General features: G+C 51.7%; 1 protein-coding gene and 1 non-coding gene across 9 annotated transcripts; one reads left to right on the top strand and one right to left on the bottom strand.

The window, feature by feature from the left end:
- Positions 1-29676: 29676 nt before the first annotated feature.
- TRNAG-UCC lies at positions 29677-29748 on the bottom strand. Its single transcript has one exon. It is a non-coding gene; the product is annotated as a tRNA-Gly (tRNA).
- A 209-nt stretch (positions 29749-29957) lies between these two features.
- On the top strand, positions 29958-65435 carry DPP9 (dipeptidyl peptidase 9). Of its 8 annotated transcripts, none has more exons than XM_036459875.2 (22): positions 29964-30156; positions 31032-31081; positions 33738-33830; positions 36917-37170; positions 42107-42219; positions 43595-43768; positions 43849-44017; positions 44724-44837; positions 46625-46831; positions 48331-48392; positions 49631-49731; positions 51159-51336; positions 51505-51667; positions 54094-54173; positions 56600-56752; positions 57166-57301; positions 59064-59209; positions 60137-60283; positions 61063-61215; positions 61849-61991; positions 63191-63302; positions 64376-65435. In XM_036459875.2, exons 3-22 carry the CDS (start codon positions 33772-33774, stop codon positions 64466-64468), a joined length of 2757 nt encoding a protein of 918 aa, XP_036315768.1. In that variant the 5' UTR covers positions 29964-30156; positions 31032-31081; positions 33738-33771; the 3' UTR covers positions 64469-65435. The 8 variants fall into 8 exon arrangements, with proteins under 8 accessions (XP_045445061.1, XP_045445060.1, XP_036315768.1 ...); XM_036459876.2 differs by having other exon boundaries at positions 31032-31085; positions 33740-33830; XM_036459878.2 differs by having other exon boundaries at positions 29967-30156; positions 46703-46831.
- The last annotated feature ends 4901 nt before the right edge of the window (positions 65436-70336 follow it).

Raw genomic sequence — 70336 nt, 5'->3', positions numbered from 1 at the left:
CTCTCTACCTCATCTCATCCTTACATTAACTTCCCAAGCTTGACGCGGCTAGCCCTGTTTCTTGGAGTTGTACGTGGGCACAGAGAGGTTGGAACACTTGCCCAGGCTCACACAGCAGAGAAGCGGGGAGAGCTGTTGTTCAAAACCAGAGCCCCACTCCTGGCCGCAATGTGTGGTTGGTGTCTGTGTTCTGAGAGGGACCAGCTCCCCGTCTGCCAGGGGTGGTTTGCAGCCTGCAGAGTCTATGAGGAAAGCCACGCCTCTTGGGACCCAGTTTCCTGTCCAGCCCTGAGTCCTGGGAGAACCGTGAACAAGCACCGAACAACGTGTTCTCCTTTCTCAGCTTTTGGAAGTGCTTCATGTATTGACACAATTCCTGGTACCACCCTCCCCAGCAACGGTCCTAACTTGACTGCACATCCTAGCTGAGGGGGATGGGGCAGGAACAGAATTCTTGGCAGCCGTAGTGGTGGAAGGGAGTAAGGTGGGTGCGTGTCAGGGAGGCCACTAGGAGGCTGGGCCACTTGTGTAGAGACAGGAAAGGTGAGAAAGAGCCAATGAGAGACCGGAGCCTGCCAGGCAGAGGGAATAATAGGTGCAGGGGGAGCAGCAGGGGCAAAGGGCTGGCGGGAAGCAGTTTTGGAGAACCTGAAAGAGGTCCAGGTCCACCCTCCTGCCCATGGAGATCCTGGCCGTTCGTTGGTCCTTGTGTTCTTTATTTTATTTTATTTTATTTTAAATATATTTTATTGATTTTAACAGAGAGAAAGGGAGAGAGATAGAGAGCTAGAAATGTCAATGAGAGAGAAACATCGACCAGCTGCCTCTTGCACACCCCCTACCGGGGATGTGCCTGCAACCAAGGTACATGCCCTTGACCAGAATCGAACCTGGGACCTTTCAGTCCGCAGACCGACGCTCTACCACTGAGCCAAACCGGCTTCGGCGGTCCTTGTGTTCTTGATGAGGCTGAAGACTAAGACCCTCCGCAGGCCACAGTAGGTGCTCAATTAATGTTTGTTGATGAAAGAATGAATAAAGCAAAAAGCTGGTAGGGATTTAAGAGGTCAGACAGTCCAGTAATCAAAAACTCAAATTCAAGCAGGGATGTTTCACATTAATATTCCCAATTTGGGCTCTTAAAAAAATTTTTTTTTAAATTGTTGACAGTATTATAGATGACTCCCATTTTCTCTCTTTTTGTCCCCCTCCACGCAATCTCCCCAATTTGGGCTCTTAAAAAAAAAATCATGCAAGGAAACAAGCCCCCGTGGCTGCCAGTCAGAATGCCTACCCAATCTCTTCATTTTTACCTGTGGGAGAAACTGAGTCCAGAGCCATCACATGACACTTGAAAGTCTCATAACTCAGAGCTGGGGCCATGATGATAATGAGCTTCTATTTATCGAATGCTTATTGTATGCTTCACATGCATTCTCTCAATAAATACAACTCCTGTGAAAAAATATTGAGATACCCTATTTGTTTGTTTAATTTTTACTTATTAATTTTAGAAAGAAGAGAGAGAGAGAGAGAGAGAGAGAGAGGGGGGAACTTGGGTTTGTTGTTCTACTTATTTATGCCTTCATTGGTTGTTTCTTTTATGTACTCTGACCGGAGTTCGAACCCACAAGCTTGGTGTATGCAGACTATGCTCTAATCAACCTGGCCAGGGCCTTCTTGTTTTGTGTTTGTTTGTTTAACATATTTTTATTGATTTCAGAGAGGAAAGGCGATGGAGAGAGAGAGAGAAACAGCAATGATGAGAGACCATTATTGATTGGCTGCCTTCTGCACGCCCCACACTGGGGATCGAACCCATAACCCGGGCATGTGCCCTTACCTGGAATCCAACGGTGACCTCCTGGTTCATAGGTCGACGCTCAACCATTGAGCCACACCGGTCAGGCCCCCTTCCGCGCCCCCCCCCCCTTTTTTTAATTGATGAGGAATCAGAGCACGCCCAAGGAGGGTAAAGAACATCTGGAATCCCAGGGCAGAGGCTGGATTCGAACCCAATCTGCGTAGAGCTAAGTCTTTTTATATACTCCCTTCAAGAGCGCATTTTCCCTATATTTGTACAGGAGGAAACTGAGACAGTGGAGTGGGGTGTGTGTGTGTGTGTGTGTGTGTGTGTGTGTGTGTGTGTGATTCAATAACAGCGATTGAGCCAATCCTTTGAGACCCCAAAAGTTAAGAATTAACCCACGCCCCAAACTCCAGATTTACCCAAGCCCGAGGCTGCGGTTTCCCACTCCCACCTTCCTCCCCTACGCAACAGGCGCTTAATGAGCTCTTTGATGGAGGTTGTGGAAGCAGCGGGAAGCTGCAGGAGGGAGAGGGTTCTGCTTCCCCGCCTCCCCCCTCTACTCCTCGGGGTCTGCCCAGCCCCCAGCCCCAGCCCCAGCGCACCCGGAGCTCTCCCACTGCAATTACGGTAATTAGCTCCGAGCGGCGGGAGGAGGCAGGGAGGCGGACTTTGGCCCAGGCTGACCTGCTTCCAGACGGGCCATTGGATTGGTGCACTCTGAGCACGTGACGCGCTTGCTGGACTTGTTGCTGGGCATCCCGACGTTGTCTAGGCAACGCCTGCTGCGCGTCCTCTCTGCCAAGTGCCTGAGAGAAGTGGCTGTGCAGAGGGTCTGGAGACTTGGCAGGAGAGAGAGGAGGAGGAATTGGGAGAGGAAGGCAAGCTAATTCCCTTCCCTAGCTTCCCCAGGCCCCAGCCCCCCAAGTCCCTAGCCATGAGGCCCCCGTGGGCTTGACATCCAGGTGGGTGCACATAGTAGGTTCAAGGTCACAGACCTGGCCAGGGAGAACGCAGCCCGCCAACACAGAACGGACCCATGCCAGGGACTATCTCATGCGCAGACAGGGTGTATAGACAGAACACAGATATACAGATCTCGCATTAAAAAGCAGTTGCTGAAAAGCCCACCAGGCTCAGAGCTTGTGTTCAGAAAGGTATGATACTGAACAAGACAGAGATGAGACAGTCCCTGTCCTTGAAATCATCACCCTCATCAGTCGCCCCTACACCTGACCACTTCCACATGCAGTGCCTCAGCCAAGCACTTTACCTGAATTTCATCTTCATTACTCCCATTTTACAGATGAGGAAGCTGAGGCTCAGAGTGGGGCCAGCTAGGAGGCAGGGACCTAACTAGAACGTAGGGACTCCACCCTCCAGGAGTGTCTATTAAAGCCCACATTCTTAGTCACTTTGTAATACTATAATAATTATAATAATGATAATAGTGTATTAATTAGCTATTGCTGTGCAACAAATTACTCCAAAACTTAGTGGCTTTAAAAACAACAATATTTAACATGATAATATATACACCTTTTTGTCACCTTAAAAGATGCTACCTCTGCCCTAGCCGGTTTGGCTCAGTGGATAGAGTGTCGGCCTGTGGACTCAAGGGTCCTGCATTTGATTCGGGTCACGGGCATGTACCTTGGTTGTGGGCACGTCCCCAGTGGGGCATGTGCAGGAGGCAGTTGGTCGATGTTTCTATATCACTGATGTTTCTGACTCTCTGCTCCCTTTCCTTTCCTCTCTGTAAAAAATCAATTAAAAAAATATATATATATATTTTTAAAAGATGCTACCTCTAAGAAAAAGATTGTTTTTTTATACATAATCAGAATATGACAAATGCATGAAATTGAACACTGATTCAGTATTATCCAATATATAAAACCTATTCAAATTTTTTTGACCATCCACATCATGTTCTTTATAGTATTTTTTTAAAATCTGAAATATAATCAGAATCATATGTTGCATTTGGTGTTCCTGTCTGAGTTCATTTTCCTTGGCTTCCATACATTTGGAGAGAGCAGAGACGTTGTTTCATAGATGCTTTTGGTTTGGATTTGTCCTATGGTCTCTATAATTCATTTCATTCATTCCACAAACACTTATTGAGCTCCTACTGCAAGCCAGATGCTGGCATCCCAACAGCTGAGAGGATTTCCTGGTGGTGAGATAAATCCATCAAGTGGGAGGGCAGTAGTGGTGGCTTGATATGTCCATCCCTTCCTGGCCAAATACTCAACTCTATTCTACACTGGCTGTGTGACCTTGCATTGGACACTTTCCCTCTCTGGGCTTTAGTTTTGTCACTTGGAAAATGTGGCCACTGCTAGTCTTAACTCCTTATGGGGGTTCTGAATATTGAATGGCACCACACTTGGCTAGACTGGTAAACACCGAATGCACAATAAACCAAGTTAACTCTTATGTCTTATGATTTTATTATTCTGTGAGTCTAGTTCACAGTTTCTCCTTCTCCTTGGCTCTGCCGACATCGGGGCCAGATAGTTCGTTGTGGCGGGTCGTCCTGTGCATTGTAGGATGCTGAACACTTCTTCATGCCAGTAACTGACTCCCCTAAGTTGTGACAACCACAAATGTCCCCAGATATTCCCTGGGGGAAGAGAATCATCCCTAGATGAGGATATGTGATATGTGGTATATGACTTTATTTTTTAAAGTATATTTTGTTGATTTTTTTTTTTTCCAGAGAGGAAGGAAGAGGGATAGAGAGTTAGAAACATTAATGAGAGAGCAACATTGATGAGCTGCCTCCTACACACTCCCTTCTGGGGAGGTGCCCGCAACTAAGGTACATGCCCTTGACCGGAACCGAACTGGGACCCTTGAGTCCACAGGCCAACACTCTATCTACTGAGCCAAACCGGTTAGTGCTGGTATATGACTTTAAAGACGAGAATTGAAGCAATCTATAACTAGGAGATCAAGCACTCTATTCCCACACATCTAAAGGTTGCAAGATGCTAATGAGTCTAAAGTCCCTTTCTAAGCATCTTTGAGCTTAAGATGTCTGCTTTCACCAGGGTAAGGTTTCCCAAGCTGTAGTCAGACACTTCATTTGCCGCCCAGCTGCCTGGGCCCCTGGAGCACCTCCCCTGGCCGAGTCCCTGTGTCTCTGTGGATCTGGGTGCGCCTACCCACCCAGCCCTGAGAACAGGGACTCAGGTTTCGGCTTAGGACAGCTGCTGGGAGGCCCTTCTGGGCAGGTGAGGGGCTTGGGAGTGGGGCCTCTCCGATGAAGACTGAGCCTGATAATCCTGTGTCACTCTTGCCCCGAATGTCAATAGTGCTGAGGTAGGGAAACCCTGGTTTATATTAGGAAAGGGATCAGTACTACATCTCCACACACATACCCATCTTCGTCCATGCACATACACACACAACCGTTTACCATTGCATTCGTTTCATCTTTTCAAAAACAATTTTATTTGTTGTCTTTTTTTTAATTTTTTTTTTACTACATGCGTGCATAGTCCCTGCAGACAGTTTACAAATGAGAGAAAAACACCGATGAAGATGAGAGTCACACGCTACGGCCCCCTGCAGAGGAAATTGCTGCTGACAGTTTTCAATATCCTCCCCGCCTTCCCCCCAATGGGCCTGTGTTCTCATTCATATATTTACAACAATGAGATCATCCAGCACGTTATTTCACTTAATAGATGGGAAACACTTTTTCATGGTTTGAAATTCTCTCCTACATTGTATTTCCTGATACAGCTGCCCCACATTTTTAGTAACAAGTGCCCCACATTGGAATTCCTGGTTGTTCACAGTTTAGGGCTAAAGCAACTTGGTGGTAGAGCTCTTTGGGATTAAGTCTTTGTACATGTTCACATTTATTTCCTTAAGATAAGGGGATGGAGCTGAAACCGGTGTGGCTCAGTGGATAGAGCGTCGGTCTGTGGACTGAAAGGTCCCAGGTTCGACTCTGGTCAAGGGCATGTACCTTGGTTGCGAGCACATCCCCGGTAGGGGGTGTGCAAGAGGCAGCTGGTCAATGTTTCTCTCTCATCGATGTTTCTAGCTCTCTATCCCTCTCTCTTCCTCTCGGTAAAAAATCAATAAAATATATTTAAAAAAAAAAAAAAAAGATAAGGGGATGGAGGCAAAAATTGCCATATCAACAAGTGAACCATTTAAAGTGAGCCATTTAATATATATATATTTATTGATTTTTTACGGAGACGAAGAGAGAGGGATAGACAAAACATCGATCCTCCTGCACCCCCTCCCACTGGGGATGTGCCCACAACCAAACTACATGCCCTTGACCAGAACCGAACCTGGGACCCTTCAGTCTAAAGGCCAACACTCTATCCACTGAGCCAAACCAGTCAGAGTTAAAGTGAGCCATTTTTAATGACAACTAATGAAATTGTATTATCAACTACAATGCAATTTGAAAATTCAGTTTGTGAAAGAACTGAAAGAAGGACATGAAGAGGAAAAATGTTTTATTTATTCCATCATTTAGTTCAATGTCTCTTGACAGTTGGGAGCACACCCTGCCAGAGATTTTTCTATGTGGACACAAACTTATGTTCATAAATTTCACTTTTCAAAATATGAGATCACCTGTTCTTAACAATAAAATCCTCTTTAAAATGAGTAAGATTGCCCAGTTGGCATGGCTCAGTGGTTGAGTGTTGACCTATGAACCAGGAGGTCATGGTTAGATTCCTGGTCAGAGCATATGCCTCATTGCAGGCTTGATCCGTGGTAAGGGGCATGCGGGAGGCAGCTGATCAATAATTCTCTCCCATCATTGATGTGATTTTTTTAAAATATATTTTTATTGATCCCAGTGAGGAAGGGAGAAGGAGAGACAGAAACATCAATGATGAGAGAGAATTATTGATCAATTGCCTCCTGCATGCCCCACACTGGGGACCCAGCCTGCAACCCAGGATGTGCCCTGACCGGGAATCGAACTATGACCTGCCGGTTCAAGAGGTTGATGCTCAACCACTGGGCCACACCAGCAGGGCTCATCATTGATGTTTTGATCTCTCCCTCTCCCTTTCTTTCCTGAAATATATATAAAATGGGTAAGATCATCTCTGTTCCCTCCTTTTTTTCCGTTCTAATTACTTCAAAAGCCTGGACCCACCTGACTCATTTATCTGTTGGTTGTGTGACCTCAGGGTTGAAAATGTCCTCATTCATTTGTTATTCAGCACGTATTCATTGAACGTCTGCTGTATGTCATACTTTTTCTAGATGAGCGATGAAGAAGACAGACATCCTTGCCTTATGGAGTTTGTAACCTAAAAAGAAAGAAAGACAGACACTAAACAAGGAAGCATTATAACACAGGGTGTTGGAGAAAGCATAGGGCCACATGAGAGAAGATATAGCAGGTGACCAGCGTAGTCTTTCCTACAAACATGTGAGCTGAGACCGAAGAATGGATTGGCACAACTAAGAGAGACACAGAGAGGAAAGAATGTTCCGGGAGGTGGGCACAGCATGTGCAAAAGCCCTGAGGTGCAAGGGAACACAGCCCATTGTAGGCACTAGGTCTGTGTGGAAAAAAGTAAGGGATGGGGTATCCTGGTAGGAGATGTCCCTGCAAGGGTCCTGATTCTGATGCTGACTGGGACTAAGCTGGGTGTGAGGAGGTGGGATTTGGGTTAAGAGCAGAGAAAGTATGAAGGAGACTCCCCAAAATTCTGGTCTGTAAGGCAGGATGGATGGTGTGAGGCTTGATGAGGGTCAGGTTTATAAGGGATGGATCATGAGTTCAGGTTTGGATGCATCAAGGTATCTGTTCGTGTTAGAGGTTTAGGGGTGGTCAAGAAGTCAGGTGGGAAATAAGTGGGGGCAGGCACAGATAAGGGGCAAGGTATCCTAATGGCCCAAGCACCAATAAGCCAGCCCCAAGTCACACCCCACCACCACCAGGACCCCCTTCTCCAATACTAGAATAGGGCAGAGCCTGGGGAAGGGTCTGTGAGGGTTATAACTGCAGGCAGGCCTTGGTACAGCCTCCTTCCTCTCCCCATCTAGAACTTTGAATATATTTATATGATCATTAAATCCAAACCAGAAAAACTTATACCAATGTATCAAGTGTTTTATTCCAAGAGAGAGAGAGAGAGCGGGGGGGGGGGAAGATAGGGGAGAAAGAGAGAGAGAAACTGGCCAGGGCAGACAACATCCTCCTGAAACCATGGTGACCAGTATGACTTAGGAGGGGGGGTGCTGATGATATTAATAATAATCTATGTAGACTTTTCCAGCACGAGTAAGGCAGCATGTGTGTGTGTGCACGTGTGAGTGCATGCATGGGGGTGACTGCAGTGGTGTGCAGTTTTCCATACAAGTTTAGAGCTGCTTATGGGCAGATGGTGAGTGCCATGTGTGTCCCAAGTGTTGCTTTACATGCATTTGTGCAACCAGCTCTGTGCACCTGTGCATGTGCCTGTGCTTGTGCAGGTATTTGAGTCCGCTTGTACATATATGTGCGTGCAATGCTGGGTGTGAGCCACTTGTGCACTTGGATGAAGGTCAGTGCTCCCGTGCGAGCCTGTGTTGGTCATGTGTGTGTTATTCCAGAAGTGTGTATGCATACATTTAGGTGCATGTGCATGAAGGGAGCTTAAGGTAACAATTGGGAAATGAACACCTATAGTCTAAATAATACTCTTGTAACAATGTTAATTCCCCGATTTTGACAGTATTTCTAGAGTTTTGTGAGACGGGGAATTTGCAACTTCCTGTAAAACCTATAATTACGTTTAAATAAAATGTTTTAAAATCTGGAACTAGGAAACACCAATTTCACACATTTTCGTGTCTCCTCGAAACAAGCAGGAGAAAATGCAAAATATCTAGGCAGCCAACCTATGATTTTTAAAAAATATATATTTTATTAATTTTTTACAGAAAGGAAGGGAGAGGAATAGAGAGTTAGAAACATCGATGAGAGAGAATCATCAATCAGCTGCCTCTTGCACACCCCCTACCGGGGATGTGCCCACAACCAAGGTACATGCCCTTGACCGGAATCGAACTCCGGACCTCTCAGTCAGCAGGCCGACGCTCTATCCACTGAGCCAAACCAGTTTCGGCCAACCTATGATTTTTAAAAAAGTAATATTTCTAACTGAGAACATGGTTGATTTTCTAAGTCTCCCAGGCTCCACGTGTGTTTTGAAACAGGGGGTGCAGGTGGGAGTGAGGAGACTCAGACCCAACCCAGGCAGGTGCAGCCATGTGGCCAACTGGTGACTCGGGAGGACCTGGGAGGGGACTGGGGACATATAGAGTGAAACACAGGATCAGGCGCATTAGCAAATGCACGGCACTTCACAGGTGACGACGAGGAAATTTAATCAAGGTGGAGTGGAAAAGCCAGAGGCATTAAATCTTTTGGGAGTATCAGGGGAATGAGAGGCAGAGCAGCTGATCCCCAGGGGTGTCAGGTTGTCTGACCACCTGCTGCTATGGGGGTCCCCCCAAGTCCCAGGGTTTGGAGCTGAAAGGGGGTGGAGAAGCAGAGACACGGAGATGCAGAGAGAGAGAATAAGGCAAGGAGGGAGGGAGACAGAGGCCAGGAGGAACACACACACACACACACACACACACACACAAACTCTGAGACAGAAACAGTGAGAGACACAGAGGCAGGCAGATAGAAAGGCATAGAGAAACACAGAGAAAGAGACACAGAGGCAGGCAGATAGAAAGACATAGAGAAACACAGAGAAAGAGAGACAGAGGCAGACATAGAGACAGAGGAGAGACATAAAGAAATGATTTAAACATTTGCTGCTTCTATTAAGCCACTGTCTGCTTGCTTAAAAGGATGGGTCAATTAATGATGCATTCAATGGTCTTCTCTCAGCAGGTCAGTAATGAATCAGTTACATATGGCTGCATGACAAAACACCCCAAAACTAAAGGTTTAAACAACTTCTGGCTCCTAATGGCTCTGTGGTTTTGCTGAGCAGTACTAGCGTGGGCACATTCACACAGCCGCATGCAAAGGGTGACTGAGCTGGTCTAGAAGGTCAAAGATGGTCACATCTACATGTCTGGGGCCTTGAGGGTGGCCTGAAGGTGGGGATCTCTCTCTACATGCTGTACTGCTGAGGCTGGAGGCCTCCAAGCTGCATTCCCCAGAATTCCTTGCAGCTAAGCTCTGGATGCAGTCAAGTTCTGTTAATGGATATATCTATATCTATATCTATATCTATATCTATATCTATATCTATATCTATATCTATATCTATATCTATATCTATATCTATATCTATATCTATATCTATATCATCTATATCTATATCTATATCTATCTATCTATCTATTTATCTATATAAAAGCCTTAAACAGCCATTATCATTGGATGCCCAGAGGACCGACTGGATGACCAGCAGGTAGCTATGATGCGCACTGACCACCAGGGGGCAGACGCTGGAGCTGCTCCCTGGTGGTGAGTGCGCTCCCATAGCCAACCTCCCGCAGTCCCTTCACCAGCAGCTGGCCCGATGGACCAAGGAGGGACCCCACTTGTGCATGAATTTGTGTACTGGGCCTCTAATAGTCCTATAATGGTCTATGCAGAGGCTGTGTTTTTGGCACACCTGCTCTGTATTTCTTGGCAAACACGGTGGTTATATGGTGTAGATCACATGTGTCAAACACAAGGCCCGCGGGCCAAATCCGTCCCGCCAGGCCTTGCAATGTGGCCCGCACCGCGCCGCTGTCATCACTGCACTCCGCTGCGTTTCCATCACAATGACAGTTTATGACTGTTCAGTAAACCATTCGGCCCGCGATTTAGGCTGGATTTTAGATTTTGGCCCCTTCTCTGATTGAGTTCGACACCCCTATAACTGTAGATAAAGGTGTGAAGGTATTATTTCTGGAGGGCATTAAAGAGGCCGTGGGGATCCAGTTTTGTTGCTGTCCTCAGCAGTTGTCCACCAGTTAAATCTGTTGAACATCTGTTTTCTGCCCCTTGCAACCCAAAGAGTCCTAACTGAAGGTAAAGTCTTCATGGATGGGTATTTTACACTCAAGAAAGCGGAGAATTTAGTTTAAAGAAAGGGATTTCTGTGAGGAGCTTCCCAGCTCAACCAAAGCAAAAAAGGCAATGACGCTGGAGCCGGGCCCGAGTAATCCTCAGAAAAAAACACTGCTTGGACCACAGTGAGGTAAACTGAGTCCAGCAGGCACAGGAAGGTTTGCCCGGTATTACACCGTGGTCCCTGATGCAGCTCTTTTCCTCCCTGTGTCTGGGGGGAGGGAAAGGGTGTGGGAGGGGATGGGGGAAATTTCTGGGTGTTCAGGATTGCAACTAGAACAGGAATAAAAAGTGAGTCACCAGCAAGACGGTGAGGCAGAGTCTTAAATTGTCACTGGCCTGAAAAGGGCCGGCTCAAGAGAGGATGTGGCACGGACGATGCTTTTTAAAAACCCTCAACTCGGTCTGAATTTCCAAACAAAGAGCACACAGCTGATGTTGTCAGGGTCCTAGGGCACAAACATCACCTCTGCTCAAATGTTTACTTTTCTGCGAGGCCTACTTTGGGCACATTAGGATTTTTTTTTTTACACCTTCTTACCCTATAGTCATCACCCCTTTCCCCCTGGTTTATTCATCTCCTTAGTGTTTAACGCCATCTAATATGATACAGTTTATGTACTGTTACTGTGTCCCAACTACCTCTCCACTATGGGGTGAACTCCAGCAGGCAGTGATTTTTTATTGCTTTGTGTACTGCTGTGTCCCCCATAACAGTACTTGGTACACAGTAGGCACTCAACAAATATTGATTAAATGAGTGAGGGGATTCTATATGTGTATATATATAATTACATAAATATAATATAATAATAAAAGTGTAATATGCAAATCAACCGAATGACCAAACAGCAGAATGACCATCTGGATGGCCACACTATGACATGCGCTGGCGCCAGGCCAGCCAAGGCGGGTGCGATGCGATTGATCAACGGACCCGCCATTGCCTCATGATCACCCTGCAGAAGGAGGCCCAGACCATCGGCTGGCGGTGCTGCTGTGAGTGGGCGGAGCCTCCCTCTGCAGGACCCCCAGATGGATCGTCCCACAGAGGGAGGCCCAGGCCACTGGCCAGCGATGCTGTGGCTGGTGTGCGGGGCCAGCCAGTCATCACCCCGCAGAGGGAGGCCTGGGCCAGCTAAGCAATTACACCCCATACCTGTCGCCCACAGAGGGAGGTGACCGGTGGCAGGGCGGGGAGAGGCAGCATCACATAGATGGCAAGCAGTGACAGTGTCAGGGGCGGGGTCAGCTGCCGGGAGTGGGGGTAAGGAAAGCCCCCCCGATAGGCCCTGATTGGGGGCCAAGCCTAAGGACCCTACCCAAGGGGTTCCAGATTGCGAGAGAGTGCAAGCCCGGCTGAGGGACAGCCTTCTCCCCCGGGCATGAATTTCATGCACTGGGCCTCTAGTCCTATATAACAAAAGCCCAGTGACCGTAAAGGCAGAATGACCAGAACTACCATTCGACCAATCACCATGAGGTGCACTGACCACCTCTTGGCTCCAATTGCCTGATGGCAAACAGGGACTCGGGAGTGACTGGCAGGGAGGGTGCAGGCAGTGCCAGGCCAAGGCCCCCGCCCCACCAGTAGCCCCACACACAGAGGGCAACCTGAGGTGGGAGTGGGGCCGGTGAGCAGGTGGGAATGGCCAGCTCTCTCGGTCCCTCCCCTGGCCCTCAGGCTCTGACCCCCCCCCGATGCTGAATGGAGAACTGGGGTGGGTAGTGGGGGTGGCAGGGCCAGTGAATGGGTGGAACAGCATCTCTCGGATGATCAGTGAATTTGAGCATGTTTCCATATGTCTCTCTGCCTTCTGTATGTCCACTTTTGAGAAGTGTCTATCTAGATCCTTTGGCACAATACATTTTAACTATATACATCGAACTCAAATTTCACCAGTTTTTCCTCTTAATGGAATCAATAGTGTTAAGTTATTAATCCTTTTAGTAAATTAAATTAAATTTGTGAATTTAATCCAGTTACCTATTAATAGGATTCTGGCTTAGGATCCCACAGAGCATTTAGTCTCTTCCAGTCTGAGACAGTTCCTCAGTCTTCCCTTGTCTTTCATGACCTTGACACTTTTGAAGAGAACTGGTGAGATATTTCCTCAATTTAGATTTGTCTGCTATTTGCTCATAATTAGATGGAGGTTATGCATTTTTGGGAAGGAACCCATAGAAGTGATGTGTTTGCAGTGCATCGTATCAAGAGGTACATGATGTAACTATGTCTCATCATGGCTGATGTTAACCTTGATCCCTTGGGTAGGGTTGCAGATGGGGCACCTACACTGGCAAGCTAACCCCCCCCACACACACTTTGTTATCCATAACCAAGTATCTTGGAGAAAGGTACTTTGAGACCATGCATGTGTGTGCATGCTCCAACTTCTGCTCACTGATCTGAGCATATGATAGATTTGGAAGGTCAAGCCAACAGATGACTCTCATGTTTCTAATGCAGTGGGTGCCCCACCCATGTCCCCTCAGACCACCCCAGAGGTCACCTGCTCTCAGTTCTTGAATCTTGCAAGTTGAGGGTGTTCTCTGGTCGAGGTACTGAGCTTGGTTAGGACGTGTGTGTCTGGGGAAGCAGATGCCCCAGGAAGGACACTGCAGTGGATGGATAAAGGGAGGGAAAACTCTGAGAACCCACGCTGCAGTCTTCCTGTTGCCCATAGTGACCATCCCTTCCCTGCCTGGTCTCACTCCCCCTTCTCTTGGCAGGGCGGTTCCTCTGCTCCTACATCCACTATTTGTCCCCAGACCTCTGTCTCAGGGGCTGCTGCAAAGGGCTGGTATGGAGGGCACGCTCACGACTTCTAGCTTGAATTCGGAGATTTTAAAAAACAGCTTTATTGAGATATAATTCACATAGCATAGAGTTTACCTCTTTAACATACTGGAATTGTTTTTCTGTCTGTTTTCAATATGGTCACAGAGTTGTGCAATCCATGGCCACAATCTAATGTACTTATTAATTTTTTAAATGTAACATTAAAAAATATATTTTATTGATTTCAGAGAGCAAGGGAGAAGAAAAGAGAGATAGAAACATCAACAATGAGAAAGAACTATTGATCAGCTACCTCCTGCACGCCCCCTACTGGGGGGTTGAGCCTACAACCCAGGCATGTGCCCTTAACTGGAATCGAACCTGGGACCCTTCATTCCACAGGCTGACACTCTATCCACTGAACCAAACCAGCTAGGGCTGCCACAATCTAATTTAGAACATTTCATCTTCCTGGAAGAGATCCTGTCCCCACTGGCAGTCACTTCCCATCCCTCTCCCCTGGCCCCTGGCAACCACTAACTCACTTCCTGTCTCTGTGGACTTTTCTATTTTGGACATTTCATGTACATGGAACTACACACACACACACACACACACACACACACACACACACTGTGTGGCCTTTGGTGTCTGGCATCTCTCACTGAGCAGCATGTGTTCAAGGTCCATCCACGCTGTAGTGAGTGTCAGCGCTTAGCTCCTTTTCATGGGTGAGTGATGTTCCGGAGTGTGGGTGGACCACATTCACGTGCTGATGGGCATCTGGATTGTTTGCACTGTTTGGCCGTTGTGAATAGTGCTGCTGTGAATATGGTTGTGCACATCTTCATGTAGGCGAGGGCCATGGACACGGTCATCCATAGGGAGCGCCTGAGGGCATGTGCAAAGGTCTTTGCACAGGATCTGACACAGAAAAGCGACACCCATCTTCTTTTGTCTTGGGTCTAGACAGGAGTGGAATTGCTGGATCACCTGGCAACTTCACATCTAACAGGTACAGGAGGGAGATGCTCTGAGGCCCTAACCCCCACCTCAGGTTGTAACCACTATCTCTCATTATCCATTTCTTGTAGACTTGCTGGTTCACCTTTCCCACTGGAAGGTCAGCCCCCAGAAGGCAGGGGGCTGTTTTTTCATTGCTGTGTCCCCTTTGCCTAGTGCTGTGCCCAGCAGGCAGCAGGTGCTGGAGAAATATTTCTTAAGTTAAAGAAAGGAAGTGAGGATGGCTGGCGTGGCTCGGTGCTTGAGCGTTGACCCACTCAATTCCTGCTCAGGGCACATGCCCGGGTTGTGGGCTCGATCCCCAGTAGGGGGTGTGCAGGTGGCAGCTGATCAATTATTCTCTCTCATCATGGATGTTTCTATCTCTCTCTCCCTCTCCCTCTCCCTTCCTCTCTGAAATCAATACAAAAATACATATTTTAAAAGTTTATTTTTAAAGAAAGGATGTGAGACCTGTAGAGAGCTAGCACAGTGCCTGGTACACCCTGTTAGACAGACATGAGCCGAGCAAGGAGGATGGGCGAAGCACCAAAACTCACCAGGGCAGAAAGCCCCGGATGCCCAGCGAGGGCTAACACTGGGAAAATAAGAACCTTACCCCAGGGTAACCTATCCTCCCCCAGCATCTCTCTAGGCATGTGGTTTGGACCCCCTGACCTTTTTCTCCCTAAGGATAGCATCGCCTCAGTTGTACTTCAGCTCCAGGCCCAGAAAAGCAGCAAAACCAGAAAAGTGACACTGTGGCTGCCTCAGGGCTAGCTACATTGACTAATGACCCCCCTGCCCTGCACTTACCCGTTAGTGGAGACCATCTCCCTCAAGGAGCACACCTGGAAAGCTGATGGACATCCTATTGAGACCCTCCCTAGATACCTCCCCTAAGATTTCCACCTGCGAGAAAGAGATAAATATGCTCCGGACGAAGAATCCAGTGCGTGCTTGTCCTCTAAGGGGCACCGCCATGCCAGTCCCTCCCCACCTCCTTCCCCACTGGCACCTGCCCCTCCCCCAGGGGAGCACTGGGCAGCGAGCCCCCTGAATCTGTCTGTCTCCATGGGCCCCTTCTCTCTGGCTTCTCAGTGAACCAAACCAGCCAGCCCAGCCCAGCTCTTCTGTTGCTTCTCTCTGCCCTTCCTTGTTTCACGATTCCAAGTCTATTTTGGCTGCCATCATGGACCCCAATACCCCTTGGCTCAGTGCTGCGCAGCCCTTCCCCTGGGATATCTCCACACCCCATCCCCTTTCCTTAAATAAATTCCATTTTCTTTATTTACCATCTGAGATTGCTATGTAGCCTGCCCGCACAACATGCACCCCCAACTTTAACCTTTCACACCCAACACCTGTAACTACCGATTTTACTGCCGATGCCCTGGGGGTTGGGAGGGTGGGGTGCCTGGGCCAGGGCCTGGGCTGGGCTTGGACCACTTTCTCTTTGTAGCTTGGCTGTTTGGGTCTTTCTGTCTCTGCTTCCCTCCCTCTCCTTTCCCACTGCCACCTTCCTATCTCTGTCTCGGCCTCTGTCTGACTTTCTCTTTCTCTCTCTCTCTCTCTCTCTCTCTCTCTCTCTCTCTCTCTCTCTTCTCTCTTCTCTCTTCTCTCTTCTCTCTTCTCTCTTCTCTCTCTCTCTCCTGTCTCAATCCTCCCTGACTCCCTCTGGGCGACTCTGCCTACTCATTATCTGTTCAGTCTCTTTCCCTTTCTGTCTCATTGCCCTCTCTCCCTCCTCTCTTGACTTTCTGTCTGTCTGTCTGTCTGGTGCTCGATCTTGTTCTCTCTGTCCTCCTTCTATGGCTAGCTCCCTTTCTGTCCCTGTGTCTCTGTCCTTCCGATTTGTCTGTCTCTGCTTGGGAGGGTGGGGGGTAGGGAAGGGTGTGGGGGCTCTCACTCTCCACTCCCTGCTCATCTCTAGGCCCTGTAAGGGACATGCAGCCTGTAGGTCTGGGAACACTCTCCACCCTCCACCCTCCACCCTCCACCCTCCACCCTCCACCCCCTCTTGGTTGCCAGGGCACTGGGGCCAGGGAGGAGCCTCGGGTTCATTACCTTAATGGTGTCTGCCAAGGGCACCCAGCTGGCCCAGGAAATGGGCCACTTAAGCCTTTTGGAGCTAATGGCAGTCCATGGCCATATCTCCTGACTGCTTTTGGGGGTATAAGAGGGGAGAGACAGGGGAGGAGCAGGAATATGCGGGAGATGAGGAATAGGAAGTGAGATGGGAGGGGGGAGGAGAAGGGAGAGAGGTAAAGTGGGAGGGCTGCAGCTCTCCTTCAGGACTGGGGTGTCTTTGGGAAAAGCAGAGGATACTGGACCCCAGTATCAGCCACACACACACACACACACACACACACTTACACACCACAAATTCCCACTCGGAGGCACCTCAGAGCCACACGGGCCCTTAATCACAGGCAGTTCTTGGGACCCCCAGACTCCTAGGAGACTGTCCCGGGGTCACACAGGTACACCCCCAGAGCCACAGGTGCAGGCGGGGCCATGGACACAGTGATCCTAGAGAAGCTCCTGAGGCTGCATGCATAGGTCTTCGCAAGGATCCAACACAGAGAACCTGTACACATAGCACACACATAGCACAGACAGTGGACACGTATCCACACATATGCACATGCTCACAATCCAGACACACAAAGTACAAGCAAACTGTGCGTCACTCACACACTGCACAAGAGGCACGGAGAACTCCAAGGACATGCACAAACCAGTAAGTGAGCAACCGCACACACTTACACTGCATAAGCACCGGAGGCAGGTAGCTACCAAACACCAGGGCCTATGGGCTGGTCTCACCTTCACAAACTTTCACACCCGTGATCAGGCGCAGCCTGTCATGAGAACATGCACAGACTCAGAGTCACAGACCCGGCAGCTCCGATGACACAGGAAGCCGTGGCCAGTGGTTTACTAGGTCCCTCAGCCTCCCTCAGGGCCACATGCTGCTGGCGGGAAAGCCAGCCCAGCTCGGCCGGAGCCACCAATCTTTTCTGAAGATGCGAGCCTTTTGGATGTTTCTGTGAAACCAGTTACATAAAAAAAGAAAGAGAAAGAAAGAAAGAAAGAAAGGAAGAAAGGAAGGAAGGAAGGAAGGAAGGAAGGAAGGAAGGAAGGAAGGAAGGGAGGGAGGGAGGGAGGGAGGGAGGGAGGAAGGAAGGAAGGAAGGAAGGAAGGAAGGAAGGAAGAAAGAAAGAAAGAAAGAAAGAAAGAAAGAAAGAAAGAAAGAAAGAAAGAGAAATGAACCAGTAAGTTATATGCATATACGCATAACCCATGAACACAGACAGCAGTATATGGTGAAGGCCCGGGTGGGTGTGGGGTGGGCTAGAAGGGGTCATTGTGGGGGGGAAAGGGACATCTGTAATACTTTCAGCAATAAAGATGTTATAAATAAATAAATAATAAAACTAATATGCTAATTAGACCAGACATCCTTCAGGACGACCTTCCAGATGAAGCCAGGGCTGCGAGGGAAGCCAGGTCCCTGGTGTCAGAGGGAAGCCGGTGCCTGCAGCCGGGAGAAGGGACCTGGGCTTCCCACTCCCTTTCTTATCCTCTGTGGCCACATGGCCTTGACTTCCAGTCCTGGCTGCCACTTGTTCTTGTTCTGTGACTTTGAACCAGTCACTGCCCTCTCAGTGCCTCCTCTCGCACGGGTTTTGTGCATCGGGCCTCTAGTAAATAAATAAACAAATACAGCGTGTAGCCCAAACCGGCAGAACTGAGGATCTAGATCCCAGCCTCCAATTTGCAGAGGAGCTCCAGCCGCCAGTTGGGCAACCTCTTGGCCTCTAGGAGCCTTCATCTTCTCTCTTAGGGAATTGTCATCGTAGCAGGCCTGTTTGGAGGGAGGGCTGTGGTATGACGCCAGCTCAGCTAGGGAATAGGGGTGGGGGGCTCCTGCCCTCCCCATCCCCCCATGTCTGCCTGCCTCTGCCTGCCTCTGTCCCTGGGTTTCTCTGCCCCTCTTTGCTGTGGTCTTACCCCATCCCAGTTTTTCTTTCACACACACACACACACACACACACACACACACACACACAAACACACACCCCAGCCAGGAGAAGGCAGGGAGGCTTTTTGGCGGAGCTGAGTTCTCACAGGAGTAGAATGTGTGTGTGTGTGTGTGTGTGTGCGCGTGTGTGCACCGGGTGGATCTGTGTGTGTGTGTGGGGGGGGAGGGTTGAGACTAACCTCCACTATCCCAGGAAACTGAACACTTCATTTCTCTACGTGGCCTTTTGTGTTGAGCTAGAACTGAGGCCTCTTCATCCATCTTCCGCCTGTGGAACCCCCATGCAGGAGCCCCCACCTCCTTTCTCTTTATTTTTTATTTCTTTAATGATTATGGTATCACATAATTGTCCTCATCCCCCCATTTCCATCCCAAAATCCTCCCCACGTATGCCCCCACCCTCTGTTGTCTGTGACCACTGGTTAGGCTTATATGCATGCACACAAGTCCTTTGGTTGATCTCTCTCCCTTCCCCCCACCTTTCCTACCTTCCTCTGAGGTTTGACAATCTGATCGATGCTTCCCTGTCTCTGGGTCTGTTTTTGTTCATCAGTTTATGTTGCTCATCATTTCCCTTAGATGTGTGAGATCATGTGATACAAGAAATACACTTATAAGAACCGAAAATGAGACAAGCCATAATGGTTATGCTGAGAAGCAAATGAATCAGTCTGTAGTGAGTTCCTTTCTGGGCCAACAGATCTTTTGAGTCCCAATTTCTATGACAAACAGTTCCTTATGTGTACATGTCAGCCATGGCATTTCAGATCTGGGTGGTGAACAAATCCCACCCCCTTTCTTATTCTCTGTGGCCACATGGCCTTGACTTCCAGTCCTGGCTGCCACTTGTTCTTGTTCTGTGACTTTGAGCCAGTCATTGCCCTCTCAGTGCCTCAGTTTCCTCATCTGTATGGTCCCCTTCCTCCTCCCTCCCCTTCCCCCCTCCCTCGTGGCCCCCTCGGTCCCCTATCATCTTTAATTGGCTCTTATGGTCCTGAATTCCCTGGGCCTCTGCACAGCCCTGCAAGGCTGGACTGGGCCACAGCTTCCCCACCGCCTCCTGCTAGCCCATCCCAGGGTTCCTTTGTGGAGACGTGGCCCCCAGGCCCTGCCCCCTCCCTGCCCCTGCCAGCGTGCTCCGCAGACAACCCCGGGGAGCCCATTGTCCTTAAGGGCTGCTGTAATTTTGTCTAATTCAGCCTGGGAGACAGCAATTAGAGCTAATAAACAGACCCCAAACTCCTGCTCCGCTGAGTCTCCATCCCAACCCTGCTCCCCTCCCTGTCACCCAGCTCCTCTACCTTCCTCCAAAACAGGAGGGCCGGGAGAGCAGAAAGCCTCCGGGCCTCGGTTTTGTCATCTAGGAAGTGGTTATGGAGTGGGTCCCCAGACTGTGCCCACCTGTCCGTCCTGCTCTATCGGACTGGAAGGCCTGCTGCTCAAATCAGCCTCTTTCCTCAGAGTCTTGAGACACCAACCGGCCCCATCCTCCCTCTGGTCACCTGCCTTCTCTCTCCCAGCCCAGTCTCCTTTTACTCTGCCTCAAATTCAAGGTCACGGTTTGTGATGAGGGCGGGGGGTGGGGGGGTGATCCAGGTTGGGCAGGGTCCTGGCAGGGGAGACGGCATGTTCTCAATGGGGATGGGAAGAGAAAGCCACACAGAACTCATGGACTTAGCGGTGTGGGCAGGGCTAAGGGGAACCGACAATCGGGTGGGCTCACAGGAGTGAGGGGAGGGAGGGAGCAGACAACGAATCTCAGAGAGAAGCCTCGGAAAGGCCTGCGCGCCACCAGGTGCCTGGGCTCCCATGGCCCAGTCAGGATGACACAGATTAACCCTTACATCTAACCACTGTTCCTGCAGGTGAGCTCATTCAGCTCTTCACAACACCCAGACCACACCCAGGAGAACCGGAAGCACAGAGAGGGCGAGTGGTTTATCTGATGTCGTACAGCTAGTAAGTGGCAAGCCTTAGATTTGAACACAGATGCCAGTGCTTGTATGCCTAACCACTAGGCACTATAGTGCCTAGTGGTTAGGCATACAGTAATACTTTTTTAAAGTATACATACATACTTTTTAAAAACTATATATTTTATTGATTTTTTACAGACAGGAAGGGAGAGAGAGAGTTAGAAACACTGATGAGAGAGAGAGTCATGGATCAACTGCCTCTTGCATACCCCCCACTGGGGATGTGCCCACAACCAAGGTACATGCCCTTGACTGGAATCGAACTCAGGACCCTTCAGTCCGCAGGCTGATGCTCTATCCATTGAGCCAAACCGGTTTCGGCTATAGTGCCTTACTTTTATAGTATAAACTGGAGGCCTGATGCATGAAATTCATGAAGAGCTTTGGCCCCCACCTGTCACCACCACCGGGGCTTCTGCCGCCTCTGCCTCGGCAGCTGCCTGCTGCGGCTTTGTCCAGAAGGAAGGACAGGTGTCTGGTCTAATTAGTATATTATGTTTTTGTTATTATAGATATTTTCTAAAATATATTTATAGTGATTTTTAGAGAGAGAGAAAGGGAGAGGGATAGAGAGATAGAAACATTGATGAGAAAGAAATGTCATTACCGTAATCTGCTGCCCCCTGCATGCACACCTCTACTGAGGACTAAGCCCCCAACCCAGGCTTGTGCCCTGACCAGGAGCTATGGGCTCAGGAACCACCTCTTGGTTCCTGGGTCGATGCCCAACCATTGAGCCATGCTGGCCCGGCCGGTATGAATGGTGAGCAAATGTAGTAGACTCTTAGGCAAGTCAGCCTATGTCTTCAAAGGAAAAGGATTTCTAGAAGGGAGTCGAGAAACTTCATTCATTCATTCATTCATTCATTCATACAATTAATGTCTTTCCTGAACACCACATTGTGTTCCATGGACAGACCGACGTCTAAGGCACATGCTCTGGCTCAGGGAAAAGCAGAACTAGCAAGGTTTCCGAAAGGAAGGCCATGGGACTTAGTGTTTGTCTGTCTGGGTGGGGACAGGTGGGGGGCAATTGGGGAGAGGACCAGGCTGAACAGCAGGGGAAAGGACACGTCTCCAGCACCACTGCCTTGCTGGGCGCCAGGTGCCTGCCCTGGGCAACCCTCCTGGGCATCGTTGCCCATTTAGTGCTCACGATAACCCCAGGAGGAGGTGCTGTCCACACCCCCACTTTGCAGACGAGAACACGGAGGTCAGCGCCGGACGCTGTGATGCAGTGGCGCCAGCATCATTGCCAGGATGTCCGGGTGTCCGTCTCGGGATGTGCTGCACCGCTCCCAGGGGAGCCCTGGGGGAAGGGGGCGCACAGTGATCTGGGGCACAGACACCCTGCAGTGAAGGAACAGGAAAACGGGGCTGGTGATTTAGAACGTGAGTTGGGGCCTGACAGCTCGGCCTGGTCCGCAGTTCGGTGTCAGAGTCTTTTTCCTCGTGGCCTCCATGAGGGCATCCAGGGTGAGAATCCCCGTGTTGGATCTCAAGCACCGAGACGTGTCCGTGGGTGACACAGTCGATGGCAGAATCCACTCTAGTGTCCCCACCCAGAGGGGCCCCGGAGCGAAATAAAACTCACCAGGAACGCTCTGTGTGGGGCCAAGCCCCAGGCTTAGCCCTTCTGTTGTGTAATCCTCCCACCACCCTCCATGAGATAGCGCTGTGGTCCCCATTTTACAGATGAGGAAGGTAAGGCTCAGAGGGGGACAGCTTCCTGCCCAGCACCACACAGGGAGGCTGAGTCTGTGAGAGAATGGGAGAGAGACCCAGTCTGGGGAAATTCCAGTAGGTTGGGGGGGTGGGGGTGTACCTGGAAGGAGTGGGGATGGATTCAGACGGGGAATAAGAAGAGTTTCTCATGCCCCCTCCCCCCATCACTCCCTCTCTGAGTTCCATCTCTCCCTACATTTAGCCTTCAGATGGGAGATGGTTGGAGTGTGCAGAGCTAAGAATACAATGCAGAGTGGCCCTGAGATGCAGGGATGTGAGCAGCTGAGAGAGGGAAGGAGATAGGGAGGGGGGAAAGTCTCACTCCTCATGCATGCCCAACCCGCCCCCCCCACTCCCTTCTGCAGCTTCTGCCAACTGCCTGTTTTATCTACCATTCCTGCACCCCCACAGCAAAAATAACAGGACTACCTTGTTGCCTTCTCTTGCTTGAGAAAGCCATTTCTGTACGTACAGGCCCGGGGTTACCTGTGCTGAGGTTTAGAAATGTGTGTTCCCGAGCCCGAATGCTAGCGTCACAATCCCCGCTCGCCTGCCCTGGCCAGGTGGTTAGAACAACCTCCCCATATACCCAGGTGGTGGGTTTGATTCCTGGTCAGGGCACATACAAGAATAAACCAATAAATATGAATAAATATGTAAATGAGTGGGATGACAAATCTCACTCAAATTAAAAAAAAATCAATAAAATAAAAAAATAAAAAATAAAATTCTGGCTTGCCAGCTAGCCAATTGTATGGCTTCACTTCTTTGGGACTCAGTTTTACCATCTGCTAGGTAAATGGAATCCAAAATCATGCCTCCTAGGGTAGTTGTGAGGATAAAATGCATTAGAAGGGTGTCCACTGTCCAGCAGGCCTTCAACAGAGGTCATCTATTGCTGTGGATATGGGGACTGAGGCGTGTGAGATAGAATGTAAGGATCTACAGATGGCAGGAATGGGGGCAAACCCCGCACGGCCTCAGACACAAGGCATCGTTTTATAAATCAATGAGAATGACTAAAATATGGTGGGGCTGGGAGTGCCCAGCTGCTGCAAACCTCGCCTGGTAATCTGTCAAAGAAATGGCATTGAGCATATACATGATTATGGTCGTTTTGACACTAAGGGAACAGATCATTTAACTTAAAGGTCGTTGTCAATCGCAAAAAGCGCTCTTGGCCGGCGCAGGGCTGTTGCCGAGGGCCAGGGCAGTGAATGAGATTGTTTATGAAATCTCAGTACACAGCCGAAACCGGTTTGGCTCAGTGGATAGAGCGTCGGTCTGTGGACTGAAGGGTCCTAGGTTCAATTCCGGTCAAGGGCATATACCTTGGTTGCGGGCACGTCCCTGATAGGGGCGTGTGCAGGAGGCAGCTGGTCGATGTTTCTCTCTCATCGATGTTTCTTGCTCTCTATTCCTCTCCCTTTCTCTCTGTGAAAAATCAATAAGATATATTAAAAAAAAAATCTCAGTACACAGCTCCTAGAGGAGCTTACATCTGAGCCTTCATTTCCCCAACTGCAGAATGGGCATCTCTACCCCCACAGCGTCTGTCAGAGGAAAGAAGTGACTGAAACATGTGGTAGGGACCTGGCTCCGACTGTCATCATCTTACTGCTACTTAACTAAACTCATTGTCATTATTTTATAAGTATTCACTTGTTTGTTCGTTTATTTTTAATCCTCACCAGAGGTTATTTTTTCCTCCATTGAAAGGAAGGGAGCAAGGGGAGAGAAAGAGAGAAACATCAACCTAAGAGAGACCATCTGCCCGGCCGATGTGGCTCAGTGGCTGAGTGTCTACCTATGAACCAGGAGGTCACGGCTGGATTCCCAGTCAGGACATGCCCGGGTTGTGGGCTTTATCCGCATTGAGGGGTATGTAGGAGGCAGCTGGTCATCATTGATGTTTCTATCTCTCTCTCCCTATCTCTCTGTAATCAATAAAAATATATATAAAAAAGAGAGGGGCGCGCATAACCGGTTTGGCTCAGTGGCCTGCAGACTGAAGGGTCCCAGGTTTGATTCTGGTCAAGGGCATGTACATTGGTTGCGGGCACATCCCCAGTGGGGGGGTGGTATGCAGGAGGCAGCTTATAGATGTTTCTCTTTCATTGATGTTTCTGACTCTCTCTCCCTCTCCTTTCCTCTCTGTAAAAAATAAATAAAATATATTTATTAAAAAAATTTTTAAAGGGGGTGGGACGCCCTGGTTGGTTTGGCTCAGTGGATTGAGCGTCGGCCAGAGGACTAAAGGGTCCCAGGTTTGATTCTGGTACAGGGCATGTACCTTGGTTGCAGGTATATTCCCAGTAGGCAGCTGATCAATGTTTGTCTCTCATGGATGTTTCTAACTCTCTATCTCTCTCTCTTCCTCTCTGTAAAAAAAAAAAAAAAAAAAAAAAAAAAAAAAAAAAAAAAATAAAATATTTTTTAAAATAAAAAAAAAAAAAAAAAAAAAAAAGGGAGCATGGAAGATGCTGATAGTATCTGTACCCTGGGATTGTTATGAGGACTCAATGAGTTTAAAAAAAAAAAGTGATGTTTTTTTCAGAACAGTCCCAATCATGCATTTCTAGTATTCCATGCATGTTGTTCTCACACACACACAGGGGTCTGAAGCAGCGAGCCTCTGAGAAAGCTCCTCAGACTGGAGTCATGGAAAGTCTAGGCTAGGGGTGTCGAACTCAATCAGAGAAGGGGCCAAAATCTAAAATCCAGCCTAAATCGCGGGCCGAATGGTTTACTGAACAGTCATAAACTGTCATTGTGATGGGAACGCAGCGGAGTGCAGTGATGACAGCGCGGTGCGGGCCACATTGCAAGGCCTGGCGGGACGGATTTGGCCCGCGGGCCTTGTGTTTGACACATGTGGTCTAGGCATTGACCTTCCTTCCTTCCTCTTTCCTCTTTCTCCCTCCAATGTTTGCTGCAGGCTCCTTGATTGGCTTGACACCTGCTAGGAAAGGCCAGCACCCCTGCCTGCAGGGGAAAGACACTTCTGCAAATGCCGAGATGTGTGTTGGGGGAGGGAAGTGCCTGACTTTGAGATGCTGAGGTCTGGGCTCAGAGCAGAGATGGAAGGCAGGATGGGTGGGGCAGCAAAGAGGGGTTACAGTTGGGGTGGGAACACCGGGCCATGCTCTGCCAGCTGTGCTCCTGCTGACACCTAGTGGCAAGACAAGATTATCATCGTTTTCATTGCAGCTTCCTCTCTGAGCGTATAACCTCGGCCAGAATATCTGACTGACTCCCTGAGCCACCACACCATGTCCATCCCTGGGCTCTGGTGAATCATGCTGTTATGGATTCTGTGGGAAAGTTTTTGTGGGGATGCATGCCTTCTATTTTCTTGGGTAGATAGGAGTGCAACTTGCTGGGTCAGATGCTCATTCTACATGTAACCTTTTGAGGCATCGCAGGCTGTTTTGTTTTGTTTTATTTTTTGGTCCTCACCTGAGGATATTTTTCCATCGATTTTTTGGGAGAGTTAAAGAGAGAGGGGAAGACAGAGAGAAACATCAGTGTGAGAGAGACACATCGACTAGTTGCCTCCTGCACAAGCCCGGACCAGGGCCTGGGCTGGGGAGAAGCCTGCAACTGAGATATGTGGCCTTGATAGAATCGAACCCAGGACCCTTCAGTCCACAGGCTGACACTCTATCCACTGAGCCAAACCAGCCGGGGCCGCAACAGTTGCACCATCCTGTATTCCTACCATCCATGCATGAGGGTTCCAGTTACTCCACATCCTCGTCAAAACTTATTGTCTGTCTTCTTTTTAAAAAATATAGCCACGCCGAAACCGGTTTGACTCAGTGGATAGAGCATCAGCCTGTGAACTGAAGGGTCCTGGGTTTGATTCCAGTCAAGGGCATGTACCTTGGTTGCGGGCACATCCTAAGTGGGGGATGTACAGGAGGCGGCTGATCGATGTTTCTCTCTCATCAGTGTTTCTGAATTTCTATCCCTCTCCCTTCTCTCTGTAAAAAATCAATAAAATATATTTTAAAAAATATATATATATAGCCCAAACCGGTTTGGCTCAGTGGATAGAGCGTCGGCCTGCAGACTGAAAGGTCCCAGGTACGATTCCAGTAAAAGGCATGTACCTTGGTTGCAGGCACATCCCCAGTAGGGAGTGTGTAGGAGGCAGCTGGTCAAAGCTTCTAACTCTCTATTTTTCTCTCTCTTCTGCTGGGTAAAAAAATCAATTAAAAAAAAAATATATATATATATATATATTGGTTTCAAAGAGGAAGGGGGAGAGAGAGAAATAGAAACATCAATGATGAAAGAATCCTTGATTGGCTGCCTTCTGCACGACCGCCACTGGGGACCGAGCCTGCAACCTGGGCATGTGGCCTGATTGGGAATGGAACTGTGACCTCCTGGTTCATAGGTTGATGCTCAACCACTGAGCCATCATAGCCTGGCTTGTCTGTTTTTGTTTTGTTAATTCTCATCCTTTTCCATTGATTTTTAGGGAAAGTGAAAGAGACAGGAAAAGACAGAGAGGAATATTGATGTAAGATAAGCACATTGATTAGTTGCCTCCTGCCCCAACCAGTGCCCTTGACCATAATCAAACCTGGGACCCTTTGGTCCACTGGCCAACACTCTATCCACTGAATCAAACCAGCTAGGGCTGCCTTCTTGGTTCTAGTTACCCGGGTGGGTGTGAAGTGGTAAGTCTGGTCAATATTAGGTTCTAAATAACCCTAAGAACAGTCTCCTCATCACCAGTCCCACTTGGACTTCTTCCCTTCTCGACCCCTCTGCCACTCCCAAGCTCACCAAGTACATGGTCAGTAAATTCTCCTTCAGTGAATGAATGGATAGCCCTAGCTGGTTTGGCTCAGTGGATAGAGCGTTGACCTGTGAACTTAAAGGTTCCCAGGTTCGATTCCGGTCAAGGACACATGCCTGGGTTGCAGGCTCCATCCACAGTAGGGGCATGCGGGAGGCAGCCGATCAATGATTCTCTGTCATCGTTGTTTCTCTCTCCCTCTTCCTTCCTCTCTGAAATCAATAAAAACATATTTAAAAACAAACAAACAAACAAAAAACACAGCGAGGCCAGTTTGGCTCAGTGGATAGAGCGTCAGCCTGCGGACTGAAAGGTTCCAGGTTCCATTCCGGTCAAGGGCATGTACCCTGGTTGCAGGCACATCCCCAGTAGGGGGTGTGCAAGAGGCAACTGATCGATGTCTCTCTCTCTCATCGATATTTCTAGCTCTCTATCTCTCTCTCTTCCTCTCTGTAAAAAATCAATAAAATATATATATTTTTAAAAAACACACACATACACACAAATGGGTGGATGGGCAGATGGAATGTTACTTTAGCTGTCAAAAATAATCTTACAGAAGGATGTTTAATGAGGAGGGAAGTTGTGGTCGGCAGAATAACGCCACTTCCCCAAATCCGCAACCTAATCTCCGGGACCTCCTTATATGGTAAAAAGACCTTTGCAGATGGGATGAAGTTTAGGACCTTGAGACGGGGAAAATTATTTTCACTATCTGGGTGGGCCTAATGTCCTTGTAAGAGGAAGGCAAGGGAGTCAAAATCAAAGAATGAGAGGTGACAGTAAGACCAGAAATTGGGAAGGTGCAGCACCATGAGCCAGGAGTGCAGTGGCCTCTAGAAGCCGGAACAGGTGGCACCAGATGCTCCCCTGGACCCTCCAGGAGGAGCCAGCCCTGCCCACACCTGGTCTGCAGCCCCCTGAGACCCATTGTTGGATTTCTGACGCCCAGAACTGCAAGATAACAAACTTGTGTTGTTTCCACACAAGGATTTGTGGTAAATTGTCACAGCAGCAAGCATTAGGAAATGAATACAGAAGGATTAGTATATATTCCTATGTGACTGCCCTGCTGGGTCGTACTGGGCGCTGAGACAAAAGGGAAAATGTGAGCCTCTCAATATAGGTTTTATGTAATTTTTAATTTCCCCCAGAAGTAGATTTTGAACATGTTATAAAGTGTTAGCTTCCATTACACGCAGGAAAGTAAAATTATAATAAGTTCTTAACATTGTGCATTTCAATATACCCACTTTTCAGTTTCAACCTATTTTTAATGATGTCCTGGGGAGAAATACCCATTAAAATGCATTAAAAGAGGTATAAAGAGGCACACATTTTTACACTGATTTCAGACTCCAATGTATGGGTTGGCAAGGCATTGCCAACACCTGTCTTGATGAAAACTTGATATTTTATTCATTATGGAGTTATTTTGCCATTTATTTGATATGTTATAGTAGTGCATTAAAATATTTATCTCAATTGAGTTTTTTGGAGCCCCCTTAATTTTTGCACCTGAGGCCAGTGTTTACTCTCCTCACCCTAATTCTGGCTCTGCAGAGGGAGGGAGGGAGGGCAGAAAGACTTTACAGCAGTCTGACCTTAAATTCTTTGCCATAATCTCCCTCCCCTCTACCATCTTAAAAAAGAGAAAGCAAACAAGTTAGCTGTGGGTTATGAGATGAAAAGTCATTTTAATTAATTTCTTTTTTTTTTTTTTTTTTTACTTCAAAATTTCCTGAGCGTAGTGTGTAGACAGTAAAAGTACTTTACAGAAAGTTCTTGTAGAAAGTGGTTTGGGCTGAAGCAACATTGTAAATATCTGTAGACACTTAGGTGATATTTTCAATAAAGATTCTAGGAGACGAGCATTGGTTTCAGCATGGGTTTGTGAGCAATTTTTGTCTTTGTTTTATTTAATGGGACGTGTGTTGACAATAAACTAATAAAGTTGTGTTTTTTGGAGGTTTTCCTCTTCCCAACTTCCATTGCATCAAGCAAGAGTGATGAGCATTTAGGAAAAGCGGAAATCATCTCCGGCGACCGCAACCAAAGGATACAGTATTCATTTCAGAAGCTATAATGTAACAACTTTTGTAACATTGGCTCTGAATAATCATCATAAAAGGTCTTGCCCCCGATGGTTTCCGTATTTGTAACTGTTAACACGTTCGCCTCACACGCGAAAGATCTCCTCCCAGGCGGGAAACACGCTCATTTTGTTTCTTTATTACAGAATTTAAATATTTACTTCAAAGTAACTTCTTGGAAATTCTGGTTCAGTGATTTTTTTTTCTTCTTCTTCTGCATCCCTGTCGTTTTAGAAATGACAGCAGAATTCTAAAAAACGATTTCAAAGTCAAAGCAATTGAAATTCTAGCTCGGTTCTTTTACCATAAAACTTTAGATGGAGAGTCAAGGGAATAGAAAAAGGCTAAAATTAGCAGGGTTGCGTTGGCCGGGAATCGAACCCGGGTCAACTGCTTGGAAGGCAGCTATGCTAACCACTATACCACCAACGCCCCGGCAGGACGAGCTTCTCCAAGGCTCTTTAATAGAAAACACATTGGATTGGCTGCGGTACCAAATAATGGGATGTCTCTCCCACGCGTCCCTCCGCGCATCGGAGGACACCGCCCTCGGATGTTCCACGCCGCCGCCCGCCCTGCCGCGCCACACGTCCCCCCAGCGCCGCGGAAGCCTGGGTGCCGGCGCCGGCCCCGGCCAATCCCGGGCCGCCGCCTGGGCCGCTCGACTTCCGGGTCAAAGGGTCCCGAGCCTCGGAGTACCCCGTGCTCGCCTCCTCCGCTGTCCCCCGCGCCCGCCACTTCCGGGGCCGCAGTCCCGGGCATGGAGCCGCGAGTCTGAGGCGCTCCGGCCCCGGGACGACCCGGCCCGCCCGGCCGCCGCCCGCGCCGGCCCGAGCCCTGGTGAGCAGCGCCCCGCGCCCCATCCCGCTCGGCCGCGACCCTGCATCGCCGAGACCCGCCCGTACCCTCCGCCCCCGCCCCGCCGCGGACCCGCACTCTGGTCTCTCCAGCCCCCGGTGGGTTTCCTCTTCGCTCCGGCCTCTCCTTGCCCTGCATCCCCGCCCGCCCCCTCCCGCTGGGCCCCCTCTCCGCCTCCGCCCGGCCGGCCTCCTCCCCACCCGTCCCGGCGCTGCATGCCACCTGGCTCGGGCCCCTTCCGGGGGGCCGCGCCCGAGCGCGCCTCCTCTCCTCGCCGGCTCTGGAGGGCCCCACTTTCTCCATCTCCCACGCAAATAGGAGAGCGGAGGCCACCTCTCTGACCCGTGTGCTGCCCCCTGCCCAGGGCTGGGCCCTCCGCTTCCACATCCCCGCAGGTCCAGTCCCTCTTCTCAGCTCCCCCCATCCTCATCCCAATCCCCATGGCCATGCCCGCCCGGCCGCCACCTTCCTCCCACACTTCTCAGAGCAGCCTGGACACTTCCCGCTCTCGACACTGCCCCTGAGCCCTCCGAAGCAGCCCTTCCCTTTGCCTCCGCTCCTGTCAATCCTCCCTTCCCCCTCCATGAGGAAGTCTTAAAAAAAAAGCCTGCTTTCGAGGAGCTGGGACTAGAGCCCAGATGTGCACTGTGGTCACCAATCCCTGTCGTCCCTGGCCGGGTCCTGGGGACTGGGCCCCGGGAGGACTTGTCTCCTGGGCGTGGTTCAGGACCACAGGGCTGTGAGGCTGGCTGGGAACAGCCCCGGTAGAGGGAATCAGGCAGACAATCGGGACTCCCCGGTGATTAGTCAGTCCCTCCGTTAACCCAGTGCGTTCATGACACATTCACTCCGTCAAGGTCTTGTGTCCCGCACCCCCAGCTGGAATGGAGGCTCTCTGGACCCTTTAGAAGGTCAGTTGTGTGGAGGTGGGGCGGCCAGGCCGGCTGGGTGTGGGCTAGTGGGATCCATCTGCCTGTTCCGGGATATAGAAGTTGGCAGGAAGTGGTTTTCTACAACCCTGGGGTCACCGCCGGCAGGGACAGTTGGCTGGGACCCAGGCCAGTAGCTGAGGTTTTGTGTGCTTTTGCTGAAGACTTTTCTTTCCATCCAGCATTCTGGTCCAGCTGCCCCACCCCCTACCCCGTATGTACCCCCTGGGATGAGAAAGTGGAGAGCGCTGATTCCAGCCGAATTTGGCAGAGGTGTGGCTACAGTCTCCCACACCTAACAGTGCCTGGTATTTGGTCAGTGGATGGTGGGAACTCTGGATCTGAAAGGGATTTCAGTCCTGTTCTCCCCTCGGTGTGATTTTAAATAACTTGCTTAGTCAACAGTATTAGCTGTCATGTAGTTTCTACTATGCCAGGCCCTGCCCTGTGCAGTCTCATTTAATCCTCACAGTAGCCCCACTGCAGTCCCATCTTATCGCTGGGGAAATTGGGGCCCAGAGAAGTTACGTGACTTCCCCAGGGTCACACAGCCTGGCTGTGGCAGAGCCAGGATTTGGACCTGGACCTTTCTGATGCCCAGAGCCCACTCTTCACGCTGCACTGAGAGTGAAGCCAGTGCTTTTTTTTTTTTTTTTTTTTTTAAATATATTTTATTGAGTTTTTTTACAGAGAGGAAGGGAGAGAGATGAGTAGAGAGTTGAAACATCGATGAGTCATCGATCAGCTGCCTCCTGCACGCCCCCTACTGGGGATGTGCCCGCAACCAAGGTACATGCCCCTGACCGGAATCGAACCCCGGACCTTTCAGTCCGCAGGCCGATGCTCTATCCACTGAGCCAAACTGGTTTCGGCAAAGCCAGAGCTTCTTGTGGTGACATGTTGCTTCACCTCCTGCATGATCTCCGTCCTGCTTTTTCTTTAAGTGGCCACCTGCCTGTTGTCCTGGGACCCAGCTTGTTGAGGAGGTTGTTGGGTGCCAACCAAACCCTTTGACTTTAGACAGTGTTCAGGTGAGGACAGGGACAAGCTCACCCATCTAGAATGCTTGCTGAGTGCTTCCTATGTGCGAGGCGTGGCTGGGCCCAGGACACAGCAGGAGCGGACAGCTGTCCTGCCTTCGTGGTGCGGGCATCCCAGTGAGGAGTGCTCGCTCGCTCAGAGCAGGGGTTCTCAGCCTCAGAACTGGTGACATTCGGGGCCAGGTCATTCTTTGTGGGGTGGAGGGAGAGGGCCATCCTGTGCATCGTGGAATTGGGTCTCCACCAATCAGATTGCTAGTAGCATGCCTTCCAGCCGTGACAACCACAAATGCCCCCAGGGGGCCAGAATTGGCCCTGGTTGAGACACCCTGGATTAGGGGATCCCATTTACCCCTCCCCCCAGGAGATACTGCGTTCTCTAGTCATTTTGGTTTGCTGGGGTCCTAGGATGCTGCACACATTTAAATATTTACATAAACTGAGTGGGGAGGGGGAGAGAGTGACTCACAGCCACTGGAGGTCATTCTGATGTATACCATCAGGGATTTTATTTTATTTATTTCTTCAAGTATATTTTATTGATTTTTTTACAGAGAGGGAGGGAGAGAGAATTAGAAACATCAATGAGAGAGAAACATCAATCAGCTGCCTCCTGCACCCACTCTACTGGGGATGTGCCCACAACCAAGGTACATGCCCTTGACCAGAATTGAACCTGGGACCCTTGAGTCCGCAGGCTGATGCTCTATCCACTGAGCCAAACGGGTTAGGGCAGGGGTTTTATTCTTTGTGAGCCTGAGGATCTAACTCAAACTTTTCCTCCAAATAATGAATGCAGTGTTTTCCCCTCAGTACTGCTGACACTGGGGGCAGGTCATTCTCCGTTATGGGGACAGTCCTGGGCCTGCGGGGCATTGAGTCTCATTCCTGACCTTCACCCCCTTGATACTAGTAGCACCTCCACCCCATCAATGGTGACAACCAGAAAATGTCTCCAGATATCACCAAGGGTCCCCTCGTGAGGCAGAGTTGTCCCCTTTGTGAACTGCTGTCCCAGCGCAAGTGCTGTGCAGGAAGACCACGTGTTGTGATGGGGGTGACAAGTTAGCAACTTTGGATTCAGTGCCTGGAAAGACCTCTGAAGAGGTGATACTGATACCCAAAGGATAAGAGAGCAAGCAGGTCATACGAAAAGGAGGGAAAGGGCATCCCAGGCAGAGTGGGAACAAGAGTGGTGTGTTTAGGGAAGAGGAAGGCCAATGTGCTGGAGATGATGGTCAAGGGCAGGGGAGCAGGGGAGGTCAGGCGGGCCATCGGGAGCATCCACAGTGGGGAATTTGGCTTTGTTCCATTTCTGGCAGTGTGTGGGTGGGATCCTCAGAGCCATTTGATACTCTCATCTTCTCAGGGACTTCTCACCTTGGGAGAGCTGCTAGGCAAAGAGATGCTGTTTTCTGGCAAATGTCAGGCACCCTCTCAAATTTCAGGCCAGGGCATCAGAATGGCCTTGGCATTGAGTGTTCCCGGAGGCATGGAGGGCTGCCCGAGGAAGTGAGACGCGAGAGAAGCAGGGGAGAGCTTGCACCCCTGGATTGCCTGCTGGGAGTTGCAGCCCTGTGGTCTCTCCTGTTGCAGGCTCCCCACCTTCCTGACCAGCCAGGTGGTTAATGCGGACGGTTAAGAAGCTTCGCCTGGACAACAACTCAAACACAGGAAGTTGGAGGAGGTGAGGCGCATGGCTCTGGGCGCGCTGATCGCCGGGAATGTTGCAGAGTCTTAGGTCTGGGAAGATCCCTTTGCACCCTCACCCCCCTACAGTTGTGCACTCTCTAAGGTGAAGTTCTGGCTGTTTTGCGGGAGTGACGCTGTGAGCTGGCGCAGAGTTTCTCAGCCCTTCCACTGCTGGCATCGGGGCCAGATCACTCTGTGAGGCTGTCTTGGGCAGTGTGGGTTGTTGAACAGCATCCTGGCTCCCACCCACTTGATGTCAGGAACACGCCCAGTCACGGCAACCACACAAGTCCCCAGAGATTGCCCAGTGTCCCCTGGGGACGGGATCAGCCCTAGTTGCGCAATGATGGCCTGGTGGTTAGGATGTGAGTTTTGAGTCCAACAGACTTGGGCTCCCCTCCCCTGGGGGTGACATGGGTCAGGCCATTTGACCTCTTTGAGCTCACTTTGCAGGCTCTCAGATGGAGCTGAGCCTGAAACCCACCTCCCAAGCTTACAGTGAGGACTGGAGGTAATTACACACACAAGATTTGTGAGTTTGGTAACTTCCACGTGTGGGGCCTGGCGAAAGTTGAAGAAACTGTAGGAATTTCTCGACCAAGTTGACCCATGTCAGTCTCGGTTATCTAACAATCTCAGGCTCATTTGCTTTTGTGGAGGCAGGAAGGTCTCAAAGATGATTCTGGAAGACGCTAAACATGGTGATTCGTTTCCAAGATGCAGGCTGAGAACATGCAGTCCCCTTGTCTGATGGGTGAACGTGTCAGGTGTCCGTTGTGATGGGAACCCATGTCTCTCTGTGTGCGTTAGGTCCCGGGTGGGCACAGACTGGACTGCACGCTGACTCTGTAAGACCGGTCCTGAGAGCGGGGGGGCCTCAGTGGTGCTGGGCAGAGAGCAGCCTGCTGCTTCCTGGGAACCCCCAGCTTCAGGGACATAGGGAGTGACTTGAACACCACTCCAAGGCAGTATGTCCTGTCCCTGCCCAGCACCTGCCCAGCACCAGCCTCCCTCCCTGCCTTATCTCTCAGTGGTTGGCCTGAACTCTCCCAGAGCTCAGGGTCCACGGTTTCTTCTTGCCTTCCACCTGCTGCCCTCATCACAGGCCCCCCTCTGGTCTCTGGTTGATGCCAGTGGTGGCCCCAGCTCTTGGAGCACCAGCTCAGGCAGAGATCATAGAGCTCCCCTCAGGCCTTGACAGTGGCTGAACCGGATGTCCTACACTGTTGGCTGGTGGTGGCCCAGGCTGTGGAGGCGCCTACCGATTGGCAGAAAGAAAGTGGAGGTGGACATGGCCTAAGAGGTGTGCGGTCCACTTTCATTTCCCAGCTGTGTAAACTCTTGACTCAAGAAGGCCAGCACGGGCTGGCGCTGGATGGCGCAGGGCCGGCACAGACTTGCTTCACCGGGGCCCCGTCCCTCTTCCCCAGCCTCTGCCTGCAGTCAGGGCAGTGCCTTGGGGAGAGGAGAGGCAAGTGGAGAGCCTGACTTAGCACCAAGCCTTCACCTGTCTGCGAGCTCGGGCTGCCCCACTGCATCTAGAAGATTCTTAGAAGTTTCTCTGATGTTTCATTTCATTTCTCATCTCCTGGATCGCATTTTCGCTCCTTGGACTCTCTGTAGCGATTGGAGGCAAGATCTTTTTTATCACTCTTTGCTATGGAGATAAGCCATTCGACTTTGCGAGTGCTTTCCCCAGGCTCTTTGCTTCTGGGGTTCCCTTGGGGGACCCTGGAGGCCACGATCTGTCTTTCTGCTGAGAACAGGGCTTGAGTTGTGGTAGCGGAGCTGGGGAGGAGTCCCCCTGGCTTGGTTTTCTGGGCTTGTTGCTGGCGGTGCTTGGGTCCTTGGGTCCGTGTGGGTTCTGCGATCACCCCTCAGTGAGTCTCCCGCCATCTCTGGGTTTGGTTTGTCTGACCCGAGGGCCCTGAAGGCTCTGCTGGCCTGTGGTCTGTGTCTTCAGAGCCAGCCTCGGAGGAGCTGACCTGACTGCTCTTTCGGACTGAGGGGCAGGACACCCCAGCTCACTGCGCTCGTTTTGGATGGCCTCGTGAGATGGCCTGGCTCTTCCACAACTGGGTCACCATGTTTGTGTTTAGATTTCTCTAAAACAAATATTTGCCTGGCCAGGCCAGTCTGGTCAAGAAGTGTGCTCAGCAGCGTGGGTGGGAGAGGGAGGGAGGGGGCCTCTGCACGGCCACAGCTGCTCTGGAGCGGGATGGGCTCTGCCAGGAGGGTGGGCACTGCACTCTCTCACCGAGTTCTCACGGGCCCGGGGAAAAGCTGCCTGGTTCTCTGAGCGCCTCCGGTGAGGCGCACGTTTTCCCTGCTGGCCAGCCAGCTGAACTCTGCGCTCAGGCTTCTGTGCATGGGCCAGTGGCCTTCCATGGCTGTCTGTGGAATGCCCGCTGTGCCAGGGCCACGTGAGGTTCTGGAGGTACAGCCATGACTCGGACAGACATGGGGGAGCCAGGCGATCGACACGCCATCATCGTGTCGCATTATCTGTGTGTGGCATGTGAAAGATGAACGGAGGCCAGCTTTGGTATGATGGTCATAGAAAGTTTCTAAGGACCTGACAGGTATTTAAGCTGAGATTTGATTTGATATTACTTGAGCAAAGAGAGGCGTTTACAAGGTGTTCTGGCAGAAGGAACAGCATGAGCAAAGGCCCTGGGGTGGGAAGGAGCCTGGGCTGTTTGAGGGGCTGAGAGAAGGCCAGTTCGCCTGGGGCATAGTGATGACAGGGAATGAGGTTCAAGAGCGGCCCAGGCAGAGGACAGAGCTCCGAAGGCCAATCTGAGGACTGGCTTTCGCTGAAGGGAAAACCCCCAAGAAAGGGTTTTAGTTGGTAGACAGTTACCATCGTTCAGCTGAGAGGTGACAGTGTCTTGGATCTTAGCCGTCCTGGTGTTGGAGAGAAATGTAGCAATCTAAGAAATATTTAGGGGACGGGGGAAGTTGCACAGTGTGGGGTTTGGCAGGGGGAATTGGAGTGTCTGATGGGAGGCAGATTGTGTATGGAACTCTGGTACCACTTCCCTTCTCATTTTCTTCCCGCCTGTCCCTTCCTCCTCATAGCTTCTCGCTGAATTCTGAGAGGGCGGAGAGGATGGCCACCGGGGTGCCGATGTCCGGCACAGGCGACACGGTCGAGATGGAGGACCCGGCAACCCACTTCCAGGTGCAGAAGCACTCGTGGGAAGGGCTCCGGAACATCATCCACGGCAGCCGCAAGAACTCGGGCCTGATCGTCAACAAGGCTCCCCATGACTTCCAGTTTGTGCAGAAGACAGACGAGTCCAGCCCCCACTCCCACCGCCTCTACTACCTAGGTAAGCCTCCCGTGTCCCCCGGGCCCTCTCGCTCCTTTGGGCCCGGGGGCTGCCCTGGAGCAGGTCAGTGTCTCTGGGACTGCTGTTACTAAGGCCTCTCATGTCCACAGGTCAACTGGTCCTCATGGTTAAAAGATCCAGACTGATGGGCCTGGCCCTGCGCCAGCTGCCATGCCCCCTACAGACATCAGGGTCAGCTGTGCAGGTGATGGGGCCAGAGGCCGGTGGGCCCATCTGTGCTGCAGGGTGCTATGGTTCGGGCCTGGAAAACAGGCCTGAGCCACTGAGATGGGTTCAGTACCAGGCAGCTGGGCCTGCCCCTGGGCTGGGCTTGGGAGCTGTGGGACTCCCTGCACAGCGGGAGCCACAGTAACTCCAGAGGCTCTGGCTGCGGAGGGAAGTGCTAAGGCCCGTGGAAAGCCCTGGCCGGTGGCTCAGCTGGCTGGAGTGTCATCCCATACACCAGCAAGGTTCCCAGTTCGATTCTCACATTCCTGGGTTGTGGGTTTGGTCCCCGGTCAGGGAGAGTATGAGAGGCAAACAGTCAGTGTCTTTGTCTCTCTCTTTCTAAAAATCAGTAAAACCATATCCTTGGCTGGAGAAATAAATAAATAAATAATAAATAAATAAGGCTCATGAAAGCTCTGTGATTGCACAATCGTACGCCCTGTGGTCTTAGCAACAGAGGATGGCTTGCCACTTTTTTGCACGGCTGCCCCAGATACCTGGGTAAGCATGTTAACAACTAATCACTTCCTTCTCCGTGTGTGTGCCTGTGGAGCAGCATTCTACACATCTGCAGTTGTTCACATGTGTGTTTCCTGCCGGGCCAGGTGGGCAGCTCCAGGATACCCTCGGCAGCCAAGCCTCGCCTGGCTTCTAGGAGGTAGACAGTTAATGTCTGCTGGGTAAGCGAATGTTGCCCAACTTCACCTAAAGGTGTCACGGAGCAGATACAGTTCCAAGTGTGTTTGAAAGCAGCGTGACACGTGATTGTTGACCCAAGGCAGGTTTCCGTGCTCAGCACTGTCAGCTTCCGGGGCCCGGATCAGTCCCTCCGTACCCTCAGCCCCTGGGACAGTGCCCATTTCTGGTCATGCCCTCTGCCCTCAGCCAGTATCGGAGTGAGTGATGGAATGGACGAATGAAGGTCATTCTGCCCGAGGTTAACCCCGTGCTATTGATTGTGACTGTGACCTAGATAGACATCAGACGGCCCGCCGCTTCCCACAGTCAATGCAGGCCCTCCCCATAGAGACCACGTGGAACCCGATGGCGGTTGGGCAAGCACAGGGTCAGAAAGGGGAGTGGATTAGCACGGGGGTCATCAAGTGACACCCGCTGCTTTGGAAATCTAGTTTTACTGATGCCCAGCACGCCCACTCGTTTATTTCTGTCGATGCTGCTTTTGCATATAGGTGACCTTTGCAAAGGTCAGTGGCCTGCACAGTTGAAAATATTTACTGTACAGCCCTTTACAGAAAACAGTTTGCCAGGCCTGGCCCAGGAGAAATTAGGGCTGGATGTGTGTGCTTCAAGCTTCATTTAGCCGAGGAGGAGCTTGGCTGTTAGGACTGAAAGTGGCCAAGATTCAAGGAGTGTGGGGAGCTGTTGCCTCTTTTCCCTGCAGTTTCCTGGCCCCCCTCAGTCCCTTTTTCCACTTTCTTTGGTCACTCACTCAAGTTCAGATTCCATCCAGGTCAAGGTACTTATCTGAGTTTCCTTGGGCTGCTGCTGTAACAGAATACCAGCAAGTGAGTAGGTGGCTTAGAACAACCAAGGCTGACCCTCTCACAGTCGGGGCATCAGAACTCTAATCCGTTTCTCTGGGCTGAAAGCGAGGAATTGGCAGGGCTGCAGGGGGCTCCTGCAGAGGCTCTAAGGGAGAATCGCTTCTGGCCTCTTTCAGCTGCGGGTGGCTGCTGCATTCCCTGGCTTGTAGCTACATCGCAGCAGTCTTTGCCTCCGTGGTCACATCGCTGCCTCCTCTGTGTCTGAAGGCTCTCTGCCTCCTTACAAGGCATGATTACATGTAGATAATCCACCCTAATCTCCCCAGTTTAAAATTCTTAACTTAATCCCATTTGCAAAATCCCTTTTGCTAACATATTCACAGATTCTGGGGATTAGGGTGTGGACATCTTTGAGAGCCATCTACAGAGCTGCTGGAAGGGACAGAAATCTCTGAGCTCCTTTGAGCCACCAAGTACACCTTGTAGTCAGGTCGCAGGGGCATCTCTGGGTACCCAGCCCCCCACCCCCACCCCAGCCCCCTGCGTGTGTTCTTCTCCCTGGTCCACTTTTACTGCCCTGCCGTCCGCGCCCAGGGTTTCTCGTCTAGGGTTCTAGCCGACAAGAGATGGGTTTCTGGGAAAAGGAATCAGATCGGCTCAACAGAAATCAGATGTTCACTTGTCCAATTGGTCATGGCCTGTGGGTATGTCTGTAGCTGGGGCGGGCCGGTACCCGAAGTCCACAGAAGGCTCTGAGGGCCCATCCCAGTGAGTAGGAGTGACTGGAGACAAGGGCTATGGGCCCGGCAAAGTCCCCAAAGTGAACTGATCCAGTTTGAATCACTCAATATCCTCAGGGTACCCTTGACTTCACTTCACGTCCAAGTTTCTGGGGTAGCCCTCCAGACCCCCCCAAGTATTTATAACACGGCTTTGCACTACCCGGCACCTGAGCATGCTGGCAGTCAGCGGCTCTGTGGATGGAACAGAAGGGGCCTCCAAGGGCGATGCCTCGCCTGCCACTCGAAGCGCCACCTCCCCCTGCTTTCCCTGAGACCCCTGCCTCCTCGGGCACCAGGCTTTGCCAGTCAGGGCATGTGGAGCCAATCACTGAGTCCTCAGGGAACGCTCTTCCAGATGCACCTGATGAAGCCCAGTGCACTCCAGGTGGATCAGAGAAGGGACTGTCGGCTACTGCTGCCAGGAAGGTGGGGTGGCGGTGGCCAGGTTCCAGGGCTCAAACCGCAGCGTCAGGAAAGCCTCTCCTGGCTCTCCTGCCCCTCCCCGGGGCACAAGAGCCTCTCGTACAGGACAGGGAGGGCGCAGGGCCCCAGGCAGCTCTGAGGGCCCTTTAGGCAGGAAATACAAGACCACTGTGTTACGTCCAGATCCAGGGTTCTATGCCCCACCAGGCCAGTCACCCAGGCCACAGTGCATGGTGGTAGAGGTGGTGGTTGCATTTGAGATGGGGTGCTGTTCCTATAGAAGGGACAGAGCTGGAATGAGAAGGCAGAGGAGGGGCAGTGAAGGCAGAAATCAGTGGTAGTCATTGGTCATCTCAGACCCCTGCCTTGCATGCCGATCATCACCAACACTGGTGCTGAGGGCAGCTCATCCAGGGAATGTGCTAGCTTAGGCCATCAGCTGGGGAGGTGGTGGTCCCAGTATCCTTGGCAAGGCCTCACCCTTGACTTCCCATTTGGAAAGCTCCAGCTGTCCCACAGAACTCTGCAGACAGAGGTTGTCCAGAGCATGAGCAGTGGGCAGTGTGGCCGGGCAGTGTGATGTCTGTGCCTCCAGCTGGGGATGAAACAAATGGAAGTAGCTTAAAGGGTCCTTAGGCATCGAACTGTGAGTGCTGCCCACCTGCCCATCTAAGTTAACTTCATATTTTCCTTAAATCTACTGTTAAAGGAGCCCTTACTAACCTAGTAATTCTCTTTAAATATGCTTGTATTTTGCTAACTATACTTGGTGAGCAACTTTATCATAAGTGGAAAACCCATGTCACTTGCCATATCAAGAAGCTACCTATAAAGATAACTAAATAGAACAATTATTTTTATTATTTTGGTCAATCCTCACCCAGTGATATTTTTTCCATTGATTTTTAAAGAGCATGGAAGGGATGGAAGGAAAGGGAGAGAAAGAGAAAAAGAGAGGGGGAGAGGGAGGAGGCAGGGAGGAGAAACATTGATGTGAAAAACTGACATCAGTTGGTTGCCTCCCGCACACACCCCAATGGGGACCCAGAGATCAAACCTGCAACCCAGAGGTGTGCCCTTGACTGGGAATCAAACCTGTGACTCTTCGGTGCATGGGCAGCACTATAACCACTGAGCTACTGGCCAGGGCTCTGCCGTTAACTTTATTAACAGCAATTGTATTGTCATCCATCCAAAGTAAAGACATTACTGTTTGGAAGATCTGCCATTGTTTTATTTGCCACTAAAAACAGGACAGCACCTTCAACAAGAAGACACACCTCAACATAAGAGATGTAAGAATATGAAAAATTGCAACTTACTAGAATTAGGTTGATGTCTCTGAGTGGCATATGCTAAGTGCTTTGTATTTCTTACCTCATTTAATCCACACAGAATCCTCACTGCAGCTGCTGTAGTTTTATAGATAAGGTTAGGTCAGTGGTTCTGTCGTGGAGGTTCTGTACTCCAGGGGACACTGGGCAACGACATCTATAGTCATCACGACTAGGGGTGCTCCTGGCATTGAGCGGATGGGGCCAAGGGTGCTGCTACACATGCCACAGTGCCCAGGTCCCAGTGTCACCAGTGCCAATGGAAGAGATGCTTGACTAGACACACACCTGCTCTAATCCTAGAGCAATTCCTGGCCTTTACAAAAGCTTTTAATAAAGGACATTGAAGACCGGAGCCTCGCCTGTTGAGAGCTGGCTAGCCCTGACCAGCCTTTTTTTATTCTATTGTGTGTGTGCTGTTTCTTCAGTAATTTAGTTCAAGAAATTCAGGACACACATCTCTGCTGTGGAGGATCTGGTACTACTGCGGACATGCTTAAACCTGGGTTCGTAGCTTCTCTGGGGAGGGGTGTGCAGCCAGGTTGTGTTGGCAGGATGACATAGAAGCAGAAGGAACCAGCTGGGCCCAGGCATGGAGAGCCTGAGGCTGGCCCTGCCCTGTGCTGGACCAAGTCACCCATTCTGTTTTCTCCTCTTGCCCAAGGGATGCCTTATGGCAGCCGAGAGAACTCCCTCCTCTACTCCGAGGTCCCCAGGAAGGTCCGGAAGGAGGCTCTGCTGCTCCTGTCTTGGAAGCAGATGCTGGACCATTTCCAGGTGAGCTGCGCCTGTTGGGTCCTGCCTGTGGGCGAGGGAGGTGCCAGGTCCTCAGACTGCACACCATTTCTGTGGGTCCTCAGCTCGGCGTCCAGGCCAGCCACTTAATTCATGCACACTGCAGAGCAGAGCTTCCTGCTCACCGCAGCCCTCCCCTCTCCTTCCTCTTCCCCCCTTTCTTTTCCCCTTCCTTCTCCCCTCTCCCCTCTCCCTTTCCCCTCTCCGCCAGTCTGTGCTCAGCCCCCGAGTCTAGGCTTCTGATAAGAGTGCTTATCAAAGCATCTCTTCCTTTTAAATGCCTCACCAAAGACTTGAACTGACTTGGGCCAGGCCTTTTTATGGAGTCTTGGCTAATCATTAATGTCATCCAGAGTTGACTCGGTTCCAGGGAGAAGGATGACGGGTGAAGAACGAGAGTGCCTTTTTCATTGGTTAGTTTAGTTCTGTAAAAGGAAGTTGACAGCAGGGTGTGGGGGATGACACACTCTGAGTTTCTCCATGCCAACGCAACAGCTCTTCCTTTTGCCTGCCCCACTTAGTCCCCAAGCCAAGGAGACACAGCTTTTGTCTCAGCATATAGTAATTTTGCTTTGGGTTCTGCTTTTTTATTTTATTTATTTATTTAAGTTTTTTATTTTTTAATTGATCTCAGAGAGAAGGAAGAGAGAGAGATAGAAACATCAATCATGAGAGAATCATTGATTGGCTGCCTCCTGCACACCCCTATTGGGGATTGAGCCTGCAACCTGGACATGTGCCCTTGACCGAAATCGAGCCTGAGTCCCTTCAGTCCACGGGCTGATGCTCTATAAGACTTGGGTTCTGCTTTTTCAAAAAGGCATTTCTTATCATTAATGTTCCTCTCCATCTCCATGTCATCTTCAGAACTCTCCTTGCCCACAATATTTTAGCTGCCTAGACCGCCAGGGTTGAATGTGTGGGTGGTCAGGTGGTCTGGAATTTGTCCCGCCCCCCATCTGTGCAGAAAGTATGACTGATGTTAGGTGGGTTCAGATCGAATGCTCTTGGCAGGAAGAGGGGGTGAAGAGGGTGGAGGCGCCTGTAGGGTTGGCGTTGGGGACCTGGGAAGAGCAGTCCAGCAGGGTATCCCCATGCTGGGGGGCAGAGGACAGTCCTCTCTGCCATGGAGGTTTCATGGGAAAGGGGCACAGGGAAGCCCTGAGGCGGGCAGGAGGGGAGGAGCTCCATGTAAGACCTGGAAAGGACTCTGCCACCCGTTCTCCGTGCAGCGCTGCTCATCAGAACGTTCTCTCTAGCGTGGACCCAGGTCAGATAGTCAGGTCCCCCCTGGTAGTGCCCAGGTGCCAGGGCCTCTGGCTGCTGACACTGGCACCTGTCTCCCGTGTACCCCCAGGCCACGCCCCACCACGGGGTCTACTCTCGCGAGGAGGAGCTGCTGCGGGAGCGGAAGCGCCTGGGCGTCTTCGGCATCACCTCCTACGACTTCCACAGCGAGAGCGGCCTCTTCCTCTTCCAGGCCAGCAACAGCCTCTTCCACTGTCGGGACGGGGGCAAGAATGGCTTCATGGTGAGCGCTGCCCCTCGCTGCGGTGGGGTGGCAGGTGGGCGGCATCCTGCCCCCCCTGAGCCAGGCCTCTCTGTCTCCAGGTGTCCCCCATGAAGCCATTGGAAATCAAGACCCAGTGTTCTGGGCCTCGGATGGACCCCAAGATCTGCCCTGCCGACCCCGCCTTCTTTTCCTTCATCAACAACAGTGACCTGTGGGTGGCCAACATTGAGACAGGCGAAGAGCAGCGGCTGACTTTCTGCCACAGGGGTAAAGCGGGCAGAGGGCGCCAAGTCCTGGCCAGGGTGGGCAGGAACCTGCACCGGGGGGGTGGTCTGTTGGGCCAGGCCCAGCTCAGCACCTTCCAGGCATAGTCATCAAAGGCACCAGTCCAGCTTCTAGAAAATACCCTGCCCCCACTCCACCCTCCCTGACCCCAGGCACCTTCCTGAACCCGGCTCTCACAAGCAACCCTCCTGTGTGGCCCTCTGTGGCCTCCCTCCACCAGATACTTATTCTGCACCTCTGATCCCTCAGCCCCTCCCACCTCTGCTCTCCTTTCTGACTCTGTGGTTCAAGCTCAGATCTCACCTGCTCCCCGAGTTTTCTCTCCTGCCCTTCCTCATTGGAAGGTGACCTTCCCCTTCTAAAGATGTTTTCAGAACTCTGCACCTGGCGTGGCCGCAGACCTGCCCCCCTGTCCTGCCCCACAGCCCTGGTGCCCTCGCTCTAAACCTGAGCAGCTCAGCCAGGAGCAACTCGGACACTGGCCATGTCCAGGGACACTTTTCCTTGTCATAGCTGGGTGGGGATGTCCTGGGGTCGAGTGGGTGGGAGTTCAGAGATGCTACTCAGCACCCCGCAGTGCTCAGGACATCCCCCTACAGAGAATGTGCTGACCCCAGTGATAGTGTCGAGGGGGAGAAACCTGCTTTAAATGAGACTCCTCACCTCGTCCTGCTTCCTCCTCCTCCAGGCTTGTCCAACGTTCTCGAGGACCCCAAGTCTGCAGGCGTGGCCACCTTTGTCATCCAGGAAGAATTCGACCGCTTCACCGGCTACTGGTGGTGTCCCACAGCCTCCTGGGAAGGTAGGTCCCTTTCCATTTAAAAAGAAATGCTTCTGTTGTCCTGGCCAGTGGGTAAGTGGTCTGAGCATTGGCCCGTGCACTGAAGAGTTGTGGGTTCGATTCCTGGTCAAGGGGATGTACCTGGGTTGCAGGTTTGATCCCTGGCCCAGGGCAGGTGCTAGAGGCAACTAATTGATGTGGCTCTCTCCATTCGATGTTTCTCTTTCTCTCTCTTCTTTCTCCCCCTCCCTCCCTTCAATTCTCTCTAAAAATCAATGGAAAAAATATTCTTGGTTGAGCATTAACAACAAAAATGCTCTATGTACACTTCTTTTATTAATAGACTTTTCTGCTGTTTGCACTTTTCACTTTAAAGAAACCTCAGGAGCCTTTCTATTGATGTCAGTGTCTCAGTCCATTTGAGCTGCTGTAACCACACCGCACTTTGGGGCGGTTATAAACGGCGCTTACTTACATCTCATGGTTCTCAAGGCTGGTTGTTCAAGTAAAGGCGCCAGGAGATTCAGTGTCTGGTGAGAACCTCTTCCTGGTTCACAGATGGCACCTTCTTGCTGTGTCCTCATGTCGTGGGGTCTCTTTCCTAAGGACACTTACCCGAGGGCTCCCTCCTTATGACCTAATCACCCCCCAAAGGCCCATCATATAGTGCCATTATATTGGGGATAGGCTTTCACATTTGGATTTGGGGGGACACAATCCATTGCAGTCAGCACACAAAGAGCTCTTTGGAGCGTGAATGTGCCATGGTTTATTGAGCTAGCTCTTTTGGTTGTTTCTAGTTGTGGGTTTTGGTTTTATTTTGGGGTCATAACCAATACTCCTATGAATACCTTTATACACCGATCCTGGCGGGTGATCTTCTGGGCGTATATCAGTCGTTCTCATCTGGAGTGAACCTGCCTTTAGGGGACATTGCACAATGTCGGGAGACACCTGTTTGTCACACCGGAAGCACAGCGCTGCCACTCCCAAGCCACACGGCCTCAAGCCAGCCACTCAGCCTCTTAGGCATCCAGTGGCCGCCCTAACGCAGGTGTGGAGCAGGCGGAGGCTTATGGAGACATCTTTGGTCTGTCCACAGTGGGTCTTAGGGGAAAACAGAAAGCAGCAGTGGCTAAGGAAGGAAAGGGCCTGCTGAGGAAGGAGCGGCCACGGCTCTGTCCCTGTGACGGCAGCTTGGCCAGTCACCCCACTCCTTTCTCAGCTGTTACACCCAGTGATCCACGTGTTCTCACAATGATCTTTATTGTAATTCTTCTGGAGACAGGTGTTAACTGGGCTGCTGAACCTGCTCCCGCAGACCGCGGGCCTCCCTGACAGACACTTGTCTCACAGTGCTCGAGTCTGCAAGTCCCGGGTCAAGGTGTCAGCGCCTTGGCCCCTCTCCTTGGCTTGTTCTCCCCGTCTCCTCACCAGTCTCCCTGTGTGCATGTCTGTTCTTAATCTCTTCTTATAAGGACACCAGCCGTATTGGATTAGGGCCCAACCTAGTGACCTCATTTTGCCTTAACCACCTCTTCAAAGATCCCATCTCCAAATACAGTCACATTAAGAGGTCTGCAGTTAGGGCTTCAACATAGGGATTTGACAGGAACATAACACACTTCAGCACACGAACCCCCTCCGTAGCCATTTCCCACATCGTTTTGTGCTGGGAATAATTCAGGCTTTGTCACCGTTGTGCAGTGAGGGAACTGAGGCCCCAGAGGAGGTGTGACTGGCTGAAGGCCTAATATAGGGCAGCCCCGGGTTCCAGCCCGAAGGCTCATGCTCGTGCCTGGGCCCAGCTGTGGCACAGCAGTCCCTCCCGTGCACGGGATGGGTGGCCTCCTGGCACCCTCAGTGGTGTCCCTGCCTCCTCCCAGGTTCAGAAGGCCACAAGACACTGCGAATCCTGTACGAGGAGGTCGACGAGTCCGAGGTGGAGGTCATTCACGTGCCCTCTCCTGCACTAGAAGAAAGGAAGACAGACTCGTACCGATACCCCCGGACAGGTGAGTGCCCGGCACAGGTGGGGATGGCTGGGCAGTTGGCTGAGACTTCGTAGAGCAAGGTGAGGCACCAGCTAGAGTGGACGCCAGGAGCAGGAGCAGGCCGGGCTCGGGAACAGCAGCAGGGCCAGCGGGGGCTCTGGAGACAGAAGAAGCTAGGGGGAGATTGTGATGGGTTTGGGCCCCAACCTGGGGCGCATCAGACATTCACCACCTTGTGAGGGTACGGACTCGAGTTTGCCTCTTTCTCAAGAGAAACTGTAAATCCAGACTCATTTGAGAAATCACCCAGGTCTTTTTAAAAAATATATTTTTATTGATTTCAGAGAGAAGAAAGGAGAGAGAAATACAGAGAAACGTCAGTGATGAGAGAAAATCATTATTGGCTGCCTCTGCACACCTGAGAATCGAGCCCAAATCAAACACGACCTCCTGATTCATAGGTCGATGCTCAACCACTGAGCCACACTGGCTCGGCATAAATCTCCCAATTCTTAAATGTTGCTCGAATTATTTAAAAATACTTAGTAAGCCCAGCCGGGTGTGGCTCAGTGGTTGAGCATCGACCTTAAACCAGGAGGTCAGGTTTGATTCCCAGTCAGGGCATATCCTTGGGTCGCAGGCTTGATCTCTGGTGAGGGGTGTGCAGGAGGCAGCCAATTGATGATCCTCTCTCATCATTGATATTTTTATCTCTCTGTCACTTTCCCTTCCTCTCAAAATTAATAAAAATACATTTTAAAAAGATAAAAACAAAAATACCTAGTAAGCCAAACAAAATGGCCAGGTTCTGCCTGCAGGCCTCTTGTTTGCCGCCTCCAACGAAGCAAATAAAAGAGTTGTTCTCGCTACCTGCAGCCAGCAGCCCCTCCTGTCTGCCAAGCTGGCAGAGCCTCCTAGAGGATACTTCCAACCCCCAGTGCAAATGGGAAAAGTGAGTCTCCTCCCTCCCCACTTGACAGAAGAGAGCTCTGAGGCTCAGGGCCTTCCCTGCCGGGTGCTAGGGCTCCGAGTGCCACAGCTGAGATTCGTCATAGAAACGCCTGGAGCCTGCACCAAGTCCCACCTCTGGGGACGCCTCAATTCCAGTCTACAAGCCACCTGCCCCCCCTGGGCTGGGGCCCGATGTGTCACATGGGATGTGGGCCACCTTTCTGCATTGTCGGTGGTTTTATCATGTCCCGTCTTCACAGCCAGACTTCAGGCTCTCCAAAGGCAGCAGGTGTCTTCCTCGTGTATGTTCTACCATGACCTCTCCCTCAGCTAGAGGTTGTCCATCACTCTGTCTGGATGAAGTCCTGGCCCAAAGTCAGAAAGTCCTGCTCAAGGACTGTGTGCCTGGACCAGGGAGGGAGACCCGCCCCTGGAGAGACCTGTGGACACCCTTCCTTCCCCCTGACCCCCTGTCTCCTTTCTGTGCTCCCCTGCACCCTCCACCCCAACACCCGCTCTCACCCTGCATGGGCGGCACTGGCAGGCTCACCTCACTTTCATTTCTGTAGGTAGCAAGAATCCAAAGATCGCCTTGAAGCTGGCCGAGTTTCAGACTGACAGTCAAGGCAAGGTAAGAGGGCCAGAGAGCCCGAGGAGCTCTGGGTGAGAAGGGGGGGTCAGGGTGCGATTGGAGCTGGGTAGGTAGTTGGAAGCATCAGCAGGCCGCTCACCCCCTTCCCCAGGCAGGTGCTCCTCTTGGCCAACTGAGTGCAAAACAGCACCGTCCAGAGCTCTGCTTCCGGGCTGGGCCCTGCTGCCCCGTCACTGCACCTCACTCTGGAATGCCAAGAGGCCCTCCTCACTTAGGGAGTTGTCAGGAGGGCAAGAGCGGCTGTGACGGAGAAGGGCTGTGGGGATGTCAGGCCCCACACGTCAGAGGTTAGAGTTCAGACAAGCTGAGAAAGCCCTCGCATATTTTTGCCAAGATGCATCCTTGTGTAATGTTTCAGAAGAAAGCGTATGATAAACTACACTTACTCTAGTAATTGAGGAGTCGGTTTTTGTTCTGGGCAAAATTCAGCCCTAACCAGACCCCTTCTCCACTCTTGACCAGAGTATCCGTGCAGATTCAACACAGATCAGCCCCAAGCGGCTTTGTTGTAAACAGACCCTGGCTCTGTCAGACAGACAGGGTCCTGCAGGGGGATGCGTTATACCAACCGAACAGGCAGTTGGGATGTTTAGGGGGCTGGCCGCTGGGGTGTGGGGCATGCTAAGGCCCTGCCTGCCTTCTCCTCCTGGGGAAATGCCATGCCAGCCCCATTTAGGCTCCAGGAAACTGGCATTCGGAGACTGTCTTGCCCAAGGCCACCTGGCTTTGCGGTGACAGTCCGCATAACCACCCTGGTTTCCAGCCTGTCATAATGAAGTCCCACAGACAGCGTGACTTAAACAACAGAAGTTTATTGTCTCACAGTTGTGGAGGCTAAAAGTCTGAAATCAGGGTGTCGGCAGTGCTGGTTTCTCCTGAGGCCGTGATAAAGGACCTGTCGGGCCTCTCTCCTTGCCTTGTAGTCGGTCGCCTTCTCCCTGTGTCTCGTCACAAGACACTACCTATGTGATACCGTGTCCACATTTCCAACACCAGTGCTGTTGGATGGGGGCCACCCTACTCCTGTATGACCCCACCTTAACTAATGACATCGGTAGCCACTTTATTTCCAAATAAGACCCCATTGGGAGGGACGAGGGCTGAGGACCTCAGCGTGTGGATTTGAGGGGGTACACAGTGTGCCCTTAACAGTGACTGTCTACTCCTGGGTAGCATGTAATGAGGCCGGAGCGTGACTGAGTCTGTTTTCCCTGTAGATCGTCTCGACCCAAGAGAAGGAGCTGGTGCAGCCCTTCAGCATGCTCTTCCCCAGGGCGGAATACATCGCCCGGGCTGGGTGGACCCAAGACGGCAAATAGTGAGTCTCTGTCAGACAGGATCTAGGTTTTTTATATTCAGGACCTGGGTGGGCCACTCCTCTCTACCCCCTACCTCCACCCCTATCATAAGAATCATGGATGCCGAAACCGGTTTGGCTCAGTAGATAGGGCATCGGCCTACGGACTGAAGGGTCCCGGGTTCGTTTCCGGACAAGGGCATGTACCTTGGTTGCAGACACATCCCCAGTGGGGTATGTGCAGGAGGCAGCTGGTCGATGTTTCTCATCGATGTTTCTAACTTTCTATCCCTCTCCCTTCCTCTCTGTAAAAAAATCAATAAAATATATTTAAGGGGGTGGAAAAAGAAGCATTTCACTGGCTTCCTAGCCCTTCTGCTCAGATCGTAGACAAACATCTCTAACCAGGTCCTAAAGCATGGCCCCGGGGCCAAGTCCTCACCACCCACGTGTTGTTGTTTTTTTGTGAGGCCCAGGAGCCAAGAATGGTTTTTATGATTTTAAATGATTTGGGAGGGGGGTGCGGGGGGGAGTGTCTAAAGAATAATATATCATACATGAGAGTGATATGAAACCCACAATTCAGTGTGTGTAAATAAAGTTTTATTGGCACAGGGCCACACTCATTCTCTACAGCTTGTCTGTGGTTGCTTTCAGATGACAGGAGCAGGGTTGAGTAGTTGTGAAGGACGCCTGTGGCCCACAGAATTGAAATACTCACTGGCCCCTTTACAGAAAGGGTGTGCATCCCTCGCTCCAAACACTTCCCAGACTCCCTTCATGACAGAAACAGCTAGACTCAGACCACAGGCTCTCGCTGGAACCTCCCATCCCTATGATGTTGCTCTTTTTTAATATCTATATGTATTTAAAATTTTTACTTTATTTTATTGATTTCAGAGAGCAAAGGAGAGGGAGAGATAGAAACATGAGTGATGAAAAAGAATCATTGATCAGCTGCCTCCTGCAGGCCCCACACTAGGGATCGAGCCTACAACCTGGGCATGGGCCCTGACCGGGAATGGAACTAACCTCCTGGTTCAACCACTGAGCCACGCCAGCTGGGCTGAAATTGCTCTTTCATTTGGTTTTAGTTGCTTCCTGTTTATTTTGAGATGTTGCCTTTCCACTTACAGTACTGATAGGTCCCCATTTAAAATACATTTACGTTAAAAATAGTCACGTTACAGCCAAGTATGAAATCAAGGATGGTGTGTGTAGGTGAGGATTTGACAGAAATTACTGCTCTTTGGTTTAATGATGTAAGACGTTTCCGGAAGTCAGGTTGTGGAGTGCTGTCAGCCCTCTGGAGCATGCATTCCAGCCAGGACACCGTGAGTCCCTGGATTACTTGGTTGGGTATCGGCAACGTTGACAAAAGGGGGCGCCAGTCACCAGTTTCTGTCTGCTGGCCCCTGAGGCCCCTGGCTTCTCTTTCGCCCTCTCAGCGCCTGGGCCATGCTCCTGGATCGGCCCCAGCAGCAGCTCCAGCTCGTCCTCCTGCCGCCAGCCCTGTTCATCCCCACCACCGAGAGTGAGGAGCAGCGGGAGGCCTTCGCCAGAGCTGTGCCCAGTAACGTCCAGCCGTACGTGGTGTACGAGGAGGTCACCAACGTGTGGATCAACGTAAGGGCGGGGAGGGGCTGGGCGTGCATCCCGGGTCCCCACGTGGAGGAGTGAGCTCGGGCCGGCCTCCCCCGGCCAGGGAGGGAGAGTCCACGGGCTGGGCTTGGCCTCGCCTTCCTCGGCAGAGTGTGCGCTCACCCGAGTGTCTTCCCTCTTCTGCCCGGGCAGGTTCATGACATCTTCTACCCCTTCCCCCAATCAGAGGGGGAGGACGAGCTCTGCTTCATCCGCGCCAACGAAAGCAAGACCGGCTTCTGCCACTTGTACAAGGTCACCACCGTGCTGCAGCCCCGTGGGTACGACTGGAGCGAGCCCTTCAGCCCCGGGGAAGGTGAGCAAGCCTGACTAACCCATTGCTCATCGAGGCTGCCGGCTGAGGTTCAGTGCTCCTTTGTTCACTGATCCCACCCTGTGACTAAGCCGCCCACGGGCGAGACTTAGCCTTTGCTGTCCGTCATTCACACCCCGCAGGGGTTACCGTAGCTGCCTGTTCATTCATTCAGTCAGCAGTGGTTATTGAGCGCCTGCCAGGTGCCAGGCCCTTCTTACACCAGGGGTCGGCAAACTATAGCTGTAGGTCAATCCCAGCCCCTCTGCCTATTTCTGTAAAGTTTTTTTGACACATGGTCACACCCAGTCGCTTATATGTCCTCTGCGGCTGTTTTTGTGCCACGATGGTGGAGTTAAGTAGTAACCCAAAAACCATGAAGGATGCTGTCCCGGGAGTGATGAGCATGAGGGGCTTTCCTTCCAGAACTGGTGGTTAGGAGAACGTCTCTGGATAATGTGCCGTGGAGCAGGGACCCGGAGGATGGGGTAAAAATGGCAGAGGCAGCCACACAGAGCTCCAGGCCTATGAGCAGCCCATACAAAGGTCCTGGGGCAGGACCATGTCTGCATGTTAAGGGAACAGCAAGGAAGCCTGTGTGACTGGAGCAGAGTGAGTGAGGGGAGAGAAGGGTGGGGCAGGTCGTGTAGGGCCTTGTGAGTCTTGGAGAGAACTGGGGCATTTACATTGGTCTTCCACCAGTTTAAATTATTCCTGAGGTTGTCGTGTGGAACGTAGCCTGAGGGGTGAGGAGAGGGACAGGAACAGGGGTCAGGCACTGGGGCTGGGCTGACCCAGTGATTCGATGCACTCTGCACCTTGACCACTAGCTGACATGGTTTGCCTGTGGATTGGATGTAGAGCCTGAGAGCGAGAGGCTGGCTCAGACACCATTTGTTCCGTCACAGGTCTATTCTGAGATGGAAAGACTCTGAAAGGGACAGTTTTAGGAGAGAACAATCCAGAGGTGGGTTTTGGACGAATCCAAGGTGAAGAGCTCAGTAGTGGGAATGCTGCATGGGCAGGTTCGTGTGCTCGGAGTTCTGGGGAGAGAACGTATTGTGATGGGAGCGTGGCCGTCCTCACACTTGGATGGCATCCCAGCCCCTGGACAGGACAGAGTGCCTCAGGGCCGAGCCTGGGTGGGGAAGCCGTGTGGCCTGCAAGGTCAGCCCAGCTCCTCAGCTTGGAGCAGGGTCTCTCCTGTGGGCACTGCTGACCTCAGGGCCGGGTCATTTTCTGCATGGTCGTCCTGGGCATGGGGGGAGTTCCACATCACCCTGACCCCCACCCACTCCCCCAGTGTGGTGACCATAGATGCTCCCAGGTGTCACCCAGTGTGTGGCTGCCTCCGCCAGGATTGCCCTACAGTTTAGAGGTAGAGCCTGCAGATGAGCCTCAAGCAGCCACCTGCACAGGGGACAGAGACCCGAGTGAGGATGTGCTCAGGGTGCCAGGAGCCGAGGGGGGCCCGAGTGTCAAGAGGCAAAGCCACAAGTTCTGAGGGGTTGGGTAAGGCTGGGACTGAGGAGTGACTGCTGTCTCAGGCACTGTCACTCGGGGTTTGATGCGGCCCCACATGCCGCCCGAGCCACCTCCACGGAGTTTACTTTAGCTCATTGGTGTTGCTGCTTTTTGGCTTACTGACCCCACCTGGTTGCGGGAAGTGTCACTTGAAAAGTCCTCATTTCTGCCTCTTGAAATGGGCCAGCTGAGCTCAAAGGTAGAGCGGAGCTCAAAGCAAGTGGTAGAGCGGAGCTCAAAACAGGTGCCTCTCGGGAGCCCTGCTTCTGACTTGGGCACGCCCGGTTTCCCATGCCCTGTGTGTGCCTCCGCTGCAGGCCCATCTCACACTCTGTCACATGTCTTCCGCCTGCTCGATGGCCGTTGGACAGAGGAGAGGACGTGACCTCATTCGCTTTAGATCAGGAGGAATGAGTTCTTTAAAGACAACCTCCAGGCGTCCTGTACAGTCGAGGGAGGCCGGTAGCCTGTTGGAATGCACAAGCAGCAGGACAGTGATGGCGCTGGCACTGAAGTATCGGTGTGACATGTGCTTTCACAGAGGACAGTCCTGCTGGAGAGGCCCAGCAGGCATGCTTGGCAGGGCCTCTGGGCCAAGAAAAACATGGGCTTGAATTTGGATAGCCAAGAAGACTCAGGAGCGAGAGCGGGGCATAGGGCTCAGATGGGTTGGAGTGAGACGGGGCGACCAGCCAACTGCGCCAGAGTCCGTGCCTCAGCGGGAAGCCTCGGGTGGCTGGAGAATTGAGGAGGAGCAAGGCTGGCCTGGGATGCAGACACTGTAGACCGGCATTTGGCCATTGGTGGGGCTGGTCTGGACAGTGTAAGTCTGCTGTGGTGCAGGTGGGTCTCTGTGCTTTGTGTCCCCATCACAGCTTCACCTCTTTTCCTTTCCTTCCTTCCAGATGAATTTAAGTGCCCTGTCAAGGAGGAGATCGCGCTGACCAGCGGTGAATGGGAGGTTTTGGCCAGGCATGGCTCTAAGGTACCAGCGTCTCCATGCACACTTGTACATGCACAGGCTCAGAGACGCACACTTCTGGTCCCTCTCGAGACCTCTTGTGCTTGTGGCTCCCTGCCCCCACCTGACTACCCCTCACTCCTGCCCTGCCCCCTCCACAGCCCCAGCGTGCCCAAGGCCAAGGCTGGAGGCACACTGGGTCCAGGATCAGGGCCCCTTCTGAGCACATTCTCAGGGCCACAGGGAGCTTTCTTTTATCCTCCTTTCACTCCATGAAACCACTCAACCCTGGAAGACAGTTTGTGGGACACTTGGGGTGTCCACTGTGGGATCGTCTTGCAGCTTCCAACCAGGGCCCAGCCCCACGCTTGCCAGAGGGGAGAGTCAGGAGCAAAGGATGTAACCACAGGGAAGACCAGAGGCGTATGTTCTATCCCCCCAAGCACACCTCTTAAAGACACAGCGCGACTTTGCCTCTGGCTACAGCATCTTCACAGGGTCCAGGTCTACGAAATCCCAGATTTCACAAAGGGTCCCCTTAGTCAGATTTCCTGGTCCCTACTTCACACCAGCATAAATGCCTCATGGACCAAAGACAGACATGGTAGCACACGTGTGTTCCTCACAGTGCTCTTCATATGGTGAGAAGTAGCAGTCAGTAGACACTGGAGTAGCCAGCGGTGACAGGCAGATCCAGGCTCCGTAGGGAACCGTGTTGGTTACAGCAGAGCCACACCTGACAGAAAGCCCTGTCACCGACTTGTGAAGCCATCACTGCAGATTGTTGGGAAAGAAGTTGTAAAACCAGGGAGCACAGTCCCAACTCGATCAGATTTTACATCGTCATCTTTACACGAGGCAAGGGGGCCAGAAAGTTGGGCACCCAGAGGTTAAAGGACAGTCACTTATTCTTAGTGGCTGTGCCTGGTTGCAGTCAGTTTTGCTGGAGGTGTTCCCCCTCCCTTTCCCCCAACCCCAGCTCTTAGCTAGCCCTGCCCCCCAGGAGTAGCTGGGTACTAAGACTCCATTTCCCCATTTGTGAAGTGGGACCATCTAGTAGCTCTAATTCTTTCATCTTGACAGCTGGTCTCTCCCTTGTTATTGCTGACTTCGAGGCCAGATGATTCTCTGTGGGGTCGTCCTGGGCACTGCAGGGTTGAGCAGCCTCCCTGGCTCCCACCAGCTCTCCCAGTTGTGACAACCACAGCTGTCCCCAGACATAGCCAGTGTCCCCCGGGGCAGCACCACGCCGGTGAGGACCCTGCTTTAAAGTACTTTGAAGCCCTTGGCATACAGGGGTTTGGCTCACACATAAGCCCGCATCATCCCTTTCTCTGTCACTGAACATTCCAGGCCTTGCCTTATCTCTTTACCAGAAAGTAAAAAACAAAAGGAGCTAGTGACCCTCTAACATCTCTGCCTGAGATCGTGTGCCCCGGCCTCTTTCTGCGCTCCCTCTGGAAAGATGTGGCTCCCTCGCCTGGAGAACGCGATTTCCCGTTTGTTTGTTTGCCAAGGACGACCTCTATTTCTAGAAAACCTGTATTAAAACGTTTGGTAACAGTGAACACCAGTGTTTGTTACAGTAACTGAATCGTTCTAGATAAGACGCACATCGGAATCCCCTTCCGCCCTCACCCTGCGTCTGCAGCCTCTGCCCCTGCTTGGCGGGGACCACGGGGAAAACCCTGCGGGCCTTCCCTGTTGGCGCACATCATTTTAGGGGATTTCTAGAGGATTTTTAGAAAGTACATTTTCTTTGTGGACACGAGAATTGTGCCATAGTTATGGGAATAATTCCACCTTTTTGGACACTGCAATTGTCACCTTTTTTTAGCCTTAAGAGCACTTTGAGCATCTTTGTCCCTCCATTTTGAAATCCCCTACTGGGTGATGTCCTCAGGAACAGTTCCCAGAGGTCTCATCGCCAGGTCAGAGGACACACTTTTTTGTTTGGCCTCCATGTTGCCAGGTTGGCCCCAGAGAAGCAGTGCCTGTTCCTATCCCCAGAGCAGGGTTTTCCCTCTCCTGAGGACGTCGCCTAAGAACCCCACGGGGATATTGATGGGGCAGGGAGTGCTACCTCTTCACCCTGCGCATCTGAGTCACAGAGGTGGGCAGACCCCACCGGCGACCAGGGCCTGGGGCTGGCAGGCCCTTGGGCCCAGGATGGCCCCTCCCTCAGCCTCTGTGGGAGCCTCTGGGCATGCCCAGAGTAACTGTCCAGGGTTCTGATTCTAAGTTGCCCCTGGATGTGCAGCCAGCCCAGCTACATCATCAAGATCTGTTCCCGCCCCACAGGGTCTGAGAAGTGCATCTCTTCCAGACTCTTCTCCGGCCAACTTAGGGATAACAGGTCCCCTGCTCACCGAACACTGGGCCTTCGCTGTGAGGGTAGGGAGACCTGGGAAGCGTTGGGCCCCCTCCATGGAGCCCCTGTGTCCCCACAGATCTGGGTCAACGAGGAGACGAAGCTGGTGTACTTCCAGGGCACGAAGGACACGCCCCTGGAGCACCACCTCTACGTGGTCAGCTACGAGTCGGCCGGGGAGATTGTGCGCCTCACCACGCCCGGCTTCTCCCACAGCTGCTCCATGAGCCAGGTGGGCACTCCCCTGAGTCCGGATGCACTTGATGGAACTGTCTCTGTACCCGCCTTAGCCTCTCAGAACATTCTAGAACATCAGGCAGCAGCCAAGCACAGGGCCACTCCCCATCCAAGGCAAACACTTGGTAGCAGTTTGCTGACTGTAGAACCAGAGGGATGGTATAGGAAGGATCTGAGTCTAACCACCTGGGACCCCTGGCCAGGGGACAGAGTTCTCTGGGCTGCAGTTCGCTTATCTGAAAATTGGGGTAACAATAATAGTAGCCACCCAAAATGGGTGGAGTTTTGAGGTTTAATGAGCAGTTACACCGGGTAAGTCAGTATCAGTGAAGGTTGGCCAGTGACGAGACAAAGGGTGCAGAATTGGGGGGTGGGGAGAGGTGCTCAGTGCTCCCGTCCTACCCACAGAATTTCGACATGTTCATCAGCCACTACAGCAGCGTGAGCACACCACCCTGCGTGCATGTCTACAAGCTGACCGGCCCCGACGATGACCCTCTACACAAGCAGCCTCAGTTCTGGGCCAGCATGATGGAGGCAGCCAGTAAGTAGCCCCAGATCCTCTGGGATTTGACCCAGACTTTCCCCTTGGGAACCTCAGCTTGCCCGTCTATAAAATGGACTGGGGTCCCATCAAATAACACTGGTGAGAGGAGGCTGTCCTGGAGGGTGTGAGGCAGTGAGCAGCCTGGAGCCCTGCCTGCTAGGCCTCCCCAGCGCCCAGCCTCTCGGCAGCCCTGAGAGCTCCTCTTGAACATGACCACTGGCCCCTGCTGTCCTGTAGGCTCTGCCCCTGGGACAGTCATTTCTGTGCTGCAGTTAAGGCCTGCACCCCACAAAGCAGACTCAGTTCAGGGGCTGACTTCCTGCCAGCAGGTCCCTGAGGCATCCTTGTCCTCAGGGGCAGCGGCTCCAGGGCGCAGAGCAGATGCTCGGAAGCCTCTGTAGGAGAAGACCTGGAGGTCAGGCGCGGGCGGAGCCTCGGGACACAGGAGGCAGCTGTCAGTCCGCCCCAGAGCCAGGAGGGCGGCCCTCCCGCTCCGGGGGTGACCCCAGGTTCCAGTTCTGGCTGCAGAACCAAGGGCAAGTCAGCTTGTCTCCCCAAAATGTTCCTTCATCTGCAAAGTGATGCAATGTCTATTTTTAGGATGAAAATCAAACCCTTCCAAACACACAAGAATCTCTCCCTATGAAGGACGCCCTTCTCTGACCCAGACCTGCCACTTGCTAGATTTCCCGATGTTCTGGGAAGAAGCCCTGGCGTTCGTAAAGCATTTTATGTGCTACAGGGCCTCTCCACCTAACAGCTCAGGCCATGGCTCTGCACGTCACCACCACAGGACGTGACGGAGCAGGACCCTCGGCCCCGGGGTCACAGATGAGGAAGGGTCTTGCACAGCAGCAGGGGAGCAGCGACGGGAACTGGCTGTCCTGATACCCAGCCCTGGACCTGCAGGCAGGAGGACTAGGGTACTGTTTTCCAAAACTGCTGATCTTGCCATGTTTGCAGACAACCTCTGTGAGCAGTTGGCCAGCTGTAGCCAAATCCCACCTCAGGGCCACATCAGCAAAGCTTCATTGTTACGACAGAGACATGGAAAGCCTCCTCGGCACCTAAAGCCGAAAATACTCTCCACCCCTTCCCAGTGAACGTTCCACAACTCCGGGCCTACATTACCACTTACTTATTTAACTTTTAAAAGGTATTTTCTTATTGGTTTTAGACAGAGAGGAAGGAAGTAGAGGGGTTGGGAAGAGAAACATTGATCAGTTGCCTTCTATACATACTCCACAGTCCAATTGGGGATCGAACCTGCAACCTGGGTACGTGCACTGACCAGGAATTCGAACGGCGACCTTTCAGTACACAGGACGATGCTCAGTCAGCTGAGCCACACCAGCCAGGGCACCTTATTTAACTTGCAAATCTGCAGCCTGTTTACCTGAATAAAATCATCCTAGAGACTCTCTTCACCATCATGATCCAAACACCAGTGCTGCTTTGCAAAAATGAAAGCAATTATAAAAATTTGAGAGGAACAGACCATGAAATTGTCTGTCAAACCCCAGAAATGCTGCCACCTTCCTCGGGGAGTGAGCTAGCGTCAGGGGCTGCTGGAGCCGCCTCTGGGCCAGGCTGCAGCCCGGCACGCGTGTGCACGCCCTCAGAGTGCAGTCACTCCCGGCCCTCCGATTTAAAAAACCTTAGAAAAGCAGAGGACGGGGTGCCTCCAGCTCACCCTCGGCGGGGGAGGCCAGGCAGTGGAGTGTGGGTGTCAGCTGGCTCTGGGCTTCTCTGTCTGCAGGCTGCCCCCCCGATTATGTGCCCCCGGAAATCTTTGACTTCCACACGCGGTCCGATGTGCGGCTCTACGGCATGATCTACAAGCCGCACGCTGTGCAGCCCGGAAAGAAGCACCCCACTGTCCTCTTCGTGTACGGAGGCCCCCAGGTGGGTGCTGGCCCTGTTCCCCGCACTCCCTCCCTCCATGCCAGGACTGGAGTGCCCCTCTGACTACACAAGGTTCCGGGGTCCCTCAAGCTTCTGCCTCTGGCTTTCTGTGCACCTTATGACCACACCACCACCACCACCACCACCACCCCCCCGCTGATGCTCCCTTGTCCCTTTGGGGAGCCCCCCTCATCTTGTGTTCCTTCGGGCCGCCTGCCCAGCAGTGACCCCTCTCACCATGGCCACCAGCGTGGGGACAGAGGTGGCCCCGGGCCCGGTTCTCGGAGAAGCGGACATCGAAGGCAGTGGCTCTCACTTGGTGGAGTCCTGTCCTTCAGGGACACGGGATGGTATCTGGGGACACGTGCAGTTACCACAACTCAGGAAAGCACTCCTGGCATCGAGGAGTGGAAGCCAGTCTACACGCTCCAGCGCCCACCACGCACCCCTCCCCGCCTCACACACACAGAATAAGGCCTCGAGTAGTGACAGTGCCGAAGTGAGGAGCTGGTTTAAGTCAGGTTCCTCAGAGAAAGCAACTGCTGCCACACCAGCCATTCCCCCACCAGCATTTGTGTCTGCTTTCTAGAGAGAACCGAGGGTAGAAAAGAGGCAGAACATGGCTAAAGCAAGAATAGAAGGTACCACGGAGGGCGTAGCTGAGAGGAGAGCTTGGTAGGGCTTTTCTCTCTGTAGCACGCTGCAGGATGAGGCTTGGTGCAGCATGGGCCTCTTTCCCTTTCCACTCGCCCACGTCCAGAACCTTCCAGGCCATTCATAGTCTTTACAGCAAAGTGCAGGGTCCTCACTAGGCTGGAAGGCCCCCTCTGGCATCAGGGCCATCTGGCCCATTCTGGCTCACATCTCACACTGGATTGCTTACCACTTGCCCAAAGCCCCATGTCCTCGCTCCGCCTTCCCCTGCAGGTGCAGCTGGTCAATAACTCCTTCAAGGGAATCAAGTATCTGCGGCTCAACACGCTGGCGTCCCTGGGCTACGCCGTGGTTGTGATCGATGGCAGGGGCTCCTGTCAGCGAGGTCTTCGGTTTGAAGGGGCCCTGAAAAACCGAATGGTAACTTTTCTTCCCAGTCCCTCCGGGCCCTTCCTGCGCGGCAAAGGGAGGTCTGGGTTTGGTTGGCTCAGGGTTTGGGCGGCTCCGGGTCACCTCCTTCAAGGACCGTCATAAGCAGAGTGGCCTTTTGGAACCAAGGAGACATCTGCTTTGCTGCTCAGCAGAGTTTTGTGTCATGGGGGCACAGGTATAACCCATCCCACCTGTTGCCAGACACGGCGGCAGGAGGTGCCAGGGGCTGGGCTGGACAGGGACTGGTGGCTGCGGAAGTGGTGCTCACAGTGATGGCGGTGACAGTGATGAGGATATGGTGATGATGGATGTGATGATGATGGTGAAGGCTGTGTTGATGATACGATGATGATGGTGGTGGTAGTGATGGTGAAGATGATGATGGTGGCAGTAGTGATTGTGGTGATGGTGATGATGATGGTGGTGGTGAAGATGTTGACACCAACTATTCATTGAGCCCTAGCATGCGCCATACCTCTGATGGTAGGACACTACCCTCATGTTACCCTCATGTCCACTGTAAATGGGTCCTATTCAGGTTAACACCCTCGTTTTGGGGTGGGGAAACAGGCCCAGAGAGAGGATGTGACTTTCTCAAAGTAACAGCCAGGAGGTAGCAGGGCAGGGTTGGTACCAGGCCCGTCTGACCACAGCCCCGGAGAGCAGTGTGAATGGAGCTTTGATCCAAGAGGGAGAGGGCTCCTCACAGGGGCAGAGGTGGGCGGCAGTGGGAGAAGCCACTGAGAGGTCCCCGGCCTCGTCCCCAGGGCCAGGTGGAGATTGAGGACCAGGTGGAGGGCCTGCAGTTCGTGGCCCAGAAGTATGGCTTCATCGACCTGAGCCGGGTGGCCATCCACGGCTGGTCCTACGGAGGCTTCCTCTCGCTCATGGGGCTGATCCACAAGCCTCAAGTGTTCAAGGTGGGTCCTGCCCGCGCGCCCTCCCTCCTGTCCACTAGCGCCCGCCCGTGCCCTTGGAGCCCTTGGGGGAGGCATCTCGGCAGGGGCTTTGCCACGTGGCTGTTTCTCCCCGCAGCAGCCCCACGGGGCCGAGCCCCCCTCCTCATTGCCCGCCACTGCTGACCCCAGGATGGCATCCGGCTGCACAAAACCCCGCCAGCAGCTCTCTGTGGGAGGCTGAGCCTGGGACCCCGGCCTCGGATGGGCAGAGGTGGGGCATGGTGTGAAGAGCATCGGGGGAGGGACCCCCAGGCCGGCAGCACTGTCCGGGCACCGCGGGGCGGCGATGAGGAGGAGGAGGCAGAAAGGCAGTGGGACCAGGGAGGAGCTGATCCCGGCCTAAACCCTGATGCCCGTACAATTCACCCTCCCTCGACAGCACACAGGCCACGGGGGACACGGTCTGAGGGCCCCTCCCTGCCACCCCCCCTCCCGTGTGCATGCCCACTCATGTCCTCCGGGGGAGGCCCCGGGACAGCCAGTTGAACGAGGGCTCCTGAAACCTGACCCATGTGCATGTGTCTCTCCTCTCTCTCTCTCTCCCTCCCTCTCTCTCTCTCTCTCTCTGCCCCGTCCATCCTCTGTGGCCCTCAGGTGGCCATCGCAGGTGCCCCGGTCACGGTCTGGATGGCCTATGACACAGGGTACACGGAACGTTATATGGACGTCCCGGAGAACAACCAGCTTGGCTATGAGGCAGGCTCCGTGGCCCTGCACGTGGAGAAGCTGCCCAACGAGTAAGGCCCCTCCCTGCCCCGGCAGTTCTGAGTCACCGGCGCTCCTGCCTCTGACACTGCTCCCTGGCTTCCGCTCCTCCCGCTCCCTGCTTCTGCCTCACGTCCCGCCCGCAGCCCGGTCTCCTCTCCGCTCTCCCAGGAGGTGGGTGTCTGGGTGCTCTGGGAGGGAGGCCCCTGGCCCTGCCCTCAGAATGCTCTAAGAAAGTTCTAGGTTTGTACCACTGCATGTGTGGACACCCTCCTTACCCACGCACATGGCCCACCAGAGGCCCATCAGTTGGTCTGCAACATGAACAGCCTTTGTCTTGTGGGTTTTGGCTCTCTGTGGTTTGGGACCCAGATCCACATGGTTGAAACACTGGATCCATCGGACCAGCTCAGATGTCCCATGGCATGCCGTTGGCAATGGCACCTGATTCTCTGATTAAAGACGTCAGTGTTGCCACTTTCAGCTGTGGCTCTGTCTGAACGTATGCCGGGCTCCCATGCTTTCCATGGTGGGGTTACCTTTACATAACCCCGCCTGGGCTCCCTGGGGAGGCCAACATGCAGCCAAACGCGAAACCCCTGCTCTAGACCTGTGCCATCTACTCAAGCTCATACTCATGCACATCCACTGAGATCATCCATTCATCCTTCGAGACAGACGCAGATTGCTGGTTGCCAGGGTGTGGAAATGACTGGTGATGGCCGTGGGGTTGTGCTTTGGGGTGCTGGAATGTTCTGGGACTAGGTAGAGGTGATGGTTGTACAACCTTGTGAGTACACGAAATGCCCCTGAAATTTTGCTTTAAAATGAGTTAACTTCAGGCTATGTGAACTTCACCCAAATAAATTACTTTTTAAAATCAAATATGGCCACTTTTGCCACATTTCAATAGCCATGTGTGGTGGTGACTTTTGGGTTGGGCAGGTCTGTAACCTGCCGACATCCCAGAGTGCCTCGGGCAGCACTGCCTGAAAGCTTTCCTGTAACTCAGGCCATTGCATAGCCAAGAACACCCTTCTCCCCTCCTTGCCCGGAAGTGAGGTCTCCCTGACCCACCATTTAGGTCAGTGTGTTTCCCTTCCCTCAACCCTCTCCCTCTGCTACCTGTTACTTCTGCCCTCGCTGCCCCTGGGCTGGAGAAGGACACTGGGACTGCCTCTGGGCGGGAGAGGAGGGTAACCTCAGACCCTCACCCCACCTTGTCTTCCAGGCCCAACCGCCTGCTCATCCTGCACGGCTTCCTGGATGAGAACGTGCACTTTTTCCACACGAACTTTCTCGTCTCCCAGCTGATTCGAGCCGGAAAACCTTACCAGCTCCAGGTGGGTGGCTCCTGGATGCTTTGGGTCCCTCCCAGGCAGTGGCAATCCAGGTGGCATCACCTCTCACTGCACTTGCCACCTCTCCCTGGGCTCCCTGTAGCCAATGCCCATTTGTCCTGGATGCAGCAGTGCTGGGTTGATCGCTCCGGGTTCATGCTGCCCCGGTGCTGGGAACACAGCTAGACTCACCCCAGCCAGTAGGACATGAGCCATAGTCAGTTGTCCTGGCAGGAAAGGGGTCAGCAGTGGGGAGCAAGAAGCCCAGTGGTTGTGGAGGAATTCTGGAGGCAAGAGGGACAGATTTGATCACATGCTGCCACGATGTATTTCTGCTTCCCAGACACCTCCATGCACTCTGTCCTGTCAAACTTGGCAGGAGGGAAGCAGGCAGAGTTGTTTTTGGTTTTTTTTACTCCTCACCCAAGGGTAGGTTTATTGATTTTAGAGAGACAGGAAGGGTGGGAAAGAGAGAGAAACATTGATCAGTTATCTCCCTTATGCATCTCACCTGGGGATCGACCTATAACCTAGGTATGTGCCCTGACCAGGGATTGAACCCACAACCTTTTGGTGTACATGACAGCGCTCTAACCAACTAAGCCACCTGGCCAAGGCAAGGGCAGAGCGTCTGTGGAGGTGAAGAACTGTTAGAGTGCCTCTCGGCAACCCCACCCCCAGCCACATATGCTTCTCACAAGTAGGCCAGAGGCAGCTGAGATCAGGGCAAAAGTCAGGCAGGCCCCAGATGGAATCACAAATTTCTCTCTGAGCCTGAAATCTTGGTCAGGTAGCTGGGATAGTTGTTCCCTCCTATGTGATCATAGGTGGCAGGTCTGTAAGCCTTGGGCCTCACTTCCTCATCTGTGAAGTTTAGAGCCGCCCCCCCGAGGAGAAACTGGAAGTGAGATAACACTGTTGGGGGTGGGAGCTTGGCTCACGCTCTTGCCGCCGTGCAGGAGTGGGTGGTCGCACAGTCCCTGAGGGGTGATGCCCTGAGCCAGAAAGGGGGAGGGGCTCCAGTAGGCCAGCAGGGTCGCTCGGTGCCACCAGCCCTGCCTTCTCTGTCCACGCAGATCTACCCCAACGAGAGACACAGCATCCGCTGCCCTGAGTCCGGCGAGCACTATGAAGTCACGCTGCTGCACTTTCTACAAGAATACCTCTGAGGGCCGTGGCCCTCGGCTGCACACCTAGAGCACAAGTGGTTTCTCCGCCGCTGCCACCACCACTACCACCACCACCACCACCACCAGTGAGACCAGGCGGGAGGACCTGCAGTGCCCTCACCACAGCCCCTGCTGGACCGCCCAGGCCCAAGAGCCACCGCCTTGATGTCCCGACGTCTTTTATCATTTTTAAAAATGCTCCTGGGTTCCTTGCCTGTTGCTTCTTGGTTGCCAAGATGGAGAGATGTGGCTGACACCCACAGGGCACTTCCTGAAGCCATCCCCTCTCCCCGTTGTCTGGGAGCAGGACGCCTGAACTCCGCTGGGCACCGGAGCCGGTGGGTCTGCTCCTGGGCCCTGGCCCACACTGCACCCAGCCCGGAAGCATGCGATCGGTTGCCTTTTCTCCTAACCAGCCCCATTTCCTACTTGTGTTTTGTTTTTGGGGACAGCTTTCATAATTATTTAAAAGACAGAAAGCAAGGGGTGCTGAAATCTAGAATTGGGGTCTGCCGCTGAGTAACGGGGTTCAGCCCAGCCAGCACCCAGTGAGCCCCGCCTCTTTCAGAGCCCAGAGTTGGGAGTGGTGGCCAGCAGGTGTGAGCACTGCACCCGGTGCAGGCAGCCTCCTGGGCCCGCCTTTCCCCAGCTCCTGGTCAGGCTCTGAACTTGGTCAGCTTCGGTCTCTGCTGGCCAGCGGCTGCTGCCCACCCCGTCCCTCCAGCCACGTGTCTGCCTGGCCCACACAGACCAGATTCTGGGTTGGGAGGGGAACCATCCCCACCTCAGGGTTATTTACTCCTTCCTTTCCCTCCCTGCCAAGAGTTCTGCCAGGGGCGGGCAAAAAAAAAGAACCCCAGAAACAAACCACCTCTACATATTAAGGAAAGAAAATATTTTTGTCAATTCTTATTCTTTTATAATTATGCGTGTAAGAAGTAGGCTCATTAAACGATTCCAGACGGAAGCGTTGCCACCTGCCTGCGTTTCCTTCTAAGCCCTGGGGATGGGGATGAGGGCCTTTTGGAGTGTGCAGGGTCTAGGAGGTGGCAGAGCCAAAGGCATGGCGGTCTTTGTAGTCAGCCCTGGACGCCTTGGCACAAAAGAGGGAGGGGCACCATGCCCTGGCTGGATGATGCCCTGCTCCTCAGTGGCCCAGTGAAGACAGTCCCCGCAGTCTTGATGTGTCACTCAGGATCCAGCATAGGGTGTGGAGGGTGGTTTTCCCAGGGCAACAGCACAACCCAAGGTACAGCATTTTTCTGGCTGGATGCTCTGTGGGCCACCATTACTTCCTTTTGTACTGTGCTTGTCCAGAGACGTGAGTCCGTGCTTCAGGCACCAGGAAACGCCCCCTTCATGTTTGTCCCGACAGCAGAGCTAGGGGGCTGGAGGCGGTGCCTGTGGAAAGGCACGCAGGGCGTTTGAGTTTCTGACAGCAGAATGGCCTTGCCGAGTGCAGTCATCCTCTCCATCCTTTGGGAAGCTCTACCTTTACTTTTAATTGCTTAAAAAATAAGTACAAGAGGCTAGCGGGAGAAAGATGCCCTTCGTCCCAAGTCTCTATTTTTTTTCTTTAATATATTTTATTGATTTTTTACAGAGAGGAAGAGAGAAGGATAGAGAGTTAGAAACGTCGATGAGAGAGAAACGTCGACGAGCTGCCTCTTGCACACCCCCTACTGGGGACGTGCCCACAACCAAGGTACATGCCCTTGACCGGAATCAAACCTGGGACCTTTCAGTCCGCAGGCTAACGCTCTACCCACTGAGCCAAACCGGTTTCGGCCTAAGTCTCTATTTTTAATAACTGCATTCTATTCAGCTTTGTGAATGTTCTATAAGTTATTTTGTCAGGAACCTATCAAGGAATAATAAAAGTTATTCTGGACTTTTTATGTTAGTCAGTATAAGGGTTAGCTGGCCTCTGTAAAGAGCCAGATAGTAAATATTTGGGGCTTTATAGGCCAGATAGTCTGTGTTCCAACTACTCAGCTTCACCCTTGTAATTCAAAAGCAGCCACCAATGATATGTAAAGTGTAGGTATAGCTGTGTGCCAATAAAACTTTATTTACAAAAACCAGGCATGTAGCCAGATTCAACCCACAAGCTGTAATTGAACAACTGGTATAAATGATACCGCAACCAATAGCTTTGTACATATTTTGGGCATATGTTTGAATTTATTGGGTAAATTCCTAGAATTATCAAAGGCATATTCATTTTTACTTTTTGAAGAATACTGCCAATTTGCCTTCCAAAGAGAACGCCTCAGTGTGCACTTTGCCAAGAGAGAAGAAGAGTGTCAGTTTCTCCACTCCTAAACAGTGTTACGTGTTCTCAGACATTTTTATCTTCAATCTTAAGAGGTGAAACATGGCATCTCACTGTAACTTGAACTAAAAAAAATTTTATGTGTGGAAATATTTTCATGTTTTAAAGACACTAATTTACTAGTAATAATTTGCCCCCTTTTTATCTATTAACCTCATTGATTTGTAGACACTACATATGAAGGAAATTAGTTCATTGTCATACAGGTTGAAAATTGGACTATGTTGCCGATTTCAAAATGTTTTACGGGTAAGATAGCTAAAATCATCTCAGGAAAAAAGATGTCTTTTACTTAACCCACTGTGAAATAAAATGGAGAGGAAACCAGCCATAAGTCACAGAATGATAGAAACTGGTGAGAAAGGGGACTCTGGGGTTGCCCAGGAGACTTGGCGGCTGGCAACCTTCAATCATGTCAAAGCAGGAACTCTTCATCATAACCTCCACTCCTGCCTCACCCAGTCAACATTCAGATTGTCATGAGGCAGCATCTGATGGCCAGACTTCAGTTAGTCACATTCCTGCCCTGATAATGAGGTGCAAACAAGTGAGGTGCCAACAGGAAGGGGGCAGCTACAAAAGCACAAGTGTGACAGAAGGTCTCAGTGTCTGGAGGTGGCAGGTTAGAGATGTCTGTTTCTTCCTGTTGATATGTGGCCACTGTTTCCTCCACCTGATGGGGAGTCCATGAGCGGGAGGGTCCCTGATGCTAGTTGGGGTTACCTGTGCACGTGCTTGATTCCTTTCCCAGTGTAACTGCTCATCTCTTCCTAATTGGCAAGAACCCATATGTGGTAGATATAAAACCCTGTCATATCAATTGCAGATATTTTCCTGGTTTGTCATTTTCTTTTCAAACATGTTTATGTTATTTTTCAAAAATAACTAGACATCCCAGCCAGTGTGGCTCGGTGGCTGAGCATCAATCTATGAACAAGGAGGTCACGGTTTTATTCCTTGACAGGGCACATACCTGGGTTGCAGGCTCAATCCCCAGTCAGGGATGTGCAGGAGGCAGCCAATCAGTAATTCTCATCATTGATGTTTTTATCCCTTTCTCCCCCTTTCTCTGAAATTAATTTTTTAAAAATTTAAAATAATATATAGGAAGTTGCGAAAATAGCACAGAGTCCCATGTACCCATCACCCAGATTACATCTTAACCATAGTACATTGTCAAACCAGGGAATTGACAGTACAATGCAATTAACTAGACTAAACCTTACATTTAAAAATCTTTCACATGCACTCGTGTGTGTGTGTGTGTGTGTGTGTGTGTGTGTGTGTGTGGTTCTGTTCCACTTTGTCACCTGAGCAGGTTCCTGTAACCACCACCACAATGAAAACAGAATTGTTTATTCACCACCATGGAGCCCCTTTGAGTGACCCCTTTATATCCACACCCACCCAGGCTATGGCGTCCTATCAGAGAAGTCTGATACTGAGTCATGGGTGGTTTCTTTTAGAACTGCTAGGTTTCATGTCATGGCTAGAAAGCAGGACCTTTGGAATGATGGCTTTTTCTTTAAACTTTAGTGTGAGTGGTGGCTTTTTCCTTAAACTCCTTTAGTGTGTGTGTTGTGTATGTGTGTTTTGAGGCAAAAAGGAAAAATCGAGTCTTGGGGCTCAGTCTTTCTAAACACACACACACATACCCCTCTACCCCTCTTTAGCAGGATATCCAATAAGCTCATAATTGAAATACAATGTATTGTTAACAACAGCTCTTGGCCACTAATTAGATTCTTCACAGTAACAGGCTGAAGGGCAGACGCAGGCGAGAATAGAAAAGACATGAATGGAACCATGCTGTGTAAAACACCAGACAAACAGGATAGCAGAACCAATTGGTGGAACCAATTTCCAATGAATCCAGGAGGAAATTTCTTAACACAAGCAGGTATCTCTATTTAGGACAGGCTGCCACTGCCAAGGAGCGTGAATTCTGAAGTCAAGGTTATCTGCAGAGCAGTCAGCCTTCTATAGGAGCCTCTTGACCTCCGGACACTGACCTTCATCCTCGGGGAGGGAAGGGTAGGGGGAGACACACAAGGGGTTGAATGTAAATGATGAGAGATTTGAGTGTGATTCAGCCCAGCTTAAGGGTTACCTGTAACATTTTCATTCTGTTCTTTCAAGTCAGGAAGAACTAGGAAAAGAGGCTTAATTCTGGACACTCCCGGCCACCAGGGATTTCTTGAAATGCTAAGCAATTTGTGACCCGCTCTGCACACAGACACAAAATGATTCCTTCTGTAGTTGAAAATCTGGGCTTTCTTCATTGGCATCTAATGCTGGTAGCACCTAGAATTTAGAGTTCTTACCTGTGGTCCCTCCATCAGTCCTCCTGGCAACTCCTGAGGTAAGGATTATTTTCTCTTAGATTTTTTATTTTGAAATAGAATTCTCTAATGTCCCTTGCTCATCTTCCCCTAAAGTTAACATGGCACAGACCAGGTGTTAAAGCCAGGAAATTAACATCAACACATCTTATCATGTACACAGACGTATACAGACCTTATTGAATTTCAACATTTCTTCCTGTAAAGTCATTTTTCTGGTCGAGGACTGTTATGGGCTGATGCTTATGTTTCCCCAAATCGAGTTGAAACCTAACCTCCAACGTGATAGTGTTAGATGGGGAAGTTGGGGGTTGATTAGGTCATAAGGATGGAGCCCCATGAATGGGATCAGTGTCCTTATACCAGAGACCCCAGAGAACTGGGGCACCCCTTCCCCTGGTGAGGACAGGCAGGAGAGCAGTCTGAACCAGGAAGTGGGCCCTAAACAGACACACAAAGCTGCCCAAGCCTTGACCTTGCCCTTGCCAGCCTCCAGAAATGTGAAAAGAAATGTGCTTTTTCCCTAGCCGGTTTCGCTCTGTGGATAGAGCATCGGCCTGCAGACTCCAGGGTCCCAGGTTCGATTCAGGTCAAGTACCTTGTTTGCGGGCACATCCCCAGTGGGAGGTTGTGCAGGAGGCAGCTGATTGATGTTTCTCTCTTGTCGATGTTTATAATTCTCTCTCCCTCTCCCTTCCTCTCTGTAAAAAATCAATAAAAATATTTTTTAAAAGTAGTAAAAAAAAAAAAAAAGTGTTTTTTTGCAGCCCGCAGTATATGATATTTTTAGGATAGAAGCTGGAATTAAGAAAAGTATCCAATAAATAAATAAATAAATAGATAGATAGATAGATAGATAGATAAAATAGAAAGAAAAGTATCCAAGCCAGGACCTTCAATTGCAGCTTCGTGGTCTTTTTTTAATTTTTAATTTTATTTTTCGTGGTCTTGATCTCCTTATTCTGTGATGGCTCCTCAGCTGTCTTTCATGACATTTTTGAAGAGTGCCGTTGGTGTGTCTGATGTTTGCTTATAATTAGATTGAGAGCCAGCATTTTGGGCAGGAATTCCAGAGGTGCATCCGGTGGGTGGCTCCGTGACGTAACAGTCTCATTTTGGGTGATGTTAACTTTGATCATTGGGCTACGGTGGTGTCTCTATGGTAACATTACTCTTTTTCTCGTTGTAATC

This window comes from Pipistrellus kuhlii, unplaced genomic scaffold, assembly GCF_014108245.1.
Source record: "Pipistrellus kuhlii isolate mPipKuh1 unplaced genomic scaffold, mPipKuh1.p scaffold_m20_p_30, whole genome shotgun sequence".
Classification (NCBI taxonomy): Eukaryota; Metazoa; Chordata; class Mammalia; order Chiroptera; family Vespertilionidae; genus Pipistrellus; species Pipistrellus kuhlii.
This window is presented reverse-complemented; position numbering and strand designations above follow the sequence as displayed.

Bases quoted from the DNA above. Each gene is read 5' to 3' on its own strand.
- DPP9 (XM_036459877.2), top strand. From the start codon at position 33,772: ATGCGGACGGTTAAGAAGCTTCGCCTGGACAACAACTCAAACACAGGA. The intron at 33,831-36,916 runs GTGAGGCGCATG...TCCTCCTCATAG, and splicing joins AACACAGGAAGTTGGAGGAG to CTTCTCGCTGAATTCTGAGA. The intron at 60,284-61,062 runs GTAACTTTTCTT...CCTCGTCCCCAG, and splicing joins GGGCCCTGAAAAACCGAATG to GGCCAGGTGGAGATTGAGGA.